This window comes from Nomascus leucogenys, chromosome 3 (assembly GCF_006542625.1).
Source record: "Nomascus leucogenys isolate Asia chromosome 3, Asia_NLE_v1, whole genome shotgun sequence".
NCBI lineage: Eukaryota > Metazoa > Chordata > Mammalia > Primates > Hylobatidae > Nomascus > Nomascus leucogenys.
In genome coordinates this window covers 83196418-83268506 of record NC_044383.1, presented here as the reverse complement: position 1 = coordinate 83268506, position 72089 = coordinate 83196418, and the positions used below count along the sequence as shown (strand labels likewise).

At 38.0% G+C, this 72089-nt stretch overlaps 1 protein-coding gene across 1 annotated transcript; it reads left to right on the top strand.

Moving 5' to 3' along the window:
* Positions 1–17162: 17162 nt before the first annotated feature.
* GPR63 (G protein-coupled receptor 63) lies at positions 17163–66187 on the top strand. The gene is made up of 2 exons (XM_003258354.3): positions 17163–17367; positions 60431–66187. The coding sequence occupies exon 2, from the start codon at positions 60581–60583 to the stop codon at positions 61838–61840; it is 1260 nt and encodes a 419-aa protein (XP_003258402.1). The 5' UTR covers positions 17163–17367; positions 60431–60580; the 3' UTR covers positions 61841–66187.
* The last annotated feature ends 5902 nt before the right edge of the window (positions 66188–72089 follow it).

Sequence of the window (72089 nt, the reverse complement as noted above, 5' to 3'; positions counted from 1 at the left end):
GATAGTTTCTTTTGCTGTGCAGAAGCACTTTAGTTTAATTAGGTCCCATTTGTCAATTTTTGCTTTTGTTGCAATTGCATTTGGCGTCTTTGACATGAAATGTTTGCGAAGACCTATGTCGAGAATGGTATTTCCTAGGCTATCTTCTAGGGTTTTTGTAGTTTTAGGTTTTACATGTAAGTCTTTAAGCCATCTTGAGTTGGTGTTTGTATATAGTGTAAGGAAGGGGTCCAGTGTCAATCTTTTGCATGTGGTTAGCTAGTTATCCCAGCAACATTTACTGATTGACGGCTTTTTTTTTTTTTTTTTTTGCCAATTGTTTGTTTTGGTGAGCTTTGTCAAAGATTAGATGTCTTAGGTGTGTGGCATTATTTCTGGCCTCTCTATTCTGTTTCATTGGTCTACATGTCTGTTTTTCTACCAGTACCATGCAGTTTTGGTTGCCGTAGCCTTGTAGTATAAAGTAATGTAATGTGATGCCTCCAGCTTTTGCTTAGGATTGTCTTGGCTATGTAATGTGATGCCTCCCTTTTGCTTAGGATTGCTTTGGCTATTCAGGCCCTTTTTGGGTTCCATATGAATTTTAGAATAATTTTTTTCTAATTCTGTGCAAAATGTTATTGGTAGTTTGATAGAAACAGCATAAATTGCTTTGAGAAGTATGGCCATTTTTACAATATTGACTCTTCCTATCCATGAGCATGGAATGTTTTTCCGTTTGTTTGTTGTCTCTGATTTCTTTCAGCAGTGTTTTGTAATTCTCATTGTAGAGATCTTTCACTCCCCTGGTTAGCTGTATTCCTAGGTGTTTTATTCTTTTTGTGGCTCGTGTGAATGGGATTGCATTCTTTTTTTTTTTTTTTTTTTTTTTTAATTTAGCATTAGGTGTATCTCCTAATGCTGTCCCTCCCCCCTCTCCCCACCCCACAACAGTCCCCGGAGTGTGATGTTCCCCTTCCTGTGTCCATGAGTTCTCATTGTTCAATTCCCACCTATGAGTGAGAACATGCGGTGTTTGGTTTTTTGTCCTTGCGATAGTTTACTGAGAATGATGGTTTCCAGTTTCATCCATGTCCCTACAAAGGACATGAACTCATCATTTTTTATGGCTGCATAGTATTCCATGGTGTATATGTGCCACATTTTCTTAATCCAGTCTATTGTTGTTGGACATTTGGGTTGGTTCCAACTCTTTGCGATTGTGAATAGTGCTGCAATAAACATACGTGTGCATGTGTCTTTATAGCAGCATGATTTATAGTCGTTTGGGTATATACCCAGTAATGGGATGACTGGGTCAAATGGTATTTCTAGTTCTAGATCCCTGAGGAATCGCCACACTGACTTCCACAATGGTTGAACTAGTTTACAGTCCCACCAACAGTGTAAAAGTGTTCCTATTTCTCCACATCCTCTCCAGCACCTGTTGTTTCCTGCTTTTTTAATGATGGCCATTCTAACTGGTGTGAGATGGTATCTCACTGTGGTTTTGATTTGCATTTCTCTGATGGCCAGTGATGATGAGCATTTCTTCATGTGGTTTTTGGCTGCATAAATGTCTTCTTTTGAGAAGTGTCTGTTCATGTCCTTCACCCACTTTTTGATGGGGTTGTTTGTTTTTTTCTTGTAAATTTGTTTGAGTTCATTGTAGATTCTGGATATTAGCCCTTTGTCAGATGAGTAGGTTGCAAAAATTTCCTCCCATTCTGTAGGTTGCCTGTTCACTCTGATGGTAGTTTCTTTTGCTGTGCAGAAGCTCTTTAGTTTAATGAGATCCCATTTGTCAATTTTGCCTTTTGTTGCCATTGCTTTTGGTGTTTTAGACATGAAGTCCTTGCCCATGCCTATGTCCTGAATGGTATTGCCTAGGTTTTCTTGTAGGATTTTAATGGTTTTAGGTCTAACATATAAGTCTTTAATTCATCTTGAATTAATTTTTGTATAAGGTGTAAGGAAGGGATCCAGTTTCAGCTTTCTACATATGGCTAGCCAGTTTTCTCAGCACCATTTATTAAATAGGGAATCCTTTCCCCATTTCTTGTCTTTGTCAGGTTTGTCAAAGATCAGATAGTTGTAGATATGCGGCATCATTTCTGAGGGCTCTGTTCTGTTCCATTGATCTATGTCTCTGTTGTGGTACCAGTACCATGCTGTTTTGGTTACTGTAGCCTTGTAGTATAGTTTAAAGTCAGGTAGCGTGATGCCTCCAGCTTTGTTCTTTTGGCTTAGGATTGACTTGGCGACGCGGGCTCTTTTTTGGTTCCATATGAACTTTAAAGTAGTTTTTTCCAATTCTGTGAAGAAAGTCATTGGTAGCTTGATGGGGATGGCATTGAATCTATAAATTACTTTGGGCAGTATGGCCATTTTCACGATATTGATTCTTCCAACCCATGAGCATGGAATGTTCTTCCATTTGTTTGTATCCTCTTTTATTTCATTGAGCAGTGGTTTGTAGTTCTCCTTGAAGAGGTCCTTCACATCCCTTGTAAGTTGGATTCCTAGGTATTTTATTCTCTTTGAAGCAATTGTGAATGGGAGTTCACTCATGATTTGGCTCTCTGTTTGTCTGTGATTGGTGTACAAGAATGCTTGTGATTTTTGTACATTAATTTTGTATCCTGAGACTTTGCTGAAGTTGCTAATCAGCTTAAGGAGATTTTGGGCTGAGACAATGGGGTTTTCTAGATATACAATCATGTCATCTGCAAACAGGGACAATTTGACTTCCTCTTTTCCTAATTGAATACCCTTTATTTCCTTCTCCTGCCTGATTGCTCTGGCCAGAACTTCCAGCACTATGTTGAATAGGAGTGGTGAGAGAGGGCATCCCTGTCTTGTGCCAGTTTTCAGAGGGAATGCTTCCAGTTTTTGCCCATTCAGTATGATATTGGCTGTGGGTTTGTCATAGATAGCTCTTATTATTTTGAGATATGTCCCATCAATACCTAATTTATTGAGAGTTTTTAGCATGAACTTTTTTTAGCATTAGGCCTTTTCTGCATCTATTGAGATAATCATGTGGTTTTTGTCTTTGGTTCTGTTTATATGCTGGATTACATTTATTGATTTGCGTATGTTGAACCAGCCTTGCATCCCAGGGATGAAGCCTACTTGATCATGGTGTATAAGCTTTTTGATGTGCTGCTGGATTTGGTTTGCCAGTATTTTATTGAGGATTTTTGCATCAATGTTCATCAAGGATATTGGTCTGAAATTCTCTTTTTTGGTTATGTCTCTGCCAGGCTTTGGTATCAGGATGATGCTGGCTTCGTAAAATGTGTTAGGGAGGATTCTCTCTTTTTCTATCGATTGGAATAGTTTCAGAAGGAATGGTACCAGTTCCTCCTTGTACCTCTGGTAGAATTCAGCTGTGAATCCATCAGGTCCTGGACGCTTTTTGGTTGGTAAGCTATTGATTGTTGCCACAATTTCAGAACCTGTTATTGGTCTATTCAGAGATTCAACTTCTTCCTGGTTTAGTCTTGGGAGGGTGTATGTGTCGAGGAATTTATCCATTTCTTCTAGATTTTCTAGTTTATTTGCATAGAGGTGTTTGTAGTATTCTCTGATGGTAGATTGTATTTCTGTGGGATCGGTGGTGATATCCCCTTTTTCGTTTTTTATTGCATCTATTTGATTCTTCTCTCTTTTCCTCTTTATTAGTCTTGCTAGCGGTCCATCAATTTTGTTGATCTTTTCAAAAAACCAGCTCCGGGATTCATTAATTTTTTGAAGGGTTTTTTGTGTCTCTATTTCCTTCAGTTCTGCTCTGATTTTAGTTATTTCTAGCCTTCTGCTAGCTTTTGAATGTGTTTGCTCTTGCTTTTCCAGTTCTTTTAATTGTGATGTTAGGGTGTCAATTTTGGATCTTTCCTGCTTTCTCTTGTGGGCATTTAGTGCTATAAATTTCCCTCTACACACTGCTTTGAACGTGTCCCAGAGATTCTGGTATGTTGTGTCTTTGTTCTCGTTGGTTTCAAAGAACATCTTTATTTCTGCCTTCATTTCATTATGTACCCAATAGTCATTCAGGAGCAGGTTGTTCAGTTTCCATGTAGTTGAGTGGTTTTGAGTGAGTTTCTTAATCCTGAGTTCTAGTTTGATTGCACTGTGGTCTGAAAGACAGTTTGTTATAATTTCTGTTATTTTACATTTGCTGAGGAGAGCTTTACTTCCAACTATGTGGTCAATTTTGGAATAGGTGTGGTGTGGTGCTGAAAAAAATGTATATTCTGTTGACCTGGGGTGAAGAGTTCTGTAGATGTCTATTAGGTCCACTTTATGTAGAGCTGAGTTCAATTCCTGGATATCCTTGTTAACTTTCTGTCTCGTTGATCTGTCTAATGTTGACAGTGGGGTGTTAAAATCTCCCATTATTATTGTGTGGGAGTTTAAGTCCCTTTGTAGGTCACTGAGGACTTGCTTTATGAATCTGGGTGCTCCTGTGTTGGGTGCATATATATTTAGGATAGTTAGCTCTTCTTGTTGAATTGATCCCTTTACCATTATGTAATGGCCTTCTTTGTCTCTTTTGATCTTTGTTGGTTTAAAGTCTATTTTATCAGAGACTAGGATTGCAACCCCTGCCTTTTTTTTGTTTTCCATTTGCTTGATAGATCTTCCTCCATCCCTTTATTTTGAGTCTATGTGTGTCTCTGCACGTGAGATGGGTTTCCTGAATACAGCACACTGATGGGTCCTGACTCCTTATCCAGTTTGCCAGTCTGTGTCTTTTGATTGGAGCATTTAGCCCATTTACATTAAACGTTAATATTGTTATGTGTGAATCTGATCCTGTCATTATGATGTTAGTTGGTTATTTTGCTCGTTAGTTGCTATAGTTTCTTCCTAGCCTCGATGGTCTTTACAATTTGGCATGTTTTTGCAGTGGCTGGTACCGGTTGTTCCTTTCCATGTTTAGTGCTTCCTTCAGGAGCTCTTTTAGGGCAGGCCTGGTGGTGACAAAATCACTCAGCATTTGCTTGTCTGTAAAGTATTTTATTTCTCCTTCACTTATGAAGCTTAGTTTGGCGGGATAGGAAATTCTGGGTTGAAAATTCTTTTCTTTAAGAATGTTGAATATCGGCCCCCACTCTCTTCTGGCTTGTAGAGTTTCTGCTGAGAGATCAGCTGTTAGTCTGATGGGCTTCCCTTTGTGGGTAACCCGACCTTTCTCTCTGCCTGCCCTTAACATTTTTTCCTTCATTTCAACTTTGGTGAATCTGACAATTATGTGTCTTGGAGTTGCTCTTCTCGAGGAGTATCTTTGTGGCGTTCTCTGTATTTCCTGAATCTGAATGCTGGCCTGCTTTGCTAGATTGGGGAAGTTCTCCTGGATAATATCTTGCAGAGTGTTTTCCAACTTGGTTCCATTCTCCCCATCATTTTCAGGTATACCAATCAGATGTAGGTTTGGTCTTTTCACATAGTCCCAAATTTCTTGGAGGCTTTGTTCATTTCTTTTTATTCTTTTTTCTCTAAACTTCCCTTCTCTCTTCATTTCATTCATTTCATCTTCCATCAGCGATACCCTTTCTTCCAGTTGATCGCATCTGCTACTGAGGCTTCTGCAATCTTCGCGTAGTTCTCGAAACTTGGCTTTCAGCTCCATCAGCTCCTTTAAGCCCTTCTCTCCATTGGTTATTCTAGTTATCCATTCTTCTAATTTTTTTTCAAAGTTTTTAACTTCTTTGCTATTGTTTTGAATTTCCTCCCATAGCTCAGAGTAGTTTGATCGTCTGAAGCCTTCTTTTCTCAATTCGTCAAAGTCATCCTCCATCCAGCTTTGTTCTGTTGCTGGTGAGGAACTGCGTTCCTTTGGAGGAGGAGAGGTGCTCTGTTTTTTAGAGTTTCCAGTTTTTGTGTTCTGTTTTTTCCCCATCTTTGTGGTTTTATCTACTTTTTGTCTTTGATGATGGTGATGTACAGATGGGTTTTTGGTGTGGATGTCCTTTCTGTTTGTTAGTTTTCCTTCTACCAGACAGGACCCTCAGCTGCAGGTCTGTTGGAGTTTACTAGAGGTCCACTCCAGACCCTGTTTGGCTGGGTGTCAGCAGCGGTGGCTGCAGAACAGCGGATTTTCGTGAGACCACAAATTCAGCTGTCTGATAGTTCCTCTGAAAGTTTTGTCTCAGAGGAGTACCCGGCTGAATGAGGTGTCAGTCTGTCCCTACTGGGGCGGTGCCTCCCAGTTAGGCTGCTCAGGGGTGAGGGACCCACTTTAGGAGGCAGTCTGTCTGTTCTCAGATCTCCAGCTGCGTGCTGGGAGAACCACTACTCTCTTCAAAGCTGTCAGTCAGACAGGGACATTTAAATCTGTGGAGTTTCTTGCTGAGTTTTTGTTTGTCTGTGCCCTGCCCCCAGAGGTGGAGCCTACAGAGGCAGGCAGGCCTCCTTGAGCTGTGGTGGGCTCCACCCAGTTCGAGCTTCCTGGCTGCTTTGTTTACCTAAGCAAGCCTGGGCAATGGCGCGCGCCCCTCCCCCAGCCTCGCTGCCGCCTTGCAGCTTGATCTCAGACTGCTGTGCTAGCAATCAGCGAGACTCCGTGGGCATAGGACCCTCCGAGCCAGGTGCGGGACACAATCTCCTAGTGTGCCGTTTTCCAGGCCCGTTGGAAAAGCGCAGTATTAGGATGGGACTGACCCGATATTCCAGGTGCCGTCTGTTTCCCCTTTCTTTGACTAGGAAAGGGAACTCCCTGACCCCTTGCGCTTCCCGAGTGAGGCAATGCCTCGCCCTGCTTCGGCTCGCGCACAGTGCGCTTCACCGACTGTCCTGTACTCACTGTTAGGCACTCCCTAGTGAGATGAAACCGGTACCTCAAGCAGAAATGCAGAAATCATCCATCTTCTGTGTCGCTGGGGCTGGGAGCTGGAGACCGGAGCTGTTCCTATTCGGCCATCTTGGCTCCACCCTCCGGGATTGCATTCTTGATTTGGCTATCAGCTTGGGCGTTGTTGGTGTATAGAAATGCTACTGATTTTTGTACATTGATTTTGCATCCTGAAACTGCCGAAGTTGTTTATGAGATCTAGGAGATTTTGGGCAGAGACCATGTGAAGTTTTCTAGATATACAATCATATCCATTTGCAAATGGAGACTTCTTTTCTTCCTATTTAGATACTTTTTATTTCTTTCTGTTGCCTGACTGCTCTGGCTAGGACTTCAAGTACTCTGCTGAATAGGAGTGGTGGGAGTGGGCATCCTTGTCTTGTTCCAGTTCTCAAGAGGAATGCTTCCAGCTTTTGCCCATTCAGTATGATGCTGGGTGTGGGTTTGTCATAGATGGTTATTATTATTTTGAGGTTTGTTCCTTCAATGCCTAGCTTGTTGAGGGTTTTTAACGTGAAGAAATGTTCAATTTTATGGAAACCTGTTTCTGCATCTGTTGAGATGATCATGTAGTTTTTGTTTTTAGTTTTCTTTACGTGACAAATCACATTTATTGATTTGCATATGTTGAACCAACCTTGCATACCAGGGATAAAGCCTACTGGGTTGTGGTGGATTAACTTTTTGTTGTGGTGCTAGATTTGGTTTGCTAGTATTTTGTTGAGGATTTTTGCGTCTGTGTTCATCAAGAATATTGACCTGAAATTTTCTTTTGTGTGTGTGTGTTTCTACCAGGTTTTGGTATTGCGATGATGTTGGCTTCATAGAATGCGTAAGAGAGGAGTCCCTCTTCTTCAATGTTTTGGAATAGTTTCAGTAGGAATTGTACCAGCTCTTCTTCATATAGCTGGTAGAATTTGGCTGTGAATCTCCCTGGTCCTGGGCTTTTTCTGGTTGGTGGGGTAGGCTTTTTATTACTACCAACCAGAAATACAAGTTCTTGTCAGATCTTGTTATTGGTCTGTTCAGGGTTTCAGTTTCTTCCTGGTAAAATCTTGGGCAGTTATATCTTTCCAGAAATTTATCAATTTCTTGTAGGTTTTTTAAGTCTTTTTTTTTCACATAGAGGTGTTTGTAACAGTCTTTGAGAGCTTTCTGTATTTCTGTGGGGTCAGTGGTAATGCCCCCCTTGTTATTTCTCATTGTGTTTGTTTGGATTTTCTTTTTTCTTTACTGGTCTAACTAGCAGTCTATCAATCTTATGTATTCTTTCCAAGAACAAATTTCTACTTTCATTGATCTTTTGAATGTTTTTCACATCTCTATATTTCATTCAGTTTAGCTCTGTTTTTGGTTATTTCTTGTCTTCTGCTAGCTTTGGGGTTGGTTTGCTCTTGTTTTTCTAGTTCCTTTAGGTGGGATGTTAGATTGTTAATTTGAGATTTTTCCATGTTTTTAATGTGGGCCTTTAGTGCTACAGACTTTTCTGTTAACACTACTTTAGTTGTGTCCCTGAGATTCTAGTATTTGTTTTCATTAGTTTCAAAGAATTTATTGATTTCAGCTTTAATTTTCTTGTTTACCCAAAAGTAATTCAGGAGCAAGTTGTTTAATTTCAATGCAATTGTATGGTTTTGAGTTATTTTCTTAGTATTGATTCTGTTTTTATAGTGCTGTGGTCCAAGAGAGTTGTTGGTATGATTTTGGTTTTTTGAATTTGTCAGGACTTGTTTTATGGCTAATTGTGTTGTTGATTTGAGTATGTGCCATGTGCACATGAGTAGAAGATATATTCTGTTGTTTTTTGGGTGGATAGTTCTGTAGTTATCTGTTAGGTTTATTTGGTCCAGTGTCAAGTTCAAGCCCTAAATATCTTTGTTAATTTTCTACCTTGATGATCTAATGCTGTCAGTAGGGTGTTGAAGTCTCCCACTATTATTGTGTAGTTATCTAAGTTTTTTCATAGGTCTCTAAGAACATGATTTATACATCTGAGTGCTCCTATGTTGGCTGCATATATATTTATAACAACAAGATAGTTACATTTTCTTGTTGAATTGAACACTGTAGCATTATGTAATGCTCTTCTTGGTCTTTTTTGATTGGTGTTGATTTAAAGCTTGTTTTTTTCCAAAATTAGAATAGCAAACCCTGCTTTTATTGTTTTCTGTTTGCTTGGTAGATTTTTCTCCATCTCTTTACTTTGAGTCTATGGGTGTCACTGCATGTGAGATAGGTCTCTTGAGGGACCACATATAGTTAAGTCTTGCTTCTTTATCCAATTTGCCACTCTGTGCCTTTTTATTTGGGCCTTTAGCCCATTTACACCCAAGGTTGATACTGATATGTATGGATTTGATCCTGTCGTCATGTTAGCTGGTTATTATGCAGACTTCACTGTGTAGTTGCTTTATAGTGTCAGTGGTCTTTGTACTTAAGTATGTTTTTGTGGTGGCTGGTAATGGTCTTTTATTTCCATATTTAGCACTCCCTTAAGGACCTCTTGTAGGGCAGGTCCGGTGGTAACAAATTCCTGTAGCATTTGCTTGTCTGAAGAGGATCTTATTTTTCATTTGCTTATGAAACTTAGTTTGGCTGGACATAAAATTCTTGGTTGGAATTTCTTTTTTTTTTTTTTTTAAGAATGCCGAATATAGGCCTTCTCTACTGAAAGATCTGCTGTTAGCCTATTGGGGTTCTCTTTGTAGGTGATCAGCCTCTTCTCTGCTGCCTGTAATATTTTTTCTTTCATGTCGACCTTGGGAAATCTGATGATTATATACCTTAGGGATGGTCATCTTATATATTATCTCTCAGGGGTTCTCTGCATTTTGTGATTTTGAATGTTGGGCTCTCTAGCAAGGTTGGAGAAATTTTTGTGGACAATATCCTCTAGTATGTATTTCCAAGTTGCTTGCTTATTCTCCTTCTCTTTCAGGAACAACAATGAGTCATAAATTCAGTCTTTTTATATAATACCATATTTTTTGGAGGTTTTGATCATTATTGTTTCTTCTTTCTTCTTTATTTTTGTTTGACTGAGTTGATTCAAAGAACTGGTCTTCAAGCTCTGAGATTTATAGCATAGCAAGCCAAGGGAAGCCACAAGGAATTAAGTAATTCTTTTTCTCAAATCAGGAAGGCTTCTTTACAAGATCATCATGTACAGTACCTGCAGAACAGTGAGAAGCCATCTGCAACTTTAAGAAAGGCATGCATGGTTACAGCAAGGCAGAGACCAGCAGAAAGGACTGCCTGTAAGAGAGGACTAAATGTATTAGCCATATGGAGAGAGAAAGAAAAGAAAATAAAATTATGAAACATAAAAAATTAATTTGGGAATCCCTGTTTTGGTAAGTCAAAGAGATAATAACAATGTCCACTAGAGGAAGAGAAAAATAAAGAATTATTTCTGACTTATATGAGAAAGGCTTGAGGGAGAGAGAAGGGATGATTAGCTGAACAACCACCACCAGAATTTCTCCCAAGAAGGAATGGAAGTTCCCTATGTCATGGTGGAACTAGAAGTATAATTCGTGATTTTCAAATGCCGAAGCATTTACTTAACTACCTTGTCTTTCTAGTTAAGCCCCTGCAGAATTGGGCTGGCAATGTGTGAGCTATGAAGACTTCTTTTGCTTCTGTAGATAAAAACAGAGTTTCAAAACCCTTAGTCATATATAAAAACTTTCTTGAATTTTGCATATCCTCAAACTATCTGCACTTTTATTCACTTAACATTTTTATTAAATTGACTTATTTGAATTAATTGCTTTTCAGTCGAGACAGGGTCTATGTTGCCCAGCCTGGTCTCAAACTCCTGGTCTCAAGTGAACTCCTGCCTCGGCCTCCTAAAATGTTGGGATTATAGGCATGAGCCAATGCTCCCAGCCAAAAATGAACTCATTAAAAAAAAAAAAAAATCTAGCATCATCCTAAGAAGTAATATCCGTGAAATGAGATTGATATGTTATTTTTCTAATTCTTGATACATTAAATAGACATATTAAAAGTTACCCTACCGTGGCCGGGCGGCAGTGGCTCATGCCTGTAATCCCAGCACTTTGGGAGGCCGAGGCGGGAGGATCACAAGGCCAGGAGATTGAGACCATCCTGGCTAATGCGGTGAAACCCCATCTCTACTAAAAATACAAAACATTAGCCGGGCATGGTGGCGGGCACCTGTAGTCCCAGCCACTCGGGAGGCTGAGGCAGGAGAGTGGCTGAATCTGGGAGGCAGAGCTTGCAGTGAGCCGAGATCACGCCACTGCAGTGAGCTGAGATCACACCACTGCACTCCAGCCTGGGCAGCAGAGGGAGACTCCATCTCAAAAAAAAAAAAAAAAAAAAAAATTACCCTACCCTAAAAGTAATCATGTGTCAATAATGGTCCAGATACCAGTGTTGGAAAAACAACAGGCTAAGATAAGGCATGGACTAAAAGCAGGCTGAATGGCTGCTCTCTGTCTTCCTTCATTGGTCTTGGCCTACTGGATCTTATTTACCACTGCAGTGTTTTCCCGGAGTGTGTGTGCAAGAGTGTGAGCATGTGTGTGCATGCACACACTTGTGTGTCTTCTTTGAGGGGTAGAAAATAGTGCGATGAGGTAGGATGAGGGAAAGGTTTTTGGCCAAGAGACCATGTCTCTACTAAGGCTTACAAAAAGAACAGAAGCATCAACCATTTAGTCCCTATGGACTTAACCACAGATTTCACCATGGACATCGCAAGCTGGAGGCAGCCAGAGCTAGTCACAGGACACCAGCCACCCGAGAAAGATGGGAGCCCAGAGATACTTGGAGAGTAAGCAACTGCAGCGCAGAGAGGCAGCTGTGTGGGATGGAGTGTGCTCTCCCTACAGAGTCCCTCACTGGTCATTCTTTTGGTCCAATCCTATGCCACTGAGGGTTCCCTTAGCAAAGAGACTGGCATTAGAGCCTTGTCCTCAGTGTACAGTGAGTTGAAAGATGCCTTGAATGTAACCAGTAAATATTGGTCAAAAATATTATAATAAAAGATTTCTGAAACTTAAAGCTTGTTTCTCAGGATACTTGACATGCAACCAGGCCTAGATCCACATATGTTTATCACTGTTCTATTAGCAAAACCAAGAGAAAGATTTTAATAAAAGGTTAGCTCAACATCAAATAGAAATTTTTAAAAATTTCATTAGGGAGTTTTCCAAATATGCTCAATAATAATTAGTACAAGGTAATATATCTCCATCCACAAGCTTCAAAAATTATTAGTCATTTTTTCACCTATTCCTCCTTCCATTATTTTTGCAGGATTATGAAATTCTTCAATATACACCCCAATGACATATATTTGTTATATATAAAACTGTCATGCCATTATCACATCTAACAAAATTAACAATAATTCATATATAGTATCTAATACTTGGTCCATAATCTGATTTTCCTGATTATTTCAAGCATTATCCTCACAGGTTGTTTGTGCCAAACAGGACATACAGTCCACACGTTGCATTTAATTATGATCCTTAAATCTCTTTTACTCTTTTGTAGTCTGACCCCTGTTTTTTCATGTCATTGATTCCATATGGAAATCAGGTCATTTTGCTTATTGAATGTTTGACATTCTGGATTTGATTGATTGCTTCCTTCAGATGATTTCTAACTTGATCCTCTGTCCCCTGTATTTCCTGTTAGGTCTAGAGGCTCGATTAGATTCAGATTCCATTGCTTAGGCAACAAAACCTCTCAGTGGTTCTGGGTACTTCTGATTTTGTCATATCATGAAGTACATGGTATCTACTTATCAGACTTGTAGTTTATAGTGTTTTTCCCCTTTTATCTTCGTTGTTATGTCTCTTTGGGGGAATTTAAATTTATGCTACCTTTATTATCTTTCTCCAGCCAAAGTTCAGAAAAGTCTGGATTTACATAGACAAAACAATCAGTCAAAATACCAGTGGTCTAGATACTGAATTTCTTGGACAAGTTGTATTTGAAAATGTTTACTCTTTCATACACAAAGGGATTGACTAAATAGGGAAAAAAGTTTATAAGTTATGAACACTTAAGAGGGATTACTGAATGTAAAATTACAAAAAGCATATCACTAATTACTTTATTTAGAAACTACACTATTAAAAGTTTGGATGAAAACAGCTGGAATTTAATGAGTCATTTGCTAATTATTCAGCTTATGGATTTCTAATGCCGCTTACTTCTAGCCTTTCTCCTTTTCCTTAGAGAGTTTTTGGTGGTATTTTTACTGCCTTTTAACACCTCCAGAAACAACTGTATGCTTACAACTGACCATAAAATGTACATGTGGAGAGACACATGAAATATTATGACTCAAGATTCATACTGTGTTACTGACTGAGATAAACCATGAGCAGTTTGCACCACAGTTGAAGATTTTTCAGGGGCAAATGCAGAGTAGAAAGTAGTTAGAAATCTGCTGACTACCTGGCATGCTATCTATGGGAAGAAATAGAAACATGACTTATGAAAGTAATATACTCACTGAAGAAAGAGACAGGCTCCTCAGGTGCTAGATGTGTTCTTCTATGGCTCCAACTCAGGGGTTCTCAGCCATGATTGCATATTGGAATCACTTGGGCAGCTTTTAATCTCACTGATGTCCAGAGTCAACCCCGAAATTGAATCTGGGTCTCTGAGGATGGGCCCCAGGCAATGGTATTTTAAAAAAAACCTCTCAGGTGATTCTAATGTGCAGTCAGGGTTGAAAATATCCAATCTAGTCAATAAGAGGTGGCATTTACAAGTCTTACTGTGTGCAGAGGACTGTGCAGAAAATCTCTTGCACATAAAGAAATTGATTCTTGGAGAGATGTTATTTGCTCAATGTCTTGCCTCAAAACAGTTTCACACTTAGTCTGTTTAGCTTCAGAACCAGAGGCTTTTGAGCTTACTGTGAACATTAACCAAAGTAAGACATTGAATTCATGTCATAACTCAGAACACGCATGATAATGAAACACAAGTTTAACAAATAATATTAAGTATGATGCATGCTGATATTTTATTTTGTTTAATTAAAATAATACTAGTCAAAACTCAGTAAAATGACTTCATGACTTGCAGTTTGAAACACTTTTCTAAACCGTGACAGTACAGGTTTCATTTCTGTTCCTGCAAGTGCAAGATCTTTTTCCCATCAATGCCTTCTCATTTTGTTTGCTTTCTTGCTTGGAAAACCTTTCCTTTTTCCTCTGCATTTAAAAAAGATCATCTAATTGCCTCCTTGCTAGAAAGTGTTTCCAAGACTATTCCAGTCCATAGTGTCTCATTTTCTGATGCCTATTTTTAATACACAGAGATCATCCCACACTTTTTACACTAAATGATATATTGTGATATTCTGTAATTGTCTTATATCTTAGTTATGTCTCTTTGAGGACACTGACTACATTCTATGCTTTTGCTTCTATATCCTTTGAAATGTCTAGCAAAAGCACATGTGTGTTAGGGACATCACAGATACTAAAAAACAGCTATGTACCCTACACAAGTCAACCTCTGAGCTTTCATTTCTTTAGCTCTGAAATGAAAGGGATGTTTTAGGTTATTCTAAAGTCTCTTCCAGTTTATTAGTCTAAATTTCTATGATATATAAGGACATCTATAAATGCACAAATGAAGAAAAAAATACAAAACTTTTTTTTTATTAGCAACTACTGTAAAAGAAAAGTTCTTGTGTGAGACAAAAAAAGCCTGAAACTTTTTGTCACTTTTTGGTAGGCAAAATATACACACCTTTTCAGAGATAAAGATAACATCTTTATCTCTGAAAAGATAAAGTTACTGAAGTTTAAAAACAAAGCTGGGCTCTTTGGCACTTGGATACTGAAATGTGATTATTCGTAGGCCACTTTTTTTCCCCCAAGTTGAATGAATATATATATCAGGGAATTTCTATGAGCTCTTATCAAATTAAATTGATTGCATAACTAAAAAAGGCCTAACAATGAATGTGGGCTTGAGGTACATGGAGGCAGGTTTATAATTTAGGGAAAAAATAATTGAATACAATCATGGTTTATATATTGCTTGCAGGTGGTTTGTGAAATGTCACAAATGTCACTCAGGATCTTCTCAGTGGCTCTGGAGGCCAAAGGATGTGGCTGGTTGGCTCAATTACTAGTACCTCCATGATCATCAGCATTCTCATTCTTCTGATCCTGAGACTATTGGTAAAGGAGCAGAGAGGTGGTCAGTCCCCTTGATGACAGTGGTGGTGATATGTGTATACTGGGGAATGGGGATTGTAATGGGCGTTTATAGTCTTTATCTACTCAACATTCTTTTGCCTTCTTTATTAACAACACTTTAATTTTCCTTTGGGAAACCTCTTTCTTTCTACTCGGTCCCTGTGGTTTGGGTATATATGAAGGGTACATACAATTATTTCCCTTGACCTTTTTGTAGATAAAGGCAAATGACCCCAGCCTGGCAGCGTGCATTCCATCCCATAGTTACAATGGTTAGTTCAGAGATGAACGCAGGATCCACGTGGGTCTGGTGAGACATTCTTCAGCTTGCTCTCTTTCTGATGCGACTAATTGCTAAGGAGGTTGGATGTTAAGACTGGAGATGTAGGTCTTCCCTCTGTTTAGAGAAATAAAACCAGTGCAATGAAAGCACAAAGAAGACAGGGAGAGAAATTGAGTCCTGATGCTCTTTGAGCATCTGGAGGAGAAAAAAGGATTTCTAAGAACATGTGTGTGTGTGTGTGTGTGTGTGTGTGTGTGTTTGCCAGTTCTACTTGTGGGATTTATAAACATATGAACCAATAAGCTCCAATGCCCTTTGCTGTAGGTTCTGCTAACTCAGTTTGAGTTGTGTGCCAGCCACATCCAACTATCCTGACTTCACTTTTGCTCACTGATAATCTCCTTTCCCATCTTAAAAGTTTGGTCCAGGCAAGACCATGTCTCCTGCTTTTATTGAGCCCAGGGCTTATTTCCTCTCCATCTGGTTACAGAAGTTTCTCCAACCTTTTGCATAGTCTCCTCTTGCCTTCTTCTTCTACAAGTTCAACACAAGTGCTTGTTTCACAGCTGTAGGTGGCAGGAGGCAAAGAACTGAGATGTTCTGGTCCAGTCTCAGGGTAGTGATACGCAAGTGCCTTTGTGTGAATGAGGAAATGCCACTCTCTCCGAGCTTGGTGCTAGGACTGGTGCTCTGGAACCCAGGCTAGATCTTAACTCCAAATTGCCTGCCCACCTCCTCAGGCAGAGGACACAGTGCAAAGTACAAACGGCACAACACTATACTGAAGCCCCATAGGTCCAAGAAGCAAGGGTTGGAACCATGAGGTAGAAAAACAAGTCCGTGGACAGTAGCAACCCTCTGCTGCTCATGCCCACTGCTGCTGTGGTCTCTTCCTAGGGTGACGATAGCTGCTGATGCCGGGAGCCTCCTGGGCATCACCACCTGAGGCTGTGGCCTCGGTAATGATCACGTATGTTGATAATAGCTGAAAATATCACTTGTCACTGAAAGCAGCATTTTCTACTGTCTCAAGGTGATACTTTTTCTGGGGGGTCTTCCTGAGTTGTTTGGCATCTTTACAGCCCATCTGTTGATGAAAGTGAATCGTTTTAGAAATCCAGTGGGAGGCCAGCTGGCAATTGGCCATTGGAAGAGAACAGAGCACCGGGTAAAGGAGGATACCTGGCAAGTCTCCCATGCCACACATCAGGGACACCTTCAAGCGTCGGTCTAGGGGCCCCAGCTGGCTTTTAGTTATTTCAGTCTTCGGGGCGCCTGGGTGAGACCCTCATCATTGTGTTGGAAATGAAGAATAACCAAAGAAGAAACGCGAGCAGCCTCGGGGAACGCAATTCCACTGGGCAGTCGCCACTGGAGGTGCACTTTGGGGCCGTGGGAGCGGGAAACCAGGACCCTAAAAGGACTGCCAGCGATTAGGGGCGGGGCGACCGTCTGGGAGCCAGCCGCGGGGTGCAGGGAGCAGGCCAACGGCGAGGGTTGCCCCAGTGCCGGGTGGGCGCACTTGAGGTACCCTCGATGCCTTTGCCCAGGCGGAGGAGCGACGCGACCTGAGTGTAGAGGGTTTCAGGGCGGGGAGCGGCCGAAAGGGGCCGGCGATCCGCCCTGGGGAGGCTCGGGCGTGGTCTCCGGGGATCTCTCCGTCTCTATTTGCCTCCTCCCTCTTTACTTGCCTCCTCCCTCTTTCTCCTCTTCTCCCACTCACCTCCCGGTCTAAAACCGGGGCCGGCGCCTTTAAGAGGGAGCGTTGGTTACCCTGGGGGCGGGAACCCCTCGGCGGCTCGCGAGGCGGCGGCGCTCGTCCGCGATGCTCCTCACTTTCAGCTCCAGCTCCCGCCACCGCCGCCTCTATCGCCGCCACCACCTCCTCCTCACCGTCCTCCTTCCTCCCCACGGCTGGCAGCGTTGTTCTCTGCAGCGGAGGAGAGAAGTGCTATGTCAGGAAAGTTCCGGGAGGGACTACATGGGGCCATGCTCCCTGGGCTCTTCCGCGGGCGCCGGCGCGCTGCCCTTCGCTTGAGGTGAGGCTCGGGATCCCCGGCCCGCGGGACAGGTAGCCGCTCGGGGCGGGGAGCGCTTGCATCCGCCGCGCTGGGCAGGGCGAGCGGTTTGGCGGAGTGCGTGGGGGGGAATGAGGCTGGAGAGACCGAAGTTGTGCCGGAGAAGCTTGGGTTTTCGGGAGGATTTTTGCAGCTGGACTGGAGTTATTTTAGCCGGCGCCACATGGTGGGGGCCCGGCGGGGACTCGGTTTCTCCCGGGCCGCCCGCCCCTCTCCCCTGCCCGTCTGAGCGGGTAGGCCTTCTAGGAAAACGGTCGGCTGCAGAGGGGCACCCCATGCCGGCTCCTTCCCTGCTGGGCTGTTCTGGTTGAGAATTCAGTGCTGGGAGTGAGAGGAAGGAGATGGGCTCCACTTGAACTTTTACACGGTGGTCTTGCTGCTTGAGGGCTGAAATTTACCTTGTTTGCGAGAGCGAAAGGTCCCTTCGCGCTCCAACAGTTAGGAGAGGTTCCCTCTTCCATGTGGTTCAGCCTGCGGCGCTGTGTGTGTTTCATTCTTGGCCGGTTTTCAACGTCGCCCTGATTTCAGTCTTCTCTCCTCTGCCCCTTTTCGGAAACATTCTTCTTTTTAATAATAAAATATATCGTGGAGGCTCAGAGTGCTTAAATAAAAAAAACCCAACAGCATATCTTTATGAAAATTTCCCCCAGGGCTTGCCCAAATTTTCAAAGAGATCGTTTAGTCTGATGAGACTGAGTCTCGACACTTAGGGAATACAGGCATCCCTGTAGTAGCATGCGGGTTTTAGTGAGGTAGGATGGAGTTTAAACCATATGTTTTTAAAATAGGATTTCTCTTTGTTTATTGGGTGAGCTTGTTTTTCATTATGTCTTAGATTAAGAAGCCTTCAAACAGTTCTAGGAGTAGTGTTTCTAAGAATCATGGATAAAAACCTCATGGTTCTTGCATAAGCTGATACTGCTTCAGACATTCTAATCCATGGATGAGGTATGTAATACGTGTTTCATTTAATGAAACCTAACATGAAAGTACATTTATTGCAGACGTGGATAAGTTTTTTTTTTCCACGTGTCCTGTGGGTAAAGGAAGCCCCATTTTCTCACACCCCTAGATTCTCTGCCACATCTCTATTCCTGTTTGCCTTATTCACTCACATTGCCAACTACAAATCGAAGGTGCTGATGAAAAGTCTCTATATTTTGTAAAATGTTGCATAGCCAAAATTTTAGTGACATAATTGATTACATCAATTATGAGCATTCAGATCATTTTGAACAATAAAAACAGAATGTGGGAGCTTATTTAAATAAAAGAGTGCCTTGATGTATTTCTGGTATATGCGTTACATACAATTTTGTGTGTGAAAAGTATACTACCAAGGCAGACAGGGGATAGTGTAGGAAACATATTGTTTGTAATGGGAAGTTTTCGAAGAAAATCATCCCAGAATAACCAGTAATACTGTAAAATTTTGTTTGGGATATAGATTTTCATCTCTAAGTACAGTTTTGTTACTTTGCTGTAAAATATACCAGTACCGAAACTGAAAAAAAGAACCTGTCATCTCAAGCATTTTCTGAAAATTTCAGCAAACTGAACATTCTTGGAGAAAAATTTGCTTAGGAAAAATAAACATAACTAAAACCCCTATGTAGTTACTATTTTACCTTAAGTTTGCTGGACTACAAGCAAGAAAGTAAGAATTTAGTGTTCCTAAGTGGATGTGACTTAGTTCCTAGAGTTATTTGAGCACCTTGAGATTTTATATATGGTTTATTTAATTTGGGATGATTGTTTTGTGAATGAGTATTTTGGAAATGATACACACATGTGGATTTATATATGTATATATCCATATCACACATATATCTATATTTATGTATCCATACTATATATAGTATAACTATATATACCATATCTAGATATGCTATTGAATATATAAAAAACATGAAAACCATTTAGGGACCTAATAATACATGTGCACCAAGAACACTAGGTCTGAAAGATCAGCTAAAAATAGTTATTGCTAGGGCTTGTTATCTTTTCAGCATTTTAGTCAATATCAGTTAAGTTAAAAAGCACTGGTTTTCAGTATGTTCTCGAACTCTTAACAAGGCTTGGATCAGGGAGCCATATCCTAACCACATTTATCTATTCAAATGGATTGAATTACCCCACCAATGGATAATTGAACCAGGCATTTCTTAAGCTTCAATAGGCAAATTCTAGGTAAAATTTAGTTTGTCAGTATAGTGTTTTCTTCTTTTAATACTTCAAAAATAACCTTTAGGACATTCTTCATAGGTCTGGGATTTAGAGAGTAGACCTCAAAGGCATGAGAGGCAAACCTTGGGGAAGTTCTGGTACTCCAATTTGTGAAATGGTGTCTTAAGCACTTGATTTGAGAGAGGGACCCATTAATGCTTGGAAAAACAATATGTATAAATACAGTGCTCCAGTTACTACAAGCAAAACTATTTCATTCACCTTTGTTATATTTGTTACCACGTTTCACAGCTGAAGCTGCTATATTTCAGCTTATGTATGAAAATTAGAAATGAAATGAAGTAATCTGTTAGGCGGTTTTTTCCTTTAATTTGCTAGCTGTTGACCAGAAATGTGTTTATATTTGCTGCAAATCACCTTTACTTTGTTGCAGGTGGCACTTTTTCCTTTTCTTGCAACTATGACATGTATATTTCGGATGAGTTCTTAGTGTTTCCTTGAAAACACATTAATGAGTTTCACAGAGTTTATGCTGCATTTCTTCAACTTTCAAAACATAACATTTGAGATGTTTGACTACCAGCCTGAGATCATAGATCGTAAGAGCTGATGTGATCCTGGTCAATTATAGTTTCAATTTCCTGGGAATTTTCTGTTTAAGGTTAGATGTGCCCTTAATTTGAACTAGATGATCCACAAAATTGGTACTTTTGCAACCACAAAACATGAGAACATCCCAAATGATTTGAAGTGTGGGCAGCCCAACATGCTTTAGGATTTGGTTGGCTTGAGGTGGTATGCCATGCTTGTAAAAATGGTTTCTGAAGCTGACAGCAAGCTGTTTCAGGCTTTGAGTTTGACACATAGGATAAAATGCATTCTAGCCTCTGCACCAGTAAATATGGACAAGATTTGTATCCACTTCTGTTTGTATGACAGAAGATTCAGAAAACTCAAGCATGAAACTCTAGCTTACTACACAGGAAAGCTCATTCATGTTCGTTACAAACATAATGAAGAGTTAGAAAAGTTGAATTTTAACACAGCTCTCGGGTCTTGGGGAATAGATGGTATATTTGCAGGTATGGGGGCAATCTAGTGGTCATCTATTGAAATTAATAATAGGGTTATTATTATCAGCATTTCCTTTGAGTGATATGCTAAAGAATTACATCTTCCCAGATACAATTTAGATTAAAAACACCCCCAGCCAGATACTGTACCAATCACCTGGCATATATATTAATTGATTCTTAGATCATTTTCAAATTCTTACATCATTTTCAATTTAAACCTTTATGTGTTATTATAGTTATAAGCTTTACATACCTTTTAGGGTTTTTGAGCAAAGCTTCTTGGTTAACTTCTTTCTCTCAATTGACTTAGCTCAGTCTATGTTATTAAAGCATTTGAAAAATATTTTAGGCAAATTCTTTTCTGTGGAAACTTCTAAGGATCTGCCTTGGGGAGGCTGGTGCAGAAGGGACATGATTCTGTATTCTAGCTGTTACCTTTCTCCTAAAGTGAGGCATCTTTACATCTTCCTACTTTATACAATATAAAACAAAACAAAAACAAATGCATAGGTAACTTTAGAGAGAGAACATTTGTAGGCATTTAAAGAAGCCTGAAATTTAGATCAGAGTAAGAGTTTCAACTGAAAATTATTTAAGAATCAATTAAATCTATCCAGTGTGTTTGGTATGGTATTTGGCTGAGGCTGTCTGGTGCAGGATTTTTTGCTCTAAGTTGATCCTGGGGGGATGTGGATACAAAGGGAGTTGGGATGTAGGCATAACATCCATTGTCTTCAAGGGGGAAAAATGTTCAGGTAAGTGTGTTTTTGTAATAAGATCCATTCTTTTCATCATTTTAACTTACTCCATTTCCCCTGTGTTTGAAGCACATGGTCTTCCTACTCCATTTTGATTAACCCTGCATAAACCATGATACCTTCTAAAGTTTCACACTATCACTAGCAGAAAGTCTGTTCTCTCAGTTTGTTCCCACTCAGCACTTCTTCAGATGTTTTTCCTTCTTTTGCATCATTCATTTCTTGAATGATAGGGGTTTTGAGTATAAGTTGAGTATCAGGTTTCTCCATTTTCTATAAATTGGATAAATTTGCACCCACTTACAGGTTTGGTGATATTGGGAACTTCTCATTTTTGTTTCTATAGTTCATGTATAGTTACTATTTCAAGGTTTCAAATCTGTTTTTTTTTAAACTTTTACTTAAGTTCAGGTATATGAGTGCACGTTTGTTACATAGGTAAATTGTGCTGAGGGGCTTTGTTGTACAGATTATTTCATCACCCAAGTATTAAGCCTTGTACCCATTAGTTATTTTTCTGATCCTGTCCCTCCTCCTACCCTCCACCCTCATGATATAATAGATTTTTTTCTTACTTTAGAAGTTTTTCTTGTTCATTATAGGAAATTTAGAGGCCAGGCATGGCCACTCATGCCTGTAATCCCAGAACTTTGGGAGGCCGAGGCGGGAGGATTCTTTGATCCCAGGAATTGGAGACCAGCCTGGGAAATGTGAGGAGACCCTGTCTCTCCAAAAAGTAAAAAGAAAAAAAAAAGTTAGCCAGGTATGGTGGCACGTGGTTGTGGTCCCAGCTACTTGTGAAGCTGAAGTGGGAGGATCGCTTGAGTTTTGGAGGTTGAGGCTGCTGTGAGCCATGATCATACCATTGCACTCTGGCCAGGACCACAGAGAAAGACCCTGTCTTCAAAAAGAAAAAGAAGGAAAAGAAAATTTAGAAAATCCAGACAAGCAAAAAGAAAAGAAGAATTATACCCAGATATAACTTATTAGCATTTTGGTATCTATTTTTATATACATATAGAAAAATGCTATGATATTTTAATTTCTAAAAATGGCCCTTAGTGTATATATATAGCTTTGTAATTTCACGTAAAGATGAACCACTTCCCTTGTCATGGAATGATCTGTAACATTTTGAATTCTGAATAATATTATTCTATGGATGTATCATAATTTATTGGGAATATAATTTTTCTTTCAGCTGTACAATAATGACTATCTTACAGTGCAATTTTTAAAAATAATTTTTATTTATTTATTTATTTTTTATTTTTTTTTTTGTGACAGAGTCTCACCGTGTTGCCCAGGCTGGAATGCAGTGGCGCAATCTCAGCTCATAGCAACCTCCGCCTCCCGGGTTCAAGCGATTCTCATGCTTCAGCCTCCTGAGTAGCTGGGATTACTGGTGCCCACCACTGTGCCTGGCTAATTTTTGTATTTTTTGTAGAGATGGGGGTTTCACCATGTTGGTTAGGCTGGTCTTGAACTCCTGACCTCTAGTGATCTGCCTGCCTCAGCCTCCCAAAGTGCTGGGATTACAGGTGTGAACCACTGCCTGGCTATAGCTCAATTTTTATACGTATCTATGGTTATTCCCTTTGGGTAAAGCCCTAGACATAGAATTTTTGGGGAGGAATAAAAGGGCATTGATATTTTTCATTGCACTCAAGGCACTTTATTATTCCCAATATAAAATCTGTAGAGCTAATCATTGTCTTCCCTGTTTATCTTCTACAGTTTTTTGTTTTTTTTTTTTTGGTAAGTGTAATATGAAAGAGTCAAGTCAGATAGGGTTTGAACCCAGACCTGATTGTCTAGGGCTTTTTCCAAATGAAATAACCCTAGTTTATAGAGATTTTAGCCTCAATCCAAAACCATTCATGAGTGCTCAGTTATAATTATAAATGTTACCTCCAGCTAAACAGGTAGAGTAGTTGAGTGTGTCATGAGAATGCTGTCCCTTTTTCAATTTCAGTTTAGTGTATTGCCATCTGCCCTCTTGCCCACACATATTGATACATAATTGTGGAATAACAGAGTGAATGAATGTCATTTCCTGTATAGTCATCTCTAAGATGTAAAAATATTCTGTTTTCTGCACTTTGCTACCAACTCCTGGATTCTTAACATTTAAAATAAATTTGGAAGGTTTAAATTTACAAAATTTAGCCTTGAGCTATGTGTGTATGTGTATGCACATGTGTTTGTTTACATCTACATTTTATCTATATATTTGTATCTTTCTTCCTTTCTGTCAATAATACGAAACTTCATCTTAGCCAGAAATTACCTTTTGAAATCAGTTGAGTATCACTCTGGCTACTACAGAAGCATGTGGTCACTTCTAGTAACAAAACTAGAGCTATAAAATGAGCAAAAGTCAGGAAAAGGTAAAAACTTAAACACTGATGGCTAAATGTAGAGAGAAAGTCTCCCTTTTATTTTTGAAACTAAAATTATCTTTAGCTATTAAACGTGTTCCAAGTGAATGCAGTTATGTTTGCATTTTTCATTTTTAGAATTTGGTTCTGGATGTAGAAGGTAAACACACACGTACTCCCAAACATGCTTTCTGGGACAGTTACTGTTTTCCAGACATTGTTTTCTTCACTGTGGAATAGTTTCCTTTCCTCCTTTCTCTAAGTCAGGCTTAGGTTATCTGCTCCCTTAATACCTGGTACTTACCTCTGTTTTAGCACTTGGATAAGTGCTAAATACGTTTTTTGTTTAGGTAAGTATCATTTTCCTTTTTACTATCTCAAATAACAGGAACTATATTTTCAGTGTGGAATGTAACAGGCATGGATAGGTTAAACAGGTAAATTTTTTTTCATGAGGTCTTGTGGATGTTCACTGTTTATAGGAAAGTTCAGAATATCCTTTAGAAACTGATTTTGCCATGTTATTTTTAAAGAATGTTTATTGTGATGTACATTGTACATTTAAAATTGCATAAAACATACCTTTAAGTTTAAAAAATTGAATACTCATGGACTTACTACTAAAGTTAAGAAATACACCTAGAATTCCTCTGTCTACTCATTCCTCACATGGAGGCAACTCTTGCTTTATCAACCCTCTTTGTGTGGTTGTTTTTGGCCTTTTATTACATAAAGGGAATTTCACTACTGTAAATATTTATACTTTTATGCTTGCTTCATTTACTCACTGTTATATTTTTTAGATTAATCAGTGTTGTTTATAGCTGTAATTTGTTTGTTAATTTATTGTATATAATATATAATATATAGTAGAGATGATCAGCAAAGCCAAAAGTTGCTTCTTTGAAAATATTTATATATTTGTTTCTAACATGTTCATTTTTACTTTTTTTCAATGTTTTTAGGTTTATTCCTGCCTTTATTCTAATTTTTTAGGTTGAGTGCTTAGCTCAGTTGTGAGTCTTGCTTTATTTAGAGTATAAATCTCCCTTGAATCATCACTTTAGCTGCTTATCGAATTTTTTGTTTTCATACAGTTCTAAGTATTTTCTTTGTTTTTAAGACAGGTTCTCATTCTTTTGTCCAGGCTGGAGTGCAGTGGTGTGATCATGGCTCACCGTAGCCTTGACCTCCTGGGCTTAAACGATCCCCTCACCTCAGCCCCCTGAATAACTGGGACTACAGGTGCATGCCACTATGCCTGTCTAATTTTTTTTATTTTTATTTTTTGTAGAGATGAAGTCTTGCTATGTTGTCCAGGCTGGTCTTGAACTCATGGGCTCAAGCCGTCTTCCCATTTTAGCTTCTCAAAGTGTGGGGATTCCAGGCATCAGCCACCACGCCTGTCCTAAGTATTTTCTATGATTTCTTTGATCCATGAGTTAATGAGAGTCATGTTTCCTAATTTCTAAGTGTATTTTGTTGTGGTTGTAGGTGATCTCTAAAATATTTGTGACATGGTCAGAGGATGTGGTCTGTATCTTACCAGTTCTTTGATGCTTGTTAAGGTTAGCTCCATGGACAACGGAAGGTGTTCTCTACAAATAAGTGTTCCATGTGTAGCTTTAAAACGATGTGTATTCTCTAGTTTCTGGATGCAGTTTCATGTGTATCTCTATAAGATGAAAATTTTAAATGTGCTATTTAAACCTTTATCCTTCTTGATGTTTTTATCTACTTGATCATTTAATTACTGAGAGATTATAATTATGGATTTATTTTCATCTGGTTAATTCACCTTTTACTTTATATGTTTTTGAGGTTTATTATTAGATGCATACAAGTTTAGATTTTTAAATTTTTTTTAGGAAATTAACCCTTTTGTCATATATCATACCTTCTGTATCTCTAATAGTATTGTTTGAATTAAAGTCTCTTTTTCTTTGATAGTAATACAATGATAAAGGGTCCCTTATAGATTATGATGGGCTTGACACACCTTTCCCTACTTGTTGGCTTTAAAGTTGGATCTATATCCTTATGATTTTAGATGTGTCTCTTGTAAATAGCATATAGCTGGATCTTTGCTTTTAACTGGAGAGTTTAGTCTCTTTATATTTAGAATGAAGACTGACTTGGATTTATTTATCATATTATTATGTATTTTCTATTCTGCTTTTTCTTTGTCTTCTTTCCTTTCTTGCCTTCTTTTGGATAGACTGACCCTCTGCCCCCACCTTTTTTTTTTTTTTTTTTTTTTTACTATTTTTATTTGGGGGGTCAGGAGATTAGCTATAAGTTCTACATCTATTATTTTAGTGGTTACCCAGACAATTTTAATATATACTCATCTTTATCTAGTCTACAGTTAATATCTTTGCCTTCTATTATGGAATTGAATTTTATCCCCCAAAATTCATGTGCTGAAGCCCTAATCCCCAATATGACTATATTTGGAGATAGGGCCTATAAGGAGGTAATGAAGATTAAATGAGATTATAAGGGTAGGGCCCTGATCCAATAAGATCTCTGTGGAGATACAGAGATCTCTTTCTCCCTCTGCATACACAGAGGGAAGGCCATGTAAGATCATACATGTCTACAAACCAGGAAGAGAGGCCTCACCAGAAATGCATCCCGATAGTACCTTGATCTTGGACTTCTAGCCCCCAGAACTGTGAGAAAATGAATTTCTGTTGTTCAAGCCACCCAGTCTGTGGCATTTTGTTTCTTAGGAATTGTTTAACTCTTATGATACCTTCCTCCAACTTGCATGTCATTGTTGTTGAGTATTTTAGTTCTAGCCTGTTTTTTCTCTCTCAAGTTAGAAATTACTTTTATTGCTTTATACAGTGTCTGTTATATTTAGTCCTTTATTCATTAATATCTTTCCACCCAGTTTCTTCTTGTCTATCAGACCTTCTATCTGGGATCATTTCTCTTTTGCCTGACATACATCCTTTAATTTTCCTTTACTGAGTGAGTGTGTGTATGTGTGAAAGAGAGAAGGAGAGGGAGGAAGAGAGAGAGATTTTTGTTTGTGACAATCCTTTTAATTTAATTTGCTGAAAGGAAGTATAAAAAAATACCATTTCATTGTCTTCTGAATTTTATTATTATCATTGAGAATTAAGCAGTCAAGCTCATTTTTTTCTTTGTCAGGGAATCTATCTTTCCAAACTCTGGTTCCTTCTAAGATCTTTTGAAGATACTCTCTTTCTCCTTAAAGATATTATCTCTGTCTATTCTGAATTTTTGATCTGATGTTTTTGGGTATGAATTTTAACATCTCTTATTTGGCATTAGATAGGCTACATTGAGGACTAGCATTTTTCAGGAATTCTGGAAACTTCTATTTACAATCCTTTTGAATATTTTCTCATTAATTTTATGATCTTCTGGAACTCTAATTCCATGTCTGGTAGACTTTCTATGTTTTTCTTCCTTAGTTCATCTCTTTTATCTATCTTTCGTTGTTTTTGCTTGATTGTATTTGGAAAAATTTCTTATGTTCTAACTTGCAGTTTATTCACTTCAACTATGTCTAATATGCCACTTTGTCGATTTAGTTTTTAATATCAGTTATATTTTTCGTATATAGAACTTTATTTTCAAATCTGCTTGTCTTCTGGTCATAATTCTACCCATTTATTATTTTTATATTCTTTGTCTAATAATTTTTATAACTGAAGTCTTTTGTGAGTTTGTCTTTTTTTCCCCTTGCTCTAAATCACTCATGTTGCTTTATTTTGAGGTTTTTGTGTTTTGTTTTTTTTTTTTTTTTTTAGACTGTGTTCACTTGCCTTGGAACTTTGTGGTAATTATTTCAGGCCTGTGATGAAGGTGAGTTCCTCCAGAGGGGAAATATATTTGCTGTTACCTACTAGTTTGGGTGGTGTACTGACTTCGGCACATTTTAAATCAGATTTCTGTTTGATGATGCTTTATTTCTTAAAATGTACCTTGTGGGCCGGGCGCGGTGGCTCACGCCTGTAATCCCAGCACTTTAGATGCCAAGACGGGCGGATCACGAGGTCAGGAGATCAAGACCATCTTGGCTAACACGGTGAAACCCGTTTCTACTAAAAATACAAAAAATTAGCCGGGCGTGTTGGCGGGCGCCTGTAGTCCCAGCTACTCGGGAGGCTGAGGCAGGAGAATGGCGTGAACCCAGGAGGCGGAGCTTGCAGTGAGTCGAGATCGCGCCACTGCACTCCAACCTGGGGGACACAGCAAGACTCCATCTGAAAAAAAAAAAAAAAAAAAAAAAAAAAAAAAAAAAGTACCTTGTGGTTACAGATCTTTTGGGAGAGATTATTTTCTTTTTTCCATGATGTACTTTCTTCATGCAATAAAATATAATTTTTATTTACGTTTCTTTTGACATGGTAGAGTTTATTTTTTGTTCACTTTTACTCTAGCAAATGTTGGCCCCATGAAGTCCCTAGTTGCCATTAAGATCTTCTGACAAATATTCTAATTCTGTAATCGCAACTCAAATGCTTTTAATTTGACTATACTAAAGACACTATTTGATTTCTGGAATCATAAACATGTAGAAAATAGAATATCTGTTACTCAGGTTAATAAGCAGACCTTAACTAATCTTACTGTAGAGTGTTTGCTTTTGAAAAGAAAAAGCAGACATTAATGTATTACAATATGATAGCAAAATACCTTTCTCTTTTTAATTTCAATTTTTAATTTGACATTTTTCTCTGTCAATAAATTAGAAATTTCTGTATATGATGTTGTTGTCAGCACTTTCTGTATTTCAGTCTCAGACTTCATTTTGTTTACAGTCATTTAGTATTTAGTTTTGTATTTTGTTTTTTAGAAAGTTATTACCAGCTCCTTAAGTTTGGTTTCATCTTCCAGCTGGAAAGACATTGCCAGTCACATTTAGCTTTCTGTTCCTTCATATATCTAGTCTTTGCCTTTAAAATGGTAGTAGGTAAAGTTAAAAAGCCACCCATGGTTCACAGATTCCTTGTTTATATTCTCAAAAGCAAGTTAAAGATGGCAGACTGCAGGGTTCTTCTCGGTACTTCACTTTTAAAAATAAGTAGTTATTTTATGCTTATTTGAAATGGTACATCTTGGTAAACATTTTAAAGAAATGTTTGTTTTTATTCTTTTTATTTTTTATATTTTAGTTTTTATAACATCCTCAAATTTTTACTTTTAATCCTACATGATTGGGTAATGTGGATACAGCCTTGGTTGTGATGAACAGTTAGTTACTAGAAAGAGTTGAAGAACTTCAGCATTATATCTCTCAATACTTAGTTGCTATAGGTTAGCAATAAAAGCAGGTATAGTAGTAAATGAAGCTGAATAAATAAAAAAAAAGACTAAGGTATTCAGCTTGATTATCTATGGAGAATGATTCCATTCATCAGGTGATGATGGAATAAAATTAAGCTTCCATGTCATAAAATTAAGCTTTTACTATTTTCTGTGCTCTTTTTACCTTTTCAGTTTTAAAGTCTTTTTGTCCTTTTACTTTTCCTCACCTTGAGTAAACAGGCACCAAAAATGGAAATAATCTTTGAAGCGTGCAGAAAAGAATCTCACTTTGGTAAGATCTTTGCTCATACCTAGATTCTAGGTTGGAATAAAGTTCCTGAAAACAGTCCCTCTAGTAGCTATTTTTTTTTTTAGTAGATAGAAGACACTCATATCAAAAGCCACATTTTATAAAGAATCCATTTAGTTTGTGGCCCTTGTAGGAGGGAGATTTTCTTTTTTATCTTATACAAACTTGAGAGTTGATCATTTCACTGAATGTTGTTTCTCCCAGACCCTATGTTCCAGTCTGATTTTTTTCCTGCTCAATTCCAGTGTAATAAATATTCTGCATATAAGAATTTTCACATTTGTTTCATTACTTATTATACAAACTCAGCATTTGGGCCACATTGTTGCAGTGGTTCTTGCCCTAATTGAATATATATTGAGTATACACATACATACACATATACACATCACTTTCTGGTGTTAGTCAATTTCTCATGGGCCCTATTTGCTAGAAGAAATAAAATGAGGAGTGAGCATGAGTGAGGTATAATACAAATGGAAAAACTTTACATAAGTATAAGCAGTGATATTTATAAACAATATTTCATACTTTTCTTTCTGCACCTTTGGTTTGAGAGAAAATCCAGGAATTGCGTTTCTGACTATTGTGTGCACAGTTAACACTGAGCCATTGAATTTCCTATGGGCCTTTGGTCTTACCAGCCTTAATATCAGTTGCATCAGCTCTTTGTAATCTTGCAAAGCTTTTACCGATGCTTTAATCTTTGAGCAGAGAACTAGAAGACTAGTGGCAGGTGTCTTACTATGTGGGGACAATAACTTGCAACACTATCAGAAACCCAGTAACAACCAAACACCACAACCTCCCAATGGACCCTTTCTCCCTTGTGACTGTGGTGCATGATGATAAATTGTTCTTTGGTGTTAGGAACACAGCCATTTTATCATTTTGATTTTTTTTTTCATTTTGAAAAGTTCAAAATGAATAGTGCAGATTTTCTTTAAGACTTTTTTTTTTTTTTTTTGCTAAGGCATATTTTTGGTGGGGAGTGAGCAGGGTTTATGTTGGTAGGTGACATGCAGTACTTTGAATTTAGAATGATAATTATGTAGCCCTTTTACTTGGAGTAGTCCTTTCCAATTGTTGGTTGCACAGAAAACTTGACTGAATATTAAAATTTAGAAATAGTAGAAATGGGATTGTTTTAGAGGAGTTAGATTTTGGTTAGATGAATTCTGCTTTATAACAGGATTCAGTAGAGTCTTTCAGCTAGTGAGGTTTCAAGAAACATTAAATATTCTTGAATTTAAAATGGTTTGCCAGCAATTTGATTTTAGAAGACTTTTTTTCAGGACCACATGCATATTGTAAAAATTTATCTATTCTTACAGTGAAAGACATCTGTTTTTGGTCTTTATTTATTTTCTTACTGCTCTTATTCCCCAGGACCTATTCTTTCCCACTCTTTGCCTACCAAACTATAACAAATAAACTATAACTTCAAAACTAAAAGACACTAGTCTTTAGCCTACTACTTAGAGATTCATCTTAGTGGATAATACCATACTATCATAGAGCATGAGATTTAGAGAGTGTTATAAGAAAACATGGACACATAAATGTTCTGAGAAATGAGTCATGAGGCAATTTCTTCATTGTGTTAACATCATAGAGTGCACTTACACAAGCCTAGGTGGTATAGCCTGCTCTACACCTAGGCTATATTATGGTGTAGGCTATTGCCTCTGGGCCACAAACCGGTAAAGCATGTTACTGTATTGAATACTGTAGGCGATTGTAGCACAACTGTAAGCATTTATATATCTAAACATAGGTACAGTAAAAATATGGTGTAAAAGAGAAAAAATGGTACGCCATATAGAGCACTTACCATGAATGGAGCTTGCAGGATGGAAGGTTACTCTGTCAGTGAGTGAGTGGTGAGTTAACGTGGAAGTCTGGGATATTAACGTACACCACTGTAGACTTTATAAACACAGTATACCTAGGTGACACTAAATTTATTTTTAAAATTTCTTCAATAATACCTTACTGTAAATTTTTTACTTTATACACTTTTTAATTTCTTAAAACTTTTTCACTTTTTGTAATATCTTAAAACATGAATGCATTGTACATTTGTATACAAATATTTTCATTGTATCTTTATATGTTTTTTCTATTAAAATTTTTTTTTGTTAACTTTTAAGCTTTTTTGTTAATTAAGACACAAACACACACAATAACTTAGGCCTACACAGGGCCAGTATGACTGTCTTCCACCTCTATAGTTTGTCCCACTGGAAGGTCTTCAGGTGCAATAACACATGGAGCCATCATCTCCTGTGATAACAATGCCTTCTTCTGGAATACTTCCTGAAAGATGTGCTTGAGGCTGTTTTATGTTAACTTTTAGAAATCTTAATAAGTAGTACTCTAAAATAACAATAAAAATATAGAGTAGTAAATACATAAAGCAGTAACATCCTTTATTATATTTGTTCAGTATTATGTGCTGTATGTGCTAGACTTTTATACAACTGGCAGCACAGAAGGTTCATTTATGCCAGCATCACTACAAACACATGAATATTGTGTTGTACTACAAAGCCATGATGGCTACGATGTCACTAGGTGATAGGAATTTTTCAGCTCTATTATAATCTTATGAAAGGAATTTTTCAGCTCCATTATAATCTTACGAAACCACTGTCATATAGTGGTCTGCCCTTAGCTAAAATGTCATTAAACAGTACATGACTGTAAATGAGGAATTATGTTTTCACTGTTTTTCACTCTTGTAGCATCCTTAGTTTTTCTTCACAGAACATACATCATGGCATAACCCAGTAGTTACCATGTATTTAGTGTGAGTCTCCCTGATAAACTTGTAAGTTACATAAGATCAGGAGATATATCCAGTTTGTTTCCCATTGCAAGCAGTGCTTAGTCAGAAGCTGGCCTAGAGCAGGTGCTTAGCAACTGTTTGTTAAGGGAAGCATGGAAATGTATTTAAAGAAGTGTGTAAGTCAAGTTGAAAAGTATATGCCAAAGATTTATATAGTATACATGGATAGCGTGGTGGAAGACTGAGTATCAGGAAAAGATGACAAGTGAAGGTAATTTCAGTTGGCGCATGATGACGCTGTTAACATTTCTTTTGTCTCTGTCTGGTGGCCACTTTGAATACTAAAACTGGAGTCTTATTTCATAGATTTTAAAATTCTAAGTATTTTTAGTATGACCTTTAGAACCTTTTTTTCGGAACCTTCCCAAGTTAACCATAATTATTTTGATCATAGCAGTGAATCAAGGTCAAAACAGATTCGCCGTTTTTTTTGAGGATGAGTCAACATCGCTCTTCACAAATCCTATTTTGAAATGGTGTACGTTAGAGCAAAATGATCTTTATTTCAGTGATGTTTCCCTTGTGTTATTTTCCAATTTCCCACTCATGAAAAAATTTCGTAACTCTATATTTTTCTTTGTGTTCATTATTGGAATTTGCTATGGTAATGCATTACATTTACATAGTGCAGGACCAAAGGACTGAGGATCCATCCTTTGATTTTTTTTTTAAGTGTGTGTGTATGGTTGACTGTTGAATATACAATCATGAGGTTATTTGAGGTATCTGATGGTGTCGTGAAGGTCTTCTGATTCTACGTTCTATGAAATTTCTATTATACTCTTGGAAATGAGGTACCTGGTTGATGGAGCGGTAGGGTAGTAGGGTAGGGAGTCTACCAGATGTGTCTGTTATGCCAAGAGATTATGCTTGAACTGTCTCAGATAGTGATGTTGTCTGGTGTGGGAAGAAAGAGGAGACCATGGTATATGTATATGTGTCTTTCACTTGTTTTTAGTAGATACCGTGTCGTATATGGTCTTGGTACATGATTGTTGCCTGAGACCTATTTGTTGAATTGACTTGGCTGGAGCTCTCAGGGATAATCACAGTCAGCAACAAAAAGTGTTATTATGAAAAACAAGTAAGCCAGACCACAGTTGCATCTGGGGATAGAGCAATAATCTGGGCATAGTTGTAGTAGACTATTCCTAGAAAGTTGAGTAAGAAATATATAGAATTCTGCCACTGTTTAAAGTAGTGAAAAGACAAAAGAAGCTGTACCTTTTTTTGTTCTGAAAAGAGATACTTGAAAGTCACTTGTCTGAAATAAAAGGGTAAGTTAGAGGAAGAGAAACGAAGGCATCTGATCAAAATCACAGCGCAGAATCTTGAAGTGAGAAAGAGGTTTAAGCTCAGTTTGAGGTGAAGTATGGAAAAATAGTCATTTGCAAGGATGAAGGAGTAGAATCCTAAATGTCACTGAAGGGTTGGTGTTGTAGAGGATGTGATTTTCTTTTCTGACTTAAGTGAAACTGCTAGTGCATATTTATTGAGCACTATGTGTCAATACTTAACATTTGCTATCTCGCTTAATCCTTGCTATAGCTTCATGAGCTAAACTGCACTATGATCATCTCCATTTTTCTGATGAAAAACCTGAGGTTCAGTAACCTGCCCAGTGACACACAGTTTGTAAATAGCAACCAGGCACTCTGACCACTGCTAAGGTGGGCACAATGAGCTTCTGGAGGAAGAGTGTGGAAGTGCTCAATAGACAGACTGTTGTTTCCCCGACTGACTTTTTATTCCCTCCAAAGAACACGCCAAAATCATTTGTAGTGAGAGGCAGTGAGGAGAGTACCAGCATTTTTAGAAGAAATACCACCAGTATGATGGTATAAACATTTAGTTTTGATTAGATAAACTAATTTTAAGTCCTTGGAAATTTGTGCTAGCTTAAGGAAAAATTAAATGTCTAATCGTGAAGATAGGCATATGGGGTCAGATGAGTAGAGAGTTGCTAAGGGAACAGGTTAAAAAAGTGAGTGGCATGCTGAGCTCTACCCAGAAATTCAGTTCAATGCTAAAGCTGGATGAAAAAAAAAAAATTCTAGTGGAATAGCCTGAAAATAACAAAATAAGCATGCTTTTTTGGCTCGTTTTGCTTTTTTTTAAAAAAATTGCATTGATTCTGAGGGAATATTTGTGGAAACCAGAAAGGTGACCTAGAGATTAATATGAAAAGATAAAGACTTTTTTTAGATTACTAGGTAAATAATTGCAGGAAATATGGGGTACACTTAAAAGTAGTGACTAGGTAAAGCACCACATTTAAATTTTATTCTTTAGGGGATAACAAAATCCTATTCTCATAAGAAACGTGCCCTTTACCGATGAGAGTACATTTCTTGCATAATAACAGTAACACTTAACTAAGAATTGACATTTGAGTAATTCCTCCTGTCACTGGTTTCTAAATGTCTAAATACCTTATTTCGTTTTACCCATGGACAACAGGCATGATGAGATAGGCAGGAGAATGCTTATTTTGCTGTCTTAATGTATTTCCTAAGGAACAGAGTTTTTTTTAAGGAATATGTTTTATGATCATTGAAAGCAAATATTAACATATATTTATAATATATGAAATGTTCAAGAAGATTTTATTTTCTGACTATAAGAAAACTACTCATTTTACAAGATTTGGAAAATAAGGGAAAGAAAAGCTGGAGAAAAATGTACCACAGACTGTCCTACTGGTCAGAAATATGTTTTTTTGTTTGTTTGTTTGGTTTTTTTTTTGAGACGGAGTCTCGCTGTGTCGCCCAGCCTGGAGTGCAGTGAGCGATATCGGCTCACTGCAAGCTCCGCCTCCTGGGTTCACGCCATTCTCCCACCTCAGCCTCCAGAGCAGCTGGGACTACAGGCGCCCGCCACCACGCCTAGCTAATGTTGTTTTTGTATTTTTAGTAGAGAAGGGTTTCACCATGTTAGCCAGCCATCCCTGACCTCGTGATCTACCCGTTTTTTTTTTTTTTGGCAATTTAGTTGGGTTTTTCTTTTTCTTTCTTTTTATTTTACTTTAAGTTCTGGGATACATGTGCAGAACATGCAGGTTTATTACATGGATATACATGTACCATGGTGGTTTGCTGCACCTACCAACCCCTCACTTAGGTTTTAAGTCCTGCATGCATTAGGTATTTGTCCTAAAGCTCTCCCTCCCCTGTCCCCCCGTACCCCGACAGGCCCCAGTGTGTGATGTTCCCCTCCCTGTCTGCATGTATTCTCATTGTTCAACTCCCACTTAAGAGTGAGAACATGTGGTGTTCGGTTTTCTGTTCCCGTTAGTTTGCTGAGAATGATGGTTTCCAGCTTCATTCATGTCTCTGCAAAGGACATAAACTCATTCATTTTTATGGCTGCATAGTATTCCATGGTGTATATATACCACATTTTCTTTATCTAGTCTATCATTGATGGGCATTTGGTTTGGTTCCAAGTCTTTGCTATTGTAAATAGTGCTGCAGTAAACATATGTGTACATGTGTCTTTATAGTAGAATGATTTATAAGCCTTTGGGTATATACCCAGTAATGGGATTGCTGGGTCAAATGATATTTCTGGTTCTAGATCCTTGAGGAATCGCCACATTGTCTTCTGCAATGGTTGAACTAATTTACACTCCCACCAACTGTAAAAGCGTTCCTATTTCTCCACAACTTCTCCAGCATCCATCTGTTTTTTCCTGACTTTTTAATGATCACCATTCTAACTGGTGTGAGATGGTATCTTGTGGTTTTGATTTGCATTTCTCTAATCACCAGTGATAATGAGCTTTTTTTCATATGTTTGTTGGCTGCATAAATGTCTTCTTTTGACAAGTGTCTGTTCACATCGTTTACCCACTTTTGATGCTTGGTTTCTTCTTGTAAATTTGTTTAAGTTCCTTGTAGATTCTGGATATTAGACTTTTGTCAGATGGGTAGGTTGCAAAAATTTTCTCCCATTCTTGGGTTGCCTGTTCACCCTGATGTTTGTTAATATTTTGATATGTTCTCTTCTAATTCTCTGAAAAAATTTTCGAAACATAGTGGGAACATATTATGTATACACCTTTTCTTCACTCAATATGCTGGCATAATATTTTCACGTGTCATTAAATACTCTTCAAAAACAGTTTTAGTTGCTGTACAGCATTCTATTTTATAAATCACATAATTCTATCTGTTTTTTAAATGTAAACCTTAGGATTGCTTCAAATTTCTTACTATGATGTACATGAAAAATTTTTTTTTTGAGTGGGAGTTTTACTCTTGTTGCCCAGGCTGGAGTACAGTGGTGCAATCTTGGCTCACCGCAACATCTGCCTCCTGGGTTCTGGCGATTCTCTTGCCTCAGCCTCCCAAGTAGCTGGGATTATGGACATGAACTACCACACTTGGCTAATTTTTGTATTTTTTAATAAAGACGGGTTTTCACCATGTCAGCCAGGCTGGTCTCGAACTCCTGACCTCAGGTGATCCACCCGCCTTGGCCTCCTAAAGTGCTGGGATTACAGGCCTGAGCCACCACGCCTGGCCAAATTTTTTTAACTTTTTGCTCAGGATTATTCTGGCTATAAGGGATCTTCTGTGGCTCCATAGAAATTTTAGCGTTATAAAAAATATTTCTATGAAGAATGTCATTGGCATTTTGAGAGATTGCTGTGAATCTATAGATTGCTTTGGGTAGTATAAAATTATTTCTTAAATGTGGATCCTGAGAAGTAAAATTTCTAGAAAGTTTTAATATTTTTCATAAACTTTTTGAAGTTTTACATAACAAGCAGAAAGATGCACCAATCATAAGGGCACAGTTCAGTGAAATTTGAAAAAAAAATGAATATATGAACCTCCCAGAAATCCTTTCCCAGTCATAACTCCTACTCTTCTGCAAAGGTAACCAATAAACTACTAACATAGATGAATTTTACCTGTGTTTGAATTTTATATAAATTGAATAATATTGTATATACATAGTTGTGTCTGTCTTTTGTTCAATGTTACATTTGTGAGATTCCTCTATGTGTTGCGTTATAGTAGTTTTGCCCATTTTCATGGCTGTGTAGTATTTGATTATATGAATATAATGACATTGATATATCAGTTCTACTGATGGACATTTTTGCTGTTCTAATATTTCAAATAATGCTTCTAGGAATATACTTGTATTTAACTTTTGGTGTACAAATCTAAGTGTTTCTGTTCATTACTCAGGAGTGGGATTACTGGGTAACACAGCAGGCATAACTACAAATTTACCATAGACAGTGTACTGTTATCTAGTTACCCATTTCCACTTCCAATGAATGAAAGTTTCATTTTCACCACATCCTGGTCAGTATTTGGTATATTTTATATATATATATATATATATTTTTTTTTAAACTTTAGTGATTCTGTTGGATTTTTATTTTATTATGATTTTTATTTTCATCTCCCTGATGAGTGGTGAGGAAGAACATGTTTACATATGTTGTGGATTTTGTTTTGTATTGTTTTGTTTTGGCCATTTGGATATGTTTGTGAAGTTTTTGTTAAAATCCTCTGCCTGTCTTTCAGCTTGGGTTGTTTATCTTTTTCTTATAAATTTGTTGGCATTTAAATATATATATTCAAAGGATGAGTCCTTTGTCATTAGTGATTGCAAATGTCTTCTGCCTTTTGGCTTGCCTTTCTGTTCTTATAATTTCACCTTTTGGTGAATTTATCACTGTTTATAGCCAGTGCTTTTGACATCCTGTTTGTGCCTTAAAAATATACTTGATTTGGAAACTTAATAAATATTAAGAAACTTAAACTTGAGCTAATTAGAGGCTGATATTTGGTTGTTATGAGGGCTATTCAATTTTTTCTTCATGCCTATTCGAAGAGTGACATCTTTCAGATATTGTTTCCCCCAACCTTTCCATGAACCCAGAACGCCAGCTTCCAGCCCACTGAAACTGTGCTCTGCTTAGCTTCCCAGCATTTCAGCTGCCTCTTTTACCAGACTTTCAAGCTTTTCAGCAGCTTTTAATCCTTTCAGCTGCCACTTTGCAGGCTCTCGGTTTCTCAGCTGCCTTGAGAAAACCTCTGAGCTAGCATTTCAGAATTAGCTCATGCCTTCAGGTGAAAAATAACCCGAATTGCAGAGCGCCTCACTTTTCTATACTTCATTTCTCTGAGATCGTAGCCTCTCAGGTTCTGCCTGCTTTTGTGGCTCTCAGATGTCTTCAAAGAGATTTAAAAATGTTATCCAGCTTTTTTGGTTGTTTTTGGTGGGAGTGTTGGTCTGCTACAGGCTTGACTTTATTTGCTAGAAATGGAAGTCTCTAGGAATGTTTTTAAGGCTGTTGAAATAGCTTCCTGAATTGCTATAAGCTTACATTCCCATTGGTGGAGTATCAACTTGCTAGAATTATTTTCATCTTGTTTAAACCTTTGAAAAGCTAGGCACAAAATTAACATTCCATTATGTTTGAATTCTCATTTTTACTTGAGTGAGACTGAACACTGTTTCAAACAATGGTTTTTTTTTTGCATCTTCTATTTATGATTTACTTGCTAATATACATTATTATTCATTGATTTTTAAGAATTTTTAATGTGTAATATTGCCTGTATTAACAAATAAGAATCCATGCATTTGAAGATATTATATTAATAGACCAGAATAATTATTTTTTCATTAATCTTTATAATGTTTTAATATTTTTGAAGGCACGGGTTTTGTCCCCTTTTCTTTTGTATTCTGTCTTGGTATCTGGTATGTGGTACAGGTCATATTAACGTGAAGCGGATTGCATTTCAAAAATAATTTAGAGGGAAGAGCAGGAAACCCTTGAGGAATGTTTTCTTATGTCACGCTGTGTTCAGTGATTTATCTGTGTGAAAGTTTGTCTAGTTATTGATTTATATAATTTCATTTAGGAGCATTGCCTCAAGTCTAAGTTCATGATGCATCTCATTTTTTAGCTTTATTGATATATATGATATACAAAAAATTGTACATATTTAACATATACATCCTGACGAGTTTGGACATATGTGTACACCTGCAATATCTTCACCACAGCCAAGGCACTGAACATATTTATCACCTCCAAAATTTTCCTCATGTTGTTTTGTATGTGTGTGTTCTTGTAAGAACACAATATCAGATCTGTCCTCTTAATGTATATTAAAGTACACAATACTCTGTTGTTAATACAGGTACTGTGTTGTACAGAAGATTATTGGAACTTCTTCATCCTGCATAAAAAACTTTATAACCATTGAAGAACACTTCCACATTTCTCCCTCTCCCCAGTCCCTGGCAACTACCATTCTATTCTCTGCTTCTATGAGTTTGACTATTTTAGATACCTCCTATAAGTAGAATCAGAGCCATTCCAATTTTGAGTTATCTTCTTTCTCACATCCATGCAAATCATTAACTTAAGATCAAATTCTCCTTTGTGATATATCAGAAAGTACCTGTTTTATAAATCTCCACAAATTTAAAAGGGGAATTACATGTCTTGGCTTCCTTACATGAAGTTAAAGTATCTCGCTCCTGTAAGCATTCATATAAATGGTGAGTGTCAACCTTACCAGTTGCATTTTGAAGGAGTTGAAGTGTTAGACCACTTTAAACTGATTTCAGAGTTCTAAAGCACGCACATAAAAATTTAGAAAATCTAAAACATTCTTCATTCCCATAGTTTATCCCAGTCTTTTTTTAAAATTAAGCATTAAATATATGATTTTTAAAATTATTTTATTTTATTATTATTATACTTTAAGTTTTAGGATGTATGTGCACAATGTGCAGGTTTGTTACATATGTATCCATGTGCTATGTTGGTGTGCTGCACCCATTAACTCGTCATTTAGCATTAGGTATATCTCCTAATGCTATCCCTCCCCCTCCCCCGACCCCACAACAGTCCCCGGAATGTGATGTTCCCCTTCCTGTGTCCATGTGTTCTCATTGTTCAATTCCCACCTATGAGTGAGAACATGTGGTGTTTGGTTTTTTGTCCTTGCAATAGTTTACTGAGAATGATGTTTTCCAGTTTCATCCATGTCCCTACAAAGGACATGAACTCATCATTTTTTATGGCTGCACAGTATTCCATGGTGTATATGTGCCACATTTTCTTAATCCAGTCTATCGTTGTTAGACATTTGGGTTGGTTCCAAGTCTTTGCTGTTGTGAATAGTGCTGCAATAACCATACGTGTGCATGTGTCTTTATAGCAGCATGATTTATAGTCCTTTGGGTATATACCCAGTAATGGGATGACTGGGTCAAATGGTATTTCTAGTTCGAGATCCCTGAGGAATCGCCACACTGACTTCCACAATGGTTGAACTAGTTTACAGTCCCACCAACAGTGTAAAAGTGTTCCTATTTCTCCACATCCTCTCCAGCACCTGTTGTTTCCTGACTTTTTAATGATCACCATTCTAACTGGTGTGAGATGGTATCTCACTGTGGTTTTGATTTGCATTTCTCTGATGGCCAGTGATGATGAGCATTTTTTCATGTGTTTTTTGGCTGCATAAATGTCTTCTTTTGAGAAGTGTCTGTTCATGTCCTTCGCCCACTTTTTGATGGGGTTGTTTTTTTCTCGTAAATTTGTTTGAGGTCATTGTAGATTCTGGATATTATCCCTTTGTCAGATAAGTAGGTTGTGAAAATTTTCTCCCATTTTGTAGGTTGCCTGTTAACTCTGATGGTAGTTTCTTTTGCTGTGCAGAAGCTCTTTAGTTTAATTAGATCCCATTTGTCAATTTTGGCTTTTGTTGCCATTGCTTTTGGTGTTTTAGACCTGAAGTCCTTGCCCATGCCTATGTCCTGAATGGTAATGCCTAGGTTTTCTTCTAGGGTTTTTATGGTTTTAGGTCTAACATGTAAGTCTTTAATCCATCTTGAATTAATTTTTGTGTAAGGTGTAAGGAAGGGATCCAGTTTCAGCTTTCTACATATGGCTAGCCGGTTTTCCCAGAACCATTTATTAAATAGGGAATCCTTCCCCCATTGCTTGTTTTTGTCAGGTTTGTCAAAGATCAGATAGTTGTAGATATGCAGCATTATTTCTGAGGGCTCTGTTCTGTTCCATTGATCTATATCTCTGTTTTGGTACCAGTACCATGCTGTTTTGGTTACTATAGCCTTGTAGTGTAGTTTGAAGTCAGGTAGCGTGATGCCTCTGGCTTTGTTCTTTTGACTTAGGATTGACTTGGCAATGCGGGCTCTTTTTTGGTTCCATATGAACTTTAAAGTAGCTTTTTCCAATTCTGTGAAGAAAGTCACTGGTAGCTTGATGGGGATGGCATTGAATCTATAAATTACCTTGGGCAGTATGGCCATTTTCATGATATTGATTCTTCCAACCCATGAGCATGGAATGTTCTTCCATTTGTTTGTATCTTCTTTTATTTCATTGAGCAGTGGTTTGTAGTTCTCCTTGAAGAGGTCCTTCACGTCCCTTGTAAGTTGGATTCCTAGGTATTTTATTCTCTTTGAAGCAATTGTGAATGGGAGTTCACTCATGATTTGGCTCTCTGTTTGTCTGTGATTGGTGTATAAGAATGCTTGTGATTTTTGTACATTGATTTTGTATCCTGAGACTTTGCTGAAGTTGCCTATCAGCTTAAAGAGATTTTGGGCTGAGACAATGGGGTTTTCTAGATATACAATCATGTCATCTGCAAACAGGGACAATTTGACTTCCTCTTTTCCTAATTGAATACCCTTTATTTCCTTCTCCTGCCTAATTGCCCTGGCCAGAACTTCCAACACTATGTTGAATAAGAGTGGTGAGAGAGGGCATCCCTGTCTTGTGCCAGTTTTCAAAGGGAATGCTTCCAGTTTTTGCCCATTCAGTATGATATTGGCTGTGGGTTTGTCATAGATAGCTCTTATTATTTTGAGATACGTCCCATCAATACCTAATTTATTGACAGTTTTTAGCATGAAGCGTCGTTGAATTTTGTCAAAGGCCTTTTCTACATCTGTTGAGATAATCATGTGGTTTTTGTCTTTGGTTCTGTTTATATGCTGGATTACCTTTATTGATTTGCGTATGTTGAACCAGCCTTGCATTCGAGGGATGAGGCCCACTTGATCATGGTGGATAAGCTTTTTGATGTGCTGCTGGATTTGGTTTGCCAGTATTTTATTGAGGATTTTTGCATCAGTGTTCATCAAGGATATTGGTCTAAAATTCTCTTTTTTGGTTGTGTCTCTGCCAGGCCTTGGTATCAGGATGATGCTGGCCTCATAAAATGTGTTAGGGAGGATTCCCTCTTTTTCTATTGATTGGAATAGTTTCAGAAGGAATGGTACCAGTTCCTCCTTGTACCTCTGGTAGAATTCAGCTGTGACTCCATCAGGTCCTGGACTCTTTTTGGTTGGTAAGCTATTGATTATTGCCACAATTTCAGAGCCTGTTACTGGTCTATTCAGAGATTCAACTTCTTCCTGGTTTAGTCTTGGGAGGGTGTATGTGTCGAGGAATTTATCCATTTCTTCTAGATTTTCTAGTTTATTTACGTAGAGGTGTTTGTAGCATTTTCTGATGGTAATTTGTATTTCTGTGGGATCGGTGGTGATACCCCTTTTATCATTTTTTATTGCATCTATTTGATTCTTCTCTCTTTTCTTCTTTATTAGTCTTGCTAGCGGTCTATCGATTTTGTTGATCTTTTCAAAAAACCAGCTTCTGGATTCATTAATTTTTTGAAGGGTTTTTTGTGTCTCTATTTCCTTCAGTTCTGCTCTGATTTTAGTTATTTCATGCCTTCTGCTAGCTTTTGAATGTGTTTGCTCTTGCTTTTCTAGTTCTTTTAATTGTGATGTTAGGGTGTCAATTTTAGATCTTTCCTGCTTTCTCTTGTGGGCATCTAGTGCTGTAAATTTCCCTCTACACACTGCTTTGAATGTGTCCCAGAAATTCTGGTATGTTGTGTCTTTGTCCTCGTTGGTTTCAAAGAACATCTTTATTTCTGCCTTCATTTCGTTATGTACCCAGTAGTCATTCAGGAGCAGATTGTTCAGTTTCCATGTAGTTGAGTGGTTTTCAGTGAATTTCTTAATCCTGAGTTCTAGTTTGATTGCGCTCTGGTTTGTTATAATTTCTGTTCTTTTACATTTGCTGAGGAGTGCTTTACTTCCAGTTTTTTAATTTTTTTTATGTGGTCAATTTTGGAATAGGTGTGGTGTGGTGCTGAAAACAATGTATATTCTGTTGATTTGGGGTGGAGAGTTCTGTAGATGTCTATTAGGTCTGCTTGGTGCAGAGCTGAGTTCAATTCCTGGATATCCTTGTTAACTGTCTCATTGATCTGTCTAATGTTTATAGTGGGGTGTTAAAGTCTCCCATTATTATTGTGTGGGAGTCTAAGTCTCTTTGTAGGTCTCTAAGGACTTGCTTTATGAATCTGGGTGCTCCTGTATTGGGTGCATATATATTTAGGATAGTTAGCTCTTCTTGTTGAATTGATCCCTTTACCATTATGTAATGGCCTTCTTTGTCTCTTTTTATCTTTGTTGGTTTAAAGTCTGCTTTATCAGAGATTAGGATTGCAACCCCTGCCTTTTTTCGTTTTCCGTTTGCTTGGTAGATCTTCCTCCATCCCTTTATTTTGAGTCTATGTGTGTCTCTGCACGTGAGATGGGTTTCCTGAATATGACACACTGATGGGTCTTGACTCTTTATCCAATTTGCCAGTCTGTGTCTTTTAATTGGAGCATTTAGCCCATTTACATTTAAGGTTAGTATTGTTATGTGTGAATCTGGTCCTGTTATTATGATGTTAGCTGGTTATTTTGCTCGTTAGTTGATGCAGTTTCTTCCTAGCCTCAATGGTCTTTACAATTTGGCACGTTTTTGCAGTGGCTGGTACTGGTTGTTCCTTTCCATGTTTAGTGCTTCCTTCAGGAACTCTTTTAGGGCAGGCCTGGTGGTGACAAAATCTCTCAGCATTTGCTTGTCTGTAAAGGATTTTATTTCTCCTTCACTTATGAAGCTTAGTTTGGCTTGATATGAAATTCTGGGTTGAAAATTCTTTTCTTTCAGAATGTTGAATATTGGCCCCCACTCCCTTCTGGCTTGCAGAGTTTCTGCTGAGAGATCAGCTGTTAGTCTGATGGGCTTCCCTTTGTGGGTAACCCAACCTTTCTCTCTGGATGCCCTTAACATTTTTTCCTTTATTTCAACTTTGGTGAATCTGATAATTATGTGTCTTGGAGTTGCTCTTCTCGAGGAGTATCTTTGTGGCGTTCTCTGTATTTCCTGAATCTGAATGTTGGCCTGCCTTGCTAGATTGGGGAAGTTCTCCTGGATAATATCCTGCAGAGTGTTTTCCAACTTGGTTCCATTCTCCCCGTCACTTTCAGGTACACCAATCAGACGTAGATTTGGTCTTTTCACACAGTCCCATATTTCTTGGAGGCTTTGTTCATTTCTTTTTATTCTTTTTTCTCTAAACTTCCCTTCTCGCTTCATTTCATTCATTTCATCTTCCATCACTGATACCCTTTCTTCCAGTTGATCGCATCAGCTCCTGAGGCTTCTGCATTCTTCACGTAGTTCTCACGCCTTGGCTTTCAGCTCCATCAGCTCCTTTACGGACTTCTCTGCATTGGTTATTGTAGTTATCCATTCGTCTAATTTTTTTTCACAGTTTTTAACTTCTTTGCCATTGGTTTGAATTTCCTCCGGTACCTCGGAGTAGTTTGATCTCAACTCGTCAAAGTCATTCTCCATCCAGCTTTGTTCCGTTGCTGGTGAGGAGCTGCGTTCCTTTGGAGGAGGAGAGGTGCTCTGCTTTTTAGAGTTTCCAGTTTTTCTGCTCTGTTTTCTCCCCATCTTTGTGGTTTTATCTACTTTTGATCTTTGATGATGGTGTCGTACAGAAGGGTTTTTGGTGTGGATGTCCTTTCTGTTTGTTAGTTTTCCTTCTAACAGACAGGACCCTCAGCTGCAGGTCTGTTGGAGTTTGCTAGAGGTCCATTCCAGACCTTGTTTGCCTGGGTATCAGCAGCGGTGGCTGCAAAACAGCAGTGGCTGTAGAACAGCGGATCTTGGTGAACCACAAATGCTGCTGTCTGATCGTTCCTCTGGAAGTTTTGTCTCAGAGGAGTACCCGGCCGTGTGAGTTGTCAGTCTGCCCCTACTGGGGGTGCCTCCCAGTTAGGCTGCTTGGGGGTCAAGGACCCACTTGAGGAGGCAGTATGCCCGTTCTCAGATCTCCAGCTGCATGTTGGGAGAACCACTACTCTCTTCAAAGCTCACATGGAAATGCAGAAATCACCCGTCTTCTGCGTCACTCACGCTGGGAGCTGAAGACCGGAGCTGTTCCTATTCGGCCATCTTGGCTCCACCAGTGTCCAAGTCTTAAGTGTTTGGATTTCAAGAAATCATCCAAACAGTTTAATTTTTAGTCAGCAGTATGAAAATTGTTTCTGAGGTTAAGGGATAATGCAATTTTCCTTATCCACGTTTTGGCTCTATTAATTGTGAAAGTATGATATAGCTCACAGAAATGTCCTTGTTTTAGTCACTGCCCTTCATTTTTTTTGGTCATTTGGTAAAACACATTATTTGCTCTCATGCTGCCTCAGGCCCTCAGGGAATGGTGTTCTGTAGAAAACTTGAAGCCTTTAGGGAAGGCTGGTCTAAAAATAAAACCCTCAAGGTATTAGACCAGGGATGAGGGACAGCATTTTTAACATTGCAAATTGCTATATTAAGTGGAATAAAAGTACTGTTCTCTTTCGTAGGTTATGTGAGAAGCAGCAAAACATTTTGGAAAGAGCAGAAACTTTGGACCCGGGCACCCTGGGTTCTAATCCCGGTCCTCCCACCAGCTGTGTGATTGGCAGCACGTCGCCCTCTGAGCCTTGGTTTAATTCTCTTGAAAATGAGGAACATAACTTCTGTCTTTGTGGTGGTTTGTCAGGATTAGCAATAATATATGTTAAGGTCTGGTAAATGGTAGACATTTAAGAATTGGTAGCTGTAATAATTGCACATCTGAAATTTTTCTTCTTTTTCTGGGATAAGACTTTTTTTCTGCCCCTAATATAATGATGGCTCAAAGACGAGAGGCAATTTTACCTGAGTTCCAATCCTCGTTCTACTGTTTACCAGCTATGTGACCTTGGGCAAGTTACATAGTTTCCTTGTGGCTCAGCTTCCTCATCTATAATTTACATTTCCTCCTTTGCTTGAAAACTTACTAAGGTTTTATACGTATATCATATTGTATGTATTAGATATAAAGTTGGAGATTGAACAAGTCTATGGGTTATTTTCTGAGTAGCATTGAATGTCATTTACAAAAAATATTTTTTTCTTTTGCTTTGAAGTAACAATACTACAATTTTTTTCTTTTTTGTTGCATTTTTATAGTAATTTTTTTATATCCTACATTTCAAATATACCACTTTTTACATAAGGTTTTATTTTACTCCAGTTTAGTATCAGGTAGTCTTATGCAGATGTTCATATGATGCCATCTTTATGGCTCAGCCTTATGTTATTAAACCATAGTTATTCCTCAGAGACAGAGAATATATAATCATAGCCACTGCTAAGAGATAAAGATCAAATAATAGAAGACATCTCAAAAGTAAAACAAACTTGTAGGGGAGTCTAAAGACTATGTGGGGGACTTCAACACCCCATTCTCAGCGTTAGATCATCTAGACAGAAAATTAACAAAGAAACCTTGGATTGGACCTAACAGACATTTTCAGGGTATTTCACCCAACAGCCACAGAATACACATTCTTCTCATCAGCACATGGAACATTTTTCTAGGATAAACCATGTGTTGGGATGCAAAACAAATCTCAACAGAATTGAAAGCATATCAAGTATCTTTGCAGATGACGATGGAATAAAAGTAGAAATCAATAACAAGAGGAACTTTGGAAACTTTACGAATATATGGAAATTAAACATGCTTCTGGATGACCACTGGGTCGGTATGGAGTTTGCTCTAAAAACAAAGAGGAGAACTACCATACAATCCAGCAATTTCAGTACTGGGTATATATTCAAAGAAAAGGAATTTGTATATCCAAGGATACCTGTGGTCGCATGTTTATCATAGCAGTATTCGCAATAGCAAAGATACGGAATCAACCTAAATGTCCATCAACAGACAAAGGGATAAAGAACATGTATATGTACACAGTGCAGTGCTATTTAGCCATAAAAAATGAAAGCATGTTATTTGCAGCAATATGGATGGAACTGGAGGTCATTATGGTAAGTTAAATAGGCTAGGAACAGGAAGACAAGTACCACATGTCTTATTCATTTGGGAGCTAAAGAAGCTATGTCATGGAGGTAGAGAATAGAATGATAGATACCAGGAGCTAGGAAGATACCAGAAGAGGAAGAGGGGATGAAGAGAGTTGTTTAATGGATACAAACATACAGTTAGATAGAAGGTAGAAGTTCTAATGTTCAATAGCAGAGTAGGGTGACTATAGTTAGCAACAATGTTCTTTATATTTCAAACTAGCTAGAAGAGAGAACTTGAAATGTTCCCAACACATAGAAATGTTAAATACTCTAGATGATGGATACTGCACATACCCTGACTTGATTATTACACATTTTATACATGTAACAACTGCTCACAGGTACCCCACGAATAGGCAAAATATTATGCATCAATAAAATAAAAAAATGAAATAGAAGTAGGAGACAAAGGGAATATGAACAAAACCTATCACCGATAGGACTTATCACTTCTTTTGCTTTTTGTGTTTCTAAAAGGTTAGTCTATTAGCCACTTAAAAATACATTTTTAAAGTTTTCAATTATAATTAATTTGCACTTCTATTAAATGCTGACCTTTCCTGCCACTTGAGTTTCAGTTTTAATTGTCATCAGAAGTCACTTAGCATATTCTCTGAAACAGAGCCCTTCCTGACATTTAGTTTAATTTCTTTTTAGTATTTATGGGGAAAAGTAACAGGACAGCAAATAAGTCCTTGTGCTTAATAATCTCATTTTTTAAATGTCTGTGGAAAAACTAAGTGTTCCTTTGAACATTAGTGAGAAAATTCTACTTTTTTTGTGGTGAATATTGTGGTTAGAATTAGAAATATATTAGGAATGGAACATCATTATAAATAGAACACTACTTGTGGTTCATACTTAAAATGTACACACAGCATTTTTTCCTTTAGCTTTATTGCATATAGGTTTTAGGTTAGATATGCCTTGCAAATAAGGTAATTTTGATGCCATGATGATGTGCCCTATATAAAAAATAACTTTAAATAAGCTCTTCCCTACCCTGTCTCACTCTATGTGATTATTGTATATTCCTTTTTGGTTTGTTTTCAAAGCTTCCTTTGACTCTACTTACAGATAAACCAGAGAATAACAGAATTAACGACAAAAAAATGTAGACATTGTTATAGTGATCTAAATTTATAGAGTATTCATTTTAATTGCAAAGTAGGTTCCCCAATGAAGGTGATTGCCTTTTTTTTTTTTTAATGAAATAAAGTTCTGAAGTGAAATGCTTGGTTCTTTATTTCTGGTTCCACCTTTTTCAAAACAGAACTCAGGAGTATACTTCCATCCTGGTGTGTCCTTCGACTACCATTCCCCCAGTTTTAATTAGAATCTCTGGATATGTAGCAAGGGCCTAATATAGGAAGGAATATAAATTTATGTGTGATACATTTTTTTCTTTCCTCTCTTAGTTTGCAATTTTACTTCTTTCTTAGATAAGAGGAAAGATAGGAATGAAGGGAGGACCAAGTGGAATTCTTCTTGGCTAAGAGTGTGGCAAATAACAGAAGAACATGATGTGACATCTTTTCTCTTCAAGCGCAGTCTCTGGCCCAGAATGAGAGAGAGATGCTCCATAATGTCACAAGAGCTCTCCTTTCTCTTAGTCATTGTTCTTTCTTTTAGACTTTCATTTTGTTCAAGACAAAAGCAGACACTCTTGAGTAACGCCAGTATTTCAGATTCTTACCTGTTTTATTCTCCTGTCAGTAATGAGTTGGCTGGAACGCGTGGGTTATTCCCAGCAGCCAGTTTCTGTTTATCTGTTAGGGGATAGAATAGTTTTAGAACAGCAATTTTTTCATAGTGGTGCCACTCGATTCTTCCCAGCATCCTGGGAACAGTGGAATCAAGGCCAACCTTTAGAGCATATGCAATGAGTACAGCATTTTAGAGGACTGGACTGGGATCAGGGCTGGTGGGAGGTCTCTGCTGGGAGCGCTGGGAAGCTTGAGCCCAGGTCCTGCAGAATCTGCAGACTGTGGTTTGCTTCTTACCCTCTTTTCCACAGAGAGTGGCATAAATGGTTATTGTTATCTTAAGCAACACTAGGATATACAGCTTTGTGTTAGGTCAGATATGTTACAAATAGAATAGGTTGCAGCTTGCATCCTCAAGGAATTTTATACAGGAAACAGGAAGAAAAGTGTGACAGAATAGTACAAGATCAATATTGATTTAATGTGAAAAAAATTACACAAAACTGTAAGTGTATGGGGAAAATAATATTTTACTCCCTTAATTTCATACCAGAAAAGAAATCCCTTTTGTCCGTTTGGTCTGTGTTTGTCTATACCTATGTACATATGCACAAACACATGCATGTATATACATATACACACACATCTACATACATACATAACAATGGGACTATGTTGTATGTCATTCTGCATTTAATTTTTCTTTTTTTTTTTAGTATATGATGAACATTCTCTGATATCACTATTCTAGATTGACCTATTGTTTGTGATAGCTGCATGGTATTCCTACTATGTATGTGCCACACTTTATTTAACTGTTATCTTTTTTTTTTTTTTTTCTGAGATGGAGTCTCGCACTATTACCTGCACTGGAGTGCAATGGCGCGATGTCAGCTCACTGCAACCTCTGCCTCCCGGGTTCAAGCGATTCTTATGCCTCAGCCACTGAGTAGCTGGGATTAGAGGCATACGCCACCACACTCAGCTAATTTTTGTATTTTTAATAGAGACAGAGTTTCACCATTTTGGCCAGACTGGTCTCGAGCTCAACCTCAAGCTATCCACCTGCCTCAGCCTCCCAAACTGCTGGGATTACAGGTGTGAGCCAACGTGTCCCAGCTTATTTAACTGTTATCTTATTGATGAGTATTAAAAAGATGTTGAGTTTTTCACTATGAAGTAATGCTGCAATGAACATTCTTATCTGCATGTTTATGCTAGTGTTTTTATCATGTAGAATTCTAGACAATATTTAAATTGTTTAATATTAAGAAATACTGCCTACTCTTACTCCCAAAATGTTGTACCAGTTCATACTCCCACCAATAGGCTATAATAGAGATAATGATTGCATAACATAGTCAAAGTCTGTAGAAGATTATGGCTATAATATGTTATAATTTGATAGCACTTTGTAGTTTATAATTCACTTTCATCTATCTTATTTAATTCACCAACCTATGGTGCGGTTTTATATCTGCATCTTTGAGATAAGGACATTTGAGAGTCAGGAAAGTTCACTGACTTGCCCGAACATCTTAGTTAATAAATGGAAGGGCTAAGACTATTACCCAGATATTTTTTCTCTACTTTTGACATCCTTATAGTAAGATAATTTAGGAAAAGCTTGAGGTTGGCCATATTTAGATGACATTTTCTTAGCATTTGTGAAAGTTGATAGGTTTTATGTAGTACTGGGTTACTGTGGATTTGAAGGAAGAGAAAAATACAGAAAATGATTCAGATCAAATTGCATGTAAAGAGAACATATTTATTGAACCGTGAAATAATTTTTTGGTTATATATACACACGATATCTATATCTATCTGTAGATATAGATACATGCCTATATCTGTATCTAATCCATATATCTTTATATCTCTAGGCAGCCCAATGAATTTTAACATCAAGGCAGAATTTTGTATAATGAGTTTCTTTCTAAGTTGTAATGTGGTGCTCCTATCTCTTTTGCAAGATTTGTAGTCTGAGTCATGGTAGAGATAACAGGCAGTTAGACACATTAACATGCACTCTGAATACAGGGTCATTTGAAGGCCTAACTGGTGAGGCAAAGATAGCGGGATTCTCCTAGAGGGGTTAGAGATGGAAGTTGTAGAAGAGAGGCTATGATTCTAATGGGCTGGTAAGGCTAGAGTACTCCAGCATGTATGTGGATCCAAGGATGGTCTTTTATTGGAGATTAGAAAGGGAGGTTGGTTTTGAAAATTTTCAGTGTAGAGATACAGTCAAAATAATATAACGGAAGAGAAAAAGGAAAGGAGCAGAAAGGAAAAAGAATAAAACCATCTTGAAGAATTAGAGATGGCAGGACGAGATAAAGAAAGAAGCTGGCCCTGTTTAGTTGACTGGAGTTCAGTGTAGGTGTCCCACTGTTTTGCTCCTTTTCTCTGCAGTCCCAGTTTTGATGAGGACTGCTTTGCAGAGTTTTATGGAAGCCCTCAGCCCTTCAGCCTGTGAAACTCTTCTGAAAAACAGCCAGCATTTATATTACTGCAGCATCAGAAAATCCTTTTGGGCACTGAAAGAATTGGCCTGAATAAATCTTTCCTTTTACTTACTAAATATTCACTTCTATTGGGATTGTAGAATTTTCACTTTGTTTCATGTGAAATTGTGATTAAAAGGTGGTCACTCCAGTTTTAGCAACCCCATGGGAAAACTAATCTCATTACTTTAGAGCTTTATTGTATTTTTACCAGATATTTGTACCATCTGCATTGGGAAATACCGAGCAAATTCAGCACTGTTAAGATTCTTTTTACTGAGTCTCATTTTTTGAAAGAAAAAAAGTATTTGTATTTTTCATGCATACTTAGATTCCATATGTCATATATTTTTGGCAGAGAGCCCTGCATTTACATGAATATTCTGGTAAAAAATATAGATATAATCCTGATTCATTTCCATATCATTTCTAAATTTATTGTAATTGCTTTTTAAATTTAGCAATATGTTTTTGAAAACATACAAGTGATATGTAAAAGAAAACAAAGTATTATGTTTTTCTTGTACTGGTGGCATTTCTGTATGTTGTATTCTCTGTTTTACAGCATAGCATAGTGGCTAAGAACAGACTTCCTGGGTTTAACTCCCAGCTTTGCCCATTATTAGTCATATGACCTTGGACATGTTACTTGACCATTCTGTGCAATCGTTCCAACATCCTTAAAATGGATATTATAGCAGTAGTAATGTCATAGTTGCCATGGAATTTTTAAAGCTAACATATTCAAAGACAGTTCTTTGATATTATACTTCCTAACAAAACTCAGGAGATAAAAGGTTATTCTTAAGAATGCAGATTGCCCCTTTGAATACTGAATATCTTGATATGTCTATTCCTTTATGCTTCTGGATACTTAAAAAACAATTTTAAGAGTTTTGTTTTTGAGTTCCTACTGTTTTTATTTGAAATGTGTAACCACAGTGGAGATGATTATTAGCTTTCTGATTACTTTTCTCTGATACGTGTAGGATATTGTGTGAAAGGAAGGAGGCACAGGATACTAAACATATTGATATTATGCTTGATGGCCTAATTTGGTAAAATTATCCAGCATATGGATATATTCTAATAAAAACAACGTCACCAATCATGGAAGTAGTCCATGTAATCCACTTGTCACCAAGTAGCTGGTTAGTGTCTCCAGGAGATTATGTCATTTTCAATAAGTTTAGTTTTGGTCCCTGTGTTGCCATGGTGAGTATCCAGTGGCTATAGCTAGATTGATCTGGGTGAGTGGAAGTCCATGTTGCCGAGCACATGTATAATCTCTGTCCCTTCTGCCATGGCTATGTTGTTCATGAACCCTTTAGGGAAGGACAGGAGTGACTAGAGAGAGAGGTTGATTGATCTCAATAGAATAGGTCATCTTGACTGCCTGATTATCAAGCTCTTCTTTTCAAAGTTGCTATTTGGTGAGCATTTACATGACTAGCCAGTCAAACCATTAGCCACTGTCTATGAATGAATGTAGTTTTTCATCTCTGGCATGAATTCTTCAAAATGAACAACCAAGTATACTATTCAAAATGTTGCCCACTGGGAGGTTTTCTCTGCTGTGCCCTTACGGGCTTCCAAGTGGGGCTGTAATGCTACAACTCTTCACCCCTGAGTGGCACCAATTTATTGTGCAGAACCATCTGGCCTGAATTTTTTTCTTCTTTAGTTAACTGGTCATAAGAAACTCCTCTCAGTGAGGTCACAGGTGAAGTTTAAAGAGAGGATCCTTACAGCAAACACAGGAGCTGTGGGAATCTCAGCCACTTGCTCTTGTAACTGAACTGTGCCCTGAGCACCTGCCAGGTCTGATTTCATACATACCCTTCTGTTTAAGGCTAAAATGCTCCATGCAAACCCAACTGTATGGCTTCAGAAAGTCAGACAACACTAGGTTTATGTGGAGCACTCATGTTCCATAGCTTTGTTCCAAAATACTAAAGATCTGGTCTGACCTTTAAGGGGCCTGCCAAATGCTATACAGAATCCCTATGTGCCACAGACACTTAAAACACCAGTAAATCTTTCGGCTCAGTGGCAGAGCAGCTTTCATAGCAGCCTGGACCTGTTGTGGAGCCTTCTCTTATTATTACTGATTACTCAAATATGGCAGCTTTTCAAGCTACTTGATAAATAGGTCAGAATAACATACCCAAAAGTGGTGCATGTTGCCTCCAGAGTCCAGAAAAGCCAGCTAGATGCTGCGTCTCTGTATTAGTGGTAGGCAAGAGAGCTATCACTTTGGAAGGGATATCTTGAAATACTACTAAGACCCCTAGAAAATTTAAAAGATGGCAGGCCTCTGAATTTTTTTAGTACTCTTTCTTCACTCTGTCGCACATGTGTCTTACCATGCATAGGGTATTTACCACTTACTGTGTAGTCAGCATGTAATGGACAGCATGACATTCTATGGACTAGAAGTACAACCAAGGTCCCTGTGGACTAGATTATGATAGCGTGCTGGAGACTTGACAGAGCCCTGAGGTAGGTTGGTAGGGTAGGCAAATGCTTCAAGTAGTCTTTGCTAACACATATAGAGAAAACTAGAATTTGACAGATCAATAGCCATGTACCAGATGCCAGGAAATACGCTGATTTGCTCCATCAGTAACACCACATCTGGTACAGCATCTGCAGTCTTCAAAATCCATCTGTTTTCTACAAAGCCAAAGAGGCAACTTGAACAGAGATATGGCAGAAATGATCAGCTTCTTCTTCCAAGTCCTTGATGGTGACTCTAATCTTTGCAATCTCTGCAAGAATGAAATGTTGCTTTTGGTTTATTTTCATAGGTAGAAATAGATAGTTCTAAGGGTTTGCAGTTGATCTTTCCTACCATTATACCCTTGCTCCACAGATTAGAGAACCAGTGAGGGAATCTGCTGAGTTTGTCTGTTCTAACTCAGCATTTCAAAACTGGTAGAATAACCATGGCATGAGTTCTGGGATGAGTGGGAGTTGTACGGAGCCCAAACTTCATTAATCACGTGATTTCCATAAACTCCTGCTCTGAATAGAATCAGTACTGCAGAATATGTTACTGATATGGTTGGGCTGTTTGTCCTTTGCAGATCTCATGTTGAAATGGAATCCCCAGTGTTGGAGGTTCGGGCCTGGTGAGAGGTATTTGAGTCATGGGGTGGATCCCTCATGAATGCCTTAATGCTGTCCTCCCAGTAATGAGTGAGTTTTTGCTCTGAGTTCACACAAGATCTGGTTTTTTAAAAGGGTATGGCACCAACCCCTCTTGCTCTCTTTTTCCTGCTGTCACCCCTCACCTTCCACCATGATTGTAAGCCTCCTGAAACCTCTCCGGGAGCAGATGCTGGCACCATGCTTCTCATACAGCCTGCAGAATTGTGAGACAAAATAAACCTCTCTTCCTTATAAATTGCACAGCTTCATCCTTTGGGAAAAAAGAATGTGTGTATGTGTGTGTGTTTGTGTGTGTGTGTGTATATTTAAATGCCAACAAATTTATAAGAAAAAGATAACCTAGCTGAGAGATGAGCAAAGGACTTGAATAAAAACTTCAACAAAAAATATCCAAACAGACAAAAAAATGGAGAATAAATATGTAAGTTAATTATTAATTTTAGGATTTCTAAAAGTTAAACAAGAAAGGAAAATATTCTACTGTTGGCTTATCAGTAAATATGCTATTTACATAACTACATTAATACACTACTGTAATGCAGAAGTTTCAAATAAAGATTTTGATAGTACAAAGGGAAGAGAAATTAGTTGGAAATGCTGTGACAGCTAAATCTACATCTATACTTACAGGAAATCAGGAGTTAATATATATAAGTGATAAACCAAAAAGTAGTTTCTTCATGTTATTTAGATATATAAAGAATAAATACATGAAAGAAACCTTTAAAATAATTAAGAATGAGTACCTCTAAAAACAGGAATGGGGTAGTGAAGATTGAGACAGGGTTTGATGATCACCTTAAAACTTATCTAATTATTTTTAAAATTATGTGCATATTTCATGAATATTAAAATGAGTAAACAAAAAATTGATCCCACAAAACAGTGCAAATGAATTTAGTTATCTAAATATTTATTGGACTGTGTGCAAAGCATAATGGTTGTAGGGAACAATGGGATTAATAAAATCAATGGCTGCCCTCTAGGAGAATATAGCCTTTTCAGAGAATAAAACAAGTACTTAAAGCACTCCAAAGATCACTTGAGCTTGGGAGGTCGAGGCTACAGTGAGCTGTGATTGTGCTACCACACTCCAGCCTGGGTGATAGAGTGAGATCGTGTCTCAAAAAAATAAAATAAAGCACTCCAGTGGCAGGTAAGACTAAGGAAAGAGGACCAAGAGAATACCACAACCTCCATGACCATTCTAGCCACTGAAGCCCTATAAATGTGACATTCTGGCACACTCCAAATATAAAACATTCCACTTATATCATTAACCTGATAACCCAGCATTGTTTCTGTAGATGCAATAAGAGAGAATCATAAATCCAGTCACTTCTACCATATGTGAGTTTTACAAGTACACATACATGTGGTGTGTTTGTATAAACATATGTGTATTATGTATGCATATATCATGTGCACACATTCACACATAATTTAAAATTTTTCTCACTTGGAAGATTTGTTAAACATTTCCAACAAATGGCAAATAAAGACTAGTCTAGATTGGATTTAACAAGACTTCTGTGTAAATGTTACCAACCTAAGCTAATTGTCTGTTGCTCTCATGCTGTTACTGTCCTATTTCATTTGGAAATACAAATTTTAAGTATGAAACTTTTTAACCTATTCTTACATAAAATTCAAAGAAACTTCAGGTCACAATGATATTTGATGAGAAATGCTTAGGGGAAAGAATCCTTTAATGTAGTTACTGTGAGCATTCAAGAGCACTGCTTTGGTTATTATACTTCATAAGAAAAGGAAGGCCAGGAAATATTTACATTCCAGTGAGCCAGGAGTGAAGTGAATGAAGACCACTGTACAGATACTGAGGCAAAGGCATTATTAAGTTTGTTCATGCTATGTTCCTTAGTATTTTAAATTCAAGTTATTTTCCTTAATGTTTAACTACAAAAATGCTTTTGTTTAATTTCTTTGTTAAACTCTTTATTTCTTAGGGAATTTGACAATTTATATTTAATAGGCACTGAAAAGTTGATTAGAATCTCTGTGTTCATGGGCTGGTTTGACAGTGAGTGGGCTTCCATATACAGGTGACTGGTCACCAAGCTGGCATTGTTCTTGGGCTACCATCAGATGTTAGTATCTAGAGGTTTTTCCTCTGTGGCAGTTTAGTTACAGCCTTTCAGTCTTCTGCATGGGCAATATGTGCCTGGCTTCTGGCAGTGTGAGAGCAGGATGGCGAAAGGAGCTAGGTTCTCAAATTGAATATGCATTCACTCAGTCCCCCTGTTTTCAGCCTTGTACTGATATTTTCAAGTGTGGTGCTTGTCAGGTTCAGTTGTGCCACAGAGTTGGGCTACTGAAATGGAGATACGTGCTTTCATGTGATTGTTCAGAGAGGAGGAGAACTAGGTGTGGAGTGGGGTTCCAGTGTCTCTGATTTTCAGTCAATTTTCTAGTTTTCAGCTCTGCCTATATACTCTGTGGTAATTGGCATCCAGAGATTCTCTGGGGATCTACAGGATTGTTTCAGTTTCTTCAAAGCATATTTCCCTGGAAGTATTGAGAATAAATTCTTCTCTGTTCTGGTCTCTTAAGTCAGTTACTACAACACCATTTGCTTTTTTTGCCTTAAAACATTAAAAAACATCCTGGCAAACCAGGTGAAACCCCGTCTTTACTAAAAATACAAAAAAAAAAAATTAGCTGGGCATGGTAGTGGGCGCCTGTAGTCCCAGCTACTCATGAGGCTGAGGCAAGAGAATGACGTGAACCCGGGAGGCGGAGCTTGCAGTGAGCCGAGACTGTGCCACTGCACTCCAGCCTGGGTGACAGAGCGAGACTCCGTCTCGGAAAAAAAAAAAAAAAAAAAAAAATTAGAAAAAAATTTTTATCTACTGATGTGTTTTTCATTTATACCTCTTGTCCTTTTGGTTTATATACTTTGCTTAAAAAATCCCTTTACTGTCATTTCAGTGTAATTTTGGGGATGTGGACTGTGGTCAGTCTGCATTTTTAACCAGAAATTTAGAAACCATTTATTTGCTCACCATTTTCCTTTTAGTATCTGACGTGTAGTAGGTTCTTAAATAGAAATTTGATGAAATGTTGAATGAATTGTTAGAAGTTTTTATAGTTGTGGGAAGCTTTTATGGTAGAAAGATACTATGACTATGCAAATATAACAAGTTAAAAGGCATCTTTTAAATTATGGTTTTACTCTGGCTTCATTCCATTTTTTTGTTTTTGTTCCTTAACATGGTCAAGGAAATGAAATATTTTAAACAGTGTGGTAGTACAGGATGGATATATGTTAGTTTACTTTGTCAAACACAATTTTAGCTGTCACGTTAGGCTTAAGATACACATTTGTCTATTTATAATTTTTCTAGAGAAATTACCTCTACCTCTATGGAGGTAGACTTGTATTGAGGTTAATTTATAATTAAGCACAGCCTTTAGTCTTAATTATATGTGTATTTAGGGTACTTCTATAGAGGCTGATGGTGATTATGGTGTAAAATCTTTCAACTACCACTGCTCTCTTCCTGCTGGCCCCTTTGTGGTTAATAAAGTTCAAGAGCAGCTGGCTTAGTGTGGCATCTTATCCAGGTATGTTTTGTATTACAAAGTGAATATGTGAGGATAGATAAAATGTAGTAAGGGCAAAGAAATTAAACTGTAGAAGTGAACGTAAGTAGTAAAATTGCTATTTTGAATGAATAGATCAGGATTCTTCTTTGTATAAAGGCAGCCCTGGACAAAAAAAGATGAGATTGTAGAGCCGTAGGTATGTAGAGAGTCCCTGATTTGGCTACATTGCTGGATCTTGGGTCTTAGAAATGTGATATCCCTACCCATCATACATTAGTAGATGAGTGAATGAAATTTTGACAGTGACCCTTAAAATCAATGACTAGGCTGGGTGCAGTGGCTCACGCCTGTAATCCCAACACTTTGGGAGGCTGAGGCAGGTGGATCACCTGAGGTCGGGAATTCGAGACCAGCCTGACCAACATGGAGAAACCCCGTCTCTACTAAAAATACAAAATTAGCTGGGCATGGTGGCGCATACCTGTAATCCCAGCTACTCGGGAGGCTGAGGCAGGAGAATTGCTTGAATCCAGGAGGCGGAGGTTGCGGTGAGCCGAGGTCGTGCCACCTGGGCAACAAGAATGAAACTCTGTCTGGAAAAAAAAAATCAATGACTGATTCTAAGTCAAAATAATGAGTAAACTGCAATTCGTTTTAAACTGCTATACGTGTATGTTTTCCCAGTCTCTTAAGAGCTTATTAAAGGAATCTAGCCAGAAATTCAGAGACTTCTTTCTAACTATAAAGAGGTTACCTCTCCAGTAAAGACCTACAGAAGGAAAAACCCATACCACAAAATGTGTAAGACAGCAGATAAAGAAAGGCCCTTACAGAAAACTCTAGAGCTACAGAAATTTGGGTAAGAAATTGGGGGTTAGGATAAGAGAAAGGTGATAAGAAACTTTTTGGAGCAAGCTAACTAAATATCTTTGTAAGTTTTCTGGAATAGATTCTTCATACCTGAATACTTTTCTAGTCATCTCTCCTTTAACATCTCTATCTTTGTTATTTGGTTGACATATTCTGATCAAGTTGCTAACACAAAATAAGACTGGTTTTTTAGGGAGAAGAAAATAGAGAAGATAGATGTATACAATCAGAAAAGAAAGGATGAAAGTCAGTGGACTTGGGAGAGAAGAGAGACTATGAGAAGCAAAGAGAGCTTTAGTAAAATAAAACTTTTGAAAATATTACCAAGACTTCTTACTTAGAATTTTTCTTCTCCTCTTGAGTAAATTCTCCAGTATGGTTGGTGGTGGAACTTCTGGAAAGAAATTAAAAATGAATGAATTTTTAATTCAAAAACTAAAAATGAAAAAAATTAATGAATTAATTGGATAAATAAATAAATAGAAAGCAAGCCAAGAAAATGTTTCAGATCTTCATTGACAATTACCTAGTGTGTACTTATAAGGATGTTAGAACTAAAGTGTGTAATTGTTATGTGTGAAATAGGGAACCTGCTTTAGGTTTCTTTGTCATCCGATTTTGTGCTAATGTAAAATTAGAGTAAGAACTTGTACCAAAGAACTATTAATTAAAAAAAAAATAGTGCTCAAGAGAACCAGGTAATAAAAATCTGTATTAATAGTGACTATAGAAAAGCAGGAAAATTAAAATTAACGTTTAATTAAAATTGAAGGCACTGGAAATATTTTAAAAATTAACAGTAAGATTATAATTTTTGTCTTTGGGGCAGTAATACATTTTGAGATTCCTCGCACTTTTGCTTTATATATGAATGTCATGAAATTTCCACCATGGTTGACTAAAGATAAAATAACAGAACAATATTTTAGTGTTGACTACACTGGAGGCTAAAATATTTTTAAAGGGTCAAAAAGGGCAAAACTGATCCTTCATGATGAAAGGCAGCCCTGGAGTTAAATGTTATTTACAAATCTCATTTCTCATTTACTTTTCGTGTTTTCGTTTTGTTTTCAGGCAAAAGGACTCTTGTGGAAGATGGAACTCATTGTCCTTTTTCCAGAATGTATTTCCAAGCCCATCAATGGAACCTGATACTACTGTTCTGTGTTGAAATGCTTGAAGAACACCTGCATCTCTGCTTGCACCTTCCATCCTACTGAAACCATGGTCTTCTCGGCAGTGTTGACTGCGTTCCATACCGGGACATCCAACACAACATTTGTCGTGTATGAAAACACCTACATGAATATTACACTCCCTCCACCATTCCAGCATCCTGACATCAGTCCATTGCTTAGATATAGTTTTGAAACCATGGCTCCCACTGGTTTGAGTTCCTTGACGGTGAATAGTACAGCTGTGCCCACAACACCAGCAGCATTTAAGAGCCTAAACTTGCCTCTTCAGATCACCCTTTCTGCTATAATGATATTCATTCTGTTTGTGTCTTTTCTTGGGAACTTAGTTGTTTGCCTCATGGTTTACCAAAAAGCTGCCATGAGATCTGCAATTAACATCCTCCTTGCCAGCCTAGCTTTTGCAGACATGTTGCTTGCAGTGCTGAACATGCCCTTTGCCCTGGTAACTATTCTTACTACCCGATGGATTTTTGGGAAATTCTTCTGTAGGGTATCTGCTATGTTTTTCTGGTTATTTGTGATAGAAGGAGTAGCCATCCTGCTCATCATTAGCATAGATAGGTTCCTTATTATAGTCCAGAGGCAGGATAAGCTAAACCCATATAGAGCTAAGGTTCTGATTGCAGTTTCTTGGGCAACTTCCTTTTGTGTAGCTTTTCCTTTAGCCGTAGGAAACCCTGACCTGCAGATACCTTCCCGAGCTCCCCAGTGTGTGTTTGGGTACACAACCAATCCAGGCTACCAGGCTTATGTGATTTTGATTTCTCTCATTTCTTTCTTCATACCCTTCCTGGTAATACTGTACTCATTTATGGGCATACTCAACACCCTTCGGCACAATGCCTTGAGGATCCATAGCTACCCTGAAGGTATATGCCTCAGCCAGGCCAGCAAACTGGGTCTCATGAGTCTGCAGAGACCTTTCCAGATGAGCATTGACATGGGCTTTAAAACACGTGCCTTCACCACTATTTTGATTCTCTTTGCTGTCTTCATTGTCTGCTGGGCCCCGTTCACCACTTACAGCCTTGTGGCAACATTCAGTAAGCACTTTTACTATCAGCACAACTTTTTTGAGATTAGCACCTGGCTACTGTGGCTCTGCTACCTCAAGTCTGCATTGAATCCGCTGATCTACTACTGGAGGATTAAGAAATTCCATGATGCTTGCCTGGACATGATGCCTAAGTCCTTCAAGTTTTTGCCGCAGCTCCCTGGTCACACAAGGCGACGGATACGTCCCAGTGCTGTCTATGTGTGTGGGGAACATCGGACGGTGGTGTGAATATTGGAACTGACTGACATTTTGGGTGATGCTTGTTCTTTATTGACATTGAATTTTCTTTCTCACAGCCTCTCCACTTATATTTTATTGTTTTTTATAGGGTTTGTGTGTGTATGTGTGTGAGCAGTGTAAAGAAAGAATGGTAATTATAGTTCTGTTACCAAGAATAAACAATAGGAAAGTGATTACAAATATTACCTCCATGGTTCAATAGAAATCCTCAATTTAGGGTGAGATTTTTTTTGGTTTTGGGGTTTTTCCTTGATTGATTTTGTTTTCATAGTGGGAATCAGGATTGTGCTTTATTGAGCCTGCAGTCACATTGAATTGTAGGCATTTTGTGTGCTGCTAAGGTGTGCTTAGTTGAGTTTATCAAGACTTTTTTTTTTTTCTGGAAGACACTGCTGCTTTTTACCATCACATTGGAGCCAAACATCTCAATCAATATATATTTAGTTTTATTTTAAAAACTAACCCAAGAAGGTTAGCAACATTTTAAAGGTCATTATTATTTACTTTGGTGCACTTTAAGAGACAATGTACAAATTAATTCAGTCTTATTTTTCAGAATTGTTTTTATACATGATATGTGCTTTAGGAAACGTGCATTATCATTTATGGGAAGATAGTTTTAAGAAATGTTTTATCTGCATCTACAGTTGTAAAAGAGAGAACATAAAATGTAGAAATTTTTCTAAGCACAATAGCAACTCTTCAGAGCAATAGCGCAAAATGGAGGAGACAGGATTCTTGCAAATTTAAAAGGTGAATGCAGTGAGGGGGATGGCAAGTGGCTGGTGCAGGCTGTGGTGATTCCTTTTACTCAAGGGTTTTTGTGGAGTATAGGGAGAAGGGGTTGACATTTATGGACACCTATGTGTCAGGCACTGTGCATCATTTTATTCTTACAGGATGTTGTGAGGTAGGTATTATTGTTTCCATTTTTACAGGTGAAGAAAGCAGATCTCAGAGGGACTAAAATCCTGCCCAAGGTTAGTGGTAGAACTGGGATCCAAAAATCTGTCAGAATCCTGAGGCTGCACTGTTCCACTGTGCCACACAGACAGTTCATTCAGTCTAGATGTCACATAGTCAAGAGGGAACTCTATGCATCCTTTAATTTTGTAGACTATGATATTGTTTTTAAAAATTAGCCTTTATTTTCTTACTGCCAAAAGAAATATGAAAGCATTACAGAAACACTGGAAAATAGAAAAGAAAAAATAAAATCACTTACAACCACTTTTTGTTTTTTGGAGTCTCACTTTGCCACCCAGGCTGGAGTGCAGTGGTATGATCATGGCTCATTGTGGCCTCAACCTCCCAGGCTCAGGCAATCCTCCTGTCTCAGCCTCCTGAATAGCCGGAACCACACACACACATGCACACACAGGTGTGTGCCACCACACCCAGCTATTTTTTTGTATTTTCTTTTGTAAAGACAAGGTTTCACCATGTTGCCCAGGCTGGTCTCAGAGTCCTGAGCTCAAACGATCTGCCTGCCTTGGCCTCCCAAAATGTTGGGATTACAGGCACGAGCCACCACACCTGACCTACAACCACTTTTTAATGTGAGACTTAAAAATCTTAGATAAATAAGGCTATGAAGCAAAACCAGTGATTTTTTTTGTTTTTGATTTGCAAAACAAGTGACTGACAATTATTGAGAAATTAAAGATAGCTATGTATAGGTCTTGCCCCTGCGGGTTTGGAGGTTTCCAGTTGTCCACCTGTGTTAGTTCTAAGTGTTCTGGGCAGAATGGTATTTTTGCCCCAATGCTTGCCCTAGCAGAGCTGGAGTTTGTGAACGTGCTCAGATGTGTGTCTCCTACAAAGAAGGGAAAATGAACCCTGGTCTGAGCCTAGAACAGGTTTTAATAGGGCATGTCTGACATTTCAAATTATTTTTCTCTTGCTGACAGTCTGCCCCCAGGTGCATCTAGGGCCTTGGTCAGCTTCTCTGTTACCAGTGGCTCACTTTATAAAACATCCCACAGGTATAAGGGCTGAAAGTATAGCCACTTGGTTACATCATTGACTAATTAAGTAAGTTAATTGTGGATTTATAGCATCTTTTCAGGATGTTAGTGTTTTGTGAGCCAGTGGAAAAAATAAGCTTCTGTTTCTTCATTTGTAAAACCAGAGACTTGGATTAGATGAATCTCTAACGTCCTATTCAACTCAAATGTGCTTTCCTCCAAACCAGGGTATAGATTTTTGAAGAGCCTAGCTGATTTCAGCATCACCTCACCCTTTGGTCTCCAGTATGACTTCTTTACATTTTACTTCATTAGCTATTTCTTAATATTAAATGTCTGAAGAGTGTGGCACTGTATCAGGAGTTGGGGCATTGAAAGGTTGATGACATCATGAAATATCTGGGAAACCCTGCTCTTAAGGAAATTGCACCGATGTTGGAACTCATTGTCCAGTTAAAGAGCTCTTTGAGGACTCAAGCATATTATTCAACATGTTGTTTTGGGATTATCTTCAAATGATGGTCACCTACCTCTTTCATTTCTAATTTTTATTCACAGGTAAAATTGTTTTTGTCCGTAGGGATTTTATAGGACATAAGCACTGTAGTAGATACTAGTAGCATGTTGAAGTGTATTATGCTCTCCATTTTCCATATAAACTAGATTTCAAGCAGATATTGATAAGGACATTTTTTATTAGACTTTCTCTGAGGAAAGTCAGCATGATCCGTATTCATCTTACATATTGGTAGGTCATGAAGACTCCTTTTTGGCTGGAGTTGAAACAGCTTTGTTTTCTTTGTTCCTGTTTTATGGGCAGTCTTTAGGTACTTTCATGCTGCTTAATAGGCAGTGCCTCATTTGGTGAGAGCTATGGAGTGCCTGCCGAGACGCTCCCTGTTTGTGAACAAAGATTATGAAGGGGTCTTTGTGAGAAGTCAGCAACAACACTGAACAGCAGTTCTTTTTACACTGGATTATCTTGATCTGATGAGAGTTTACAAGTCATTTTGAACATTTTTATTATGTATACATTGTGAAAGCTTTAAAAATAAGTACTACGGAGCACCTTTGAGAAACGTAGGTGCAAAATCATATGTTGCCTATTCCCCCATATTTTCTTGAGGCAGGGAAAGATACCACTACTAATTCTCACTTTTGACAGGCATAATCACAAATGATTTTTTGTTTGCCTGTTTTCATTATGGCTAGTAAGAAACATGAAAGAGATAACAAAATATTTGTGGTCAAAAGAAAGATGCAAGAGAAATTCCAAATAGTATGGAGTAACGTTATTTAAACTTTTAATACATGTTTAAGCATCCCCAAGGGAGCTTGTTAACAGTACAGATTCCTGGGCCCCCAGAGGGTCTGTGGTTGAGCCCGGGAATGTGCATTTTTATTTTATTGAGCACTCTGCCTGACTCTGGCTCAGGTAGTCCCTGGGAAACTCTTCAGGAAACATTCCTGTAGGAAATATATCTATTTAAATATTGTCTGTTTTATCCTACAATGTTTGTTTCGTGTTGCAAGCCATTATCTTCTAGGCATGGGTAATCCACATTGAGAGGAAAACCCACACAACATTGTGCCTGATTTGCTGCCACCTGTGTTTGTGCTGGATCTTGCCAGTGTTAGCTTTATTTTCTTTCAACTGGCAAAATTCTGATAAAGCATATAGCTTCACGGTAGAGCAAAATGGGTGACTTAATTGAAAGTCATGACTTTCAGCAGTCTAATTATGCTCATATTTTATTTTCTTCTAGAGAGGTGTCTTTATTGTATGTAATTCCCTGAAGAATGTAAAGATTTATCTAATTCCTATTGCTCTGCCAGTTGTGTTCAGTGCAAGCATTGAAGTAAAATAAAAATAACCTTTTTAATCTGTGTATTTCTGTTGCCCACAAAAATATTTAATTTTTTCTTGATCTTTGTTTTTATGTGAAAATATTTACATATGTATCATTTCTGTATGTATCACAGAAAAGTTTTCACTTGCTTGACATTTTATTCTACAATGATTTTTAGTTTAAGTTTAAAGAATGGCTACATTCAGATTTATTTTCACAACTATAGTCCTGCTAAACTGCCTTCATTGAAAACTCAGTTTTTATGATAAAAAATATCAAAGCACAAGTTTGTTATTGGAGGTAAATTATACATTTCTTAGATATCTATTGGTACTAGACCTTTGTAATTAAAATTAATTTATTTTACAATAGTAACTGACCTGTATGGAGAAAAAAAAAAAAACCTTGAATCATGGGTTCTAATATTTAAATATCAAAAATATGATTATTTGTGCATATTCTTATTACAACCAAGAAAAAAGCTCCTGATAAGAAAATAAATAAATATTTAACATTTCTAAAGTGGAGTTTTTTTTAAAAAAAGGACTACTGCATTTCATTTAGAAAAGTTTATCATGAATAATAATTTCTGTTAAAAGCTGAATTTAGCTTCAAATTCTGCTTCCTTTGGGTTCTTATTTTCAAATTAGACCTCATGGCCTGTGTGCATATAACTATATTCTAGTTTTAGAAGTTCTCAGAGTAGTTCAAGATGAAATGACAAAAAAACTAGTAGTATAGTCAACAACTGTTGAGTTATAAAGCTGTTAAACAGCTTTAAGCAATTCTGTCTAGGAAAGTGATGAAAATTTTACTGCTGAATTATTTAAAATTAGATTGTCAGTTTGGCAAAGCAATGATAATGTCTGCTTCTATTTTGATGAAATGATTTCATACTGCATTTCCATTTCTAAAAGCAAAGGCCTTTCTGTACTTATAAATCCATAGCAAACATCGTTTATTTGTATATAAGAGTTTCAGTTTTGTGCCAGTTAAACATGAGGGTTTTAAGTCACAAAAGAAGGTCGATTTACAAAAGCAGGTTGTTATTGAATTTACATTCGATGTTTCCTTCTGACACAAAAAGGTAAGAAAGATACAGCAAAATAAATATTAAAGCAACATGTTGAATTAAAAGAATATTCACATCTACTATAAGAATAATGAACCCCAAGTACTTTTAAGGAATTTGAAAGCATTTATAGTTATAACAGTATTCTAAGCGTGAAAGTACAATAATAGTACCAATAATAACAGGTGCCATATTTTGGCCACTAATTGTGGTCAAATACACCTTCAATCTATTTAATGCACAGTATTTCCCCTTTTCTAGCTGAGGTAACTGTTCCCAAGAAGTTAAGTACATTTTTCAGGAATAGCTAGGATTCACATCTGGGCCACCTTCCTCTATTATTCTCTGATAACTGAACCAAGCCCCTAGTGAGAGGAGCTTACTAAATGTCATACTGAATGAGTATTACTCTTAATGCATCAGATAATCAGCAGCAAAATCTGTATTCCAAGATGTGGATATTAATGCTAAACTGAGATTGGTTTAGTCTTGGTTTTAAGTTGTGAACTGTGTTTGGCTAAGTCATAAATAAGACTATTAGGCTCACTGGAGCCCTGAGAGCCTGGGACACACCATCTGTAATGTCATGGAACATTCACAGAACCTGCTGACTGCAGCAGAAATATTGGAGCACCCAGCCACTTTCCTCAGATCACGTGGATCCCAGAACTCCTTTTCAATAGACTCTCACCCTGGTGCATAATTGGGGTTCCATTATGTACTAATTTGTCTGAAATACTGGGGGTTATCTGTAGTAGCCAAGAATGAGGGAAAGGAGCTGGAGGTGATGAAAGTCTGGCAAGGCTGGGTGGGGCCTAAATGTTGGAGGAGGCAGTGTGAGACTTTCCTGATCACTGCTATCCCCTGTACTCTACCCTTGCTGGAGCCACCTGTGTAGGTGTCCTGGGGATGGAAAACCCAAAGCATAAAGAACTGCCAAGGACTCCAGCAGTTCCACAGAGGAAAACTCCTGTGAAAGAGCTCACCCTGAGAAGTGGTGATTTCCTCCACCAGACTGAGCCCCTTGAGCCAGTAAGCAGTGTTTTACTTACTGCTGCATCCCCACTGTTGAGTCAGAGCTGGGCCATTGTACGCACTCAATTAATATTGTTAGTAGACATTGTTTTTTTATTTTTGTTTTTTTTTTAAACTGAAGAGGAGAAAACAGATGTTCAGAAGAGATCAGTGTTTGGGGATCGGAATGATATTGGCATCTTCATATATAAACTGACTCAGTGGGACTTCTCTGCTTGTCATTAAATGTCTTATCTCTGGCCAGGTGCGGTGGCTCACACCTGTAATCACTGCAATTGGGAGGCTGAGGCAAGCAGATTGCTTGAGCCCAGGAGTTCGAGACCAGCCTGGCCAACGTGGTGAAACCCTGTCTCTACTAAAATACAAAAATTAGCTGGGTGTGGTGGCACATGCCTGTAATCCCAGCTACTTGGGAGGCTGAGACATGAGAATCGCTTGAACCCGGGAGGCAGAGGTTGCAGCGAGCTGAGATCGCACCACTGCACTCCAGCTTGGGCGACTGAGCAAGACTGTCTAAAAAAAACAACAAAACAAAACTACCTGTTATATATATAAATACAATAACACCCATCAGTTTGGAATTTAGGATAACTAGGCACTGGTTTGTAGATAGTTTATCTAAGGTTGATTAAACCAATTAATAATATAAATTGTTGCTGGAACATATTTAACTGTCAAAGATAAATCAGATAGTACTGAGCATGAAGTTGGGGCCTTTGGGTCCCCACACCAGCTTTGAAATTCTTGCTGTGTCACCAAACTTTCAACATGTCATAAAATGGCAGTATTTTAAGATACTCTTAAACTCATGATTGTTACAAAAATTAGAATTGCTTAATCAATTGAGTAATTTGTATAAAAAACTGTCCCAAAAAACTGTGGTACTGTAATTTGTTAGATATATTTGAAAATAATGAGACAGAATATTTTTAAATTATGTAACTTATCATCTGTTCTGTGACAGAACCTCCATTAGAGGTTTTTGGATACATTATGCCCTAATAAGCAGACAAAGAACAGTTCTGGGGCAATTAAATGACCGGACCAAATTTTTGCAGCAGTTAGAAGACAGAGGCTGGGCGCGGTGGCTCACACCTGGAATCCCAGCACTTTGGGAGGCCAAGGCGGGTGGATCACGAGGTCAGCAGATCGAGACCATCCTGGCTAATACGGTGAAACCCTGTCTCTACTAAAAGTACAAAAAATTAGCCAGGCGTGGTGGCGGGCGCCTGTAGTCCCAGCTACTCGGGAGGCTGAGGCAGGAGAATGGTGTGAACGCGGGAGGCGGAGTTTGCAGTGAGCCGAGATTGCGTCACTGCACTCCAGCCTGGGTGACAGAGCGAGACTCCGTCTCAAAAAAAAAAAAAAAAAAAAAAAAAGACAGAGCTGGGATTCAAACCAGACTCCTTAACTCCCAACTTTAGAGCTCTTTCCCACTTCACTTGAGTCAGTGAGATATTTACTGTCAGAAAGGAAAGGGCTGAATAGTGAGGTTGCAAGCTTTGGAAAAACATGTTATCAAGTAAGAAGAGGCCAGACAAATGATTCTGGAAAATATCTTCATCTAATAGGTACGTTTTTACTAGTAGAAGCAATAATAATGGAACTTCTATAATATTTTAAATAAAATAACAATTTTTTAAGGAGTTCATCTACTCCGCCTGGACTTAAACTTCTGAGGGGACCTAAGCTGGCCTTCCATAGCCCACCTGCTCTGGTAAGTATTGCTATCACTTTTGCTGGATTTAAACTGGAAGAACTCTTTGTTCATGGATGGTGGGAGTCCTTGGGAAGCTGTCAGCCAGAGATACCTTTCTGTACTTACCTCCTCTGTGGACTCATCTCATTAGCAAGGTAACTGCAAATGGCACAGAAGACATTTCTCTCTGACAGGAGAGAAAAAAGGATTTTTCTTACACAATTTCCCCAAAGGTAATCTCAAAGGCTATGATTAACCTAGAATGCAAGACATCACTGTATGTGCATCTGTGTGAAGGCTGCTATTGCCAAGCAATGGGTTCTATTTAATTTCTCCTGAGGGCAAAAGCCTTCTCATGAAAACAAATATACAGTAAAACAAGATGCATACTGAAGGGAAATATAGAAATTTAACCTAACAGAGATGTGATGCCAGCCACCTCTTCCACACACCCCCTACCCAAGACTTCTCACATAGATCTTTATTTCTAACCCCACCTTTCTCCTTTAATTACACTTTCTCTCCTACTAGATGCTAAGCTCCCTGAGGGCAGGGCACTAGGCTTGTTCCTGGTTTCCCCAGCATCTACCGTGGTGGCTCACAGAGAGCAGTACCCTCTCAAAGTCTGGAAGTGGACCTTTTGATAATAGAATCTTGCTGGTAAAAACTAGGATGGACTTTTCCAAGCCAAATAAGTTCTAGGTAGCAAGAACTGAGATCAACGCCCATGTCTTCAGTCTCTGGTGACTCACCTACTATTCTAACCTGCTTCCTGGACTTAAGAGAGAAAGTAATCTGGGGGTTTTCTTATACCATCTAGGCAAGTTTGGAGATTAATGTGTAGAGTGAATAAGATTGCTAATTTGTACTTGCTAAATCTGGCAGCCCTGAATACTGAACATATGTATATATTTTTTTGGCCCTATGATTTCCAATTCACGTCATGCAGGAGGTCCTCCATTTCACTTATTTATAAGGTGGCCCTGTGACTGCGTCTTGTGGTCTCGACTAAATATGCTGGGGCTCAGGCTCTTCACAGAGTAGACGGAGAACATGACTTATGATGCAGCTGAAGAGTGCACATGCAGATGGACTGATAACAACAGCATGTAAGGTGCGTTTCTGTGACTGTTTTGGGTAATCGGAATGAATGATGATGGGGATATGGACAAGTCATATTCCATGACCACCCCCGTCATGGAGATTTGGGTTGGGAAAAGTTTCCTATTGATGGAATTAGATATACATATGTCGAATGCCATTTTGAACACTTGCAACAGATCTTCAGAGTTTAAATCACTTTCACCACAGTTTTGGCAGGACCGTGAACACATTTTTTTCAGTTGTTCTTCCTGATGGGAGCTATAAATAGCTTTGAGGAAGGATATAATTATTCCAAAGTAGAAGCTAAAGATAAAAAATCTGCTTGAGATTTTTTAAGGAACATTTAATAGTTATTATTATGTAACATTTATTAAGTATGCTCACTGTGCTCATTGTCTTTGCCAGAAAGAAACTGGGAATAAAAAGTCAATCCAAGATGTGACATGTATAAATAGACTAAAAGGTACATACATTAACGTGGTGCCAGAACAAATAGTTGGCTTAATAAAAAAAGAAAATTTAGAAGAATAAAAAGGCAGCCAAATGAGTCTACTATTGTATAGAAGTGAGGAAAACTTAAAATTTAGTAACAAATCTTTGAAACACTGACCATTTAAAACAAAGATGGATAGTCTGTAAAAACAGGGAACACTGGCCAGGTGCAGTGGCTCATGGCTATAGTCCTAGCACTTTGGGAGGCTGAGGTGGGCAGATTGCCTGAGCTCAGGAGTTCCAGACCAGCCTGGGCAACGTAGTGAAACTCCATCTCTACTAAAATACAAAAAATTAGCTGGGCGTGGCAGTGTGTGCCTTTAGTCCCAGCTACTTGGGAGGCTGAGACAGGAGAATTGCTTAAACCTGGGAGATAGAGGTTGCAGTGAGCCAGATTGCACCACTGCACTCCAGCATGGGCAACAGAGCGAGACTCCGTCTCCAAAAAAAAACAAAAAAGGCAGGAAACATTATGGTACGTGCATGCGATGGGGATGGGTAATGCTGTGTTTTTGGCAACTAGCTCAGACTTTTACATATAAAAGGTGTTTACTTTGCTTAATGAATAAGTTCTAAAATATGTAAATACTAAACAAAGGTTCAATGTTGGTTGAAGCAAGGTAAGTGTTATAAATAATGATTTCGGTTGTCAGTTCCTGGTTAAGACTTTTATTGCTGTTTTAAGCCCATAGAAAGTCCACCACCAAATAATTATATTAATGGAAGTCATTTATTTGATGCCTGCTAGGTGAGGCAAATAGTTTACGTAAACGCCAGTCCTTAAAATGACACTGGGAGGTAGATATTATTTATAAATCTTTAAAGCTTCAAGTGATTAATTGGATTTTAAGAGGGTACAGGACTCATAAAGTGGAGGTACTGTTACCAAAACACCAGGGATTCCTTCTAAGTCTTGCTGCCCACTATGGAGAAAGCCAATCACTGAGACGAGTATCACCAGGGAAGAAGGCTTCTAGTGTTGCAGCCAAGAATGGGAGATCAATTTCAAATCTGTCTC

Excerpts from the sequence above, each read along its gene's own strand:
- GPR63 (XM_003258354.3), top strand. The coding sequence starts at position 60,581 with ATGGTCTTCTCGGCAGTGTTGACTGCGTTCCATACCGGGACATCCAAC.